The sequence below is a fragment of the Aegilops tauschii genome, chromosome 3 (genome assembly GCF_002575655.3).
Source record: "Aegilops tauschii subsp. strangulata cultivar AL8/78 chromosome 3, Aet v6.0, whole genome shotgun sequence".
In the NCBI taxonomy this organism is placed as follows: domain Eukaryota; kingdom Viridiplantae; phylum Streptophyta; class Magnoliopsida; order Poales; family Poaceae; genus Aegilops; species Aegilops tauschii.
In genome coordinates, this window is record NC_053037.3 from 197,909,009 (window position 1) to 197,981,097 (window position 72,089).

Here is a 72,089-nt window from a genome sequence, read left to right on the forward strand (position 1 = left end):
GGAGAAAAGACGAGGTAAGGCTATAGTGAGAGCCCGCCAGGCGGCGGCACTGTAGCCATGCTTACCTCGACAAAGCCCTTGTCATTAGGGGCGAGGCTACAGTAACCAGCCACCGGCAGGACACCCAGGCGGTGGGGCTGGCCTGTCGTCCAAGAGGCCGGCAGCCGGCGGGACCCAGCGGTCGGCGGAGAAGCCGGCGAATACAGACACTGACGGCTAGGATTACCATTGTACCCCTGGGGGGTAGGCCTATATAAACCCCCCAGGGCACCCATGCAAAGGGTTGATCTCTTAGAGTTTTAGACACCAGATAGAGAGAAGAGGAGAGCTAGCCTTGCCCTTCTTCCTCATCTAGCCAAACAGCCCAAGGAGCCACTTGTAGCTACTTGTGTTGATCTAGTGATCATGCGGGGACCCCGCAGAGCAGGATTAGGGGTGTTATCTCCACGAAGAGCCCCGAATCTGGGTAAGATTCGCCGGCGTGCATGTCTTCGCCTTATCCCGTTTCCAGGCACCGGCGATGTTTTACCGGCTCCCACAATGATAAGCCACCCGTTGGCATATGTCGCACCTACCACCCGATATGCCTGCATCGTGCGGGGTAGGTAACGGAGGCGCGTGGTGCGGGAGAGCATCAAGGCAAGGGCCCGACCTTCTTGAATTTGCGGAGGAGGGCAGTGGTCGCTTGATGAGGGAGCGGCTCCCCCCCTCGGCCTGCCTATAAAAGGAGGGGCGTGGTGAGAGAAAAGTCAGCCATCCTTGCATCCCTTCTTCTCAGTTTTCTGCTTCTTGTTGGTTATGCTGAAGAGAAGAGCCTGGGGCCCGTCCCCGGGCTCCAGTTTTGGGATTAGCACGGACCCAAGGGGGGCACTCGGGCGGAGTGGTGGTAACATCGGAGGTGGCGACTTCGGTGCACTCGTCGCCGGGCCGCCTGTAGCCTTGATGCTAGTTAGAGGGGACGTGAGCGACACCATGCCAAGGCCTAGAGTAGGCACGGGGCATGGTAGTCGGTCGCTCCCAATTCTTCCTTCTTTCGCAACACTAGGGAAGAGTCACGAAGAGGGTTCGCCGTCAACAAAGGCGAACCTGACTATCCCTGGGTGTCATCCTCTCGTTACGTAGGAGGGTTTCTTGCTCTCATACACGTCTTCGGAACTTGCGGTGGTTTCTGATGTCAGGGCCGTCGGGGTTGACCATGCTGTCTATAGGATAAACCGAAGAGCATGGTGTCCGGCGCGGCTGTCGTGTTGAGGTCTTCGGGTGGCAGTGATGCGGACGGCGGCGGCAACCCACGACGCGTCAAGAATGGGGACGACTGTTCTGACGAGTTGTGTTTGTCGGTGACTCCATGTCCCCCTGGCCTCCTCGACCTCTTCCTGAAGGAGATGGAAAAGGGAAAGGCATCACGGGGCACTTATCTTTTTCAATCTTAAATCTGTAGGAACTTGCCAAATTTTAGTTCAAGTAATGTAATCTCTCGAGTCCATGTTTGTGTTCTGTAAGGTTTGTACTTGTACAATCAGCATATTAATGAAAAAGATGAACCTTGCCGGGAACCCGTGCATGTATATGTCCATGCAGAGGTGGAATACCTCTTTACTTTAAATAAATGAGTTTTCCCCGGCAGGCTATCCTGATGGTACCCTTTTTATTTTGTTGCCGGAGAACTGAGCCTACCGGGCAAAAAATAAAGGGACCAGCCCCCCCGCCAATCTCTTTTCACTAAAGGCCACTGTGACCATCCTGGCTGAAGCAATGTTCAAGTCCAGAGATGGGAGCACCTAAGTTTCAAAGAGCGGCGAGGTTTTCTTATGCACAAGTTTTAGCTTACATAACACTTATGGGCAAGAGGTAGAACTTATCTATTTGGCTTGTCGGAAGTCGCAGTACTGGTTCATCTTCCCAACTCCCAGTAGAGGTCAAGCTCACGGCGGGAACCTGCAACTTTATGTAGATGGGAATGATGCAAGATGCGACCTTATCTATATGCATATGTAATGCTCATGGAATGCTAATGCAGTGCTCTGGAAATGCTTATGCATGCATGCAACTCTGCAGGGGGCCCCCAGCGCTTCTTTTTTCTTTGTTGCTTAGGGTCTGCGCCTGCTTTGTACAAGGGGTTACATGCAACTGAGGCAAGGCCTATACAAAAAGGTGGCTACCGGGCAGAGCCCGACATCCGCGCCTTATGGGTAGAACTTGTGGAGATGCTAAATATTCCATGAGTTTTGCAATTGAATGCCATCTCCGGTCCCCAAACGGACTGCGCCAGGTCTGGTGATTCAAACTACCCGGTAAGGGCCTTCCCACTTCGGCATCAACTTGTTTGTACCCTTGGCGGACTGAATGCGCCTAGGGACAAGGTCGCCTTCCTCAAAACACCGGGCATGAACCCTGCGGCTATGATAGCGATGCAGGGCTTGCTAATAGCGTGCAGCCCGCGGACGGTTCTCCTCGAGTAGCACAGCGTCATCACGCTGGTGCTGATCTTGCTCTACTTCATCGTAGGCAAGCACTCGAGGCGACCCATAAATGAGTTCCGTGGGGATAACTGCTTCTGCCCCATAGACTAGGGAGAAGGGAGTCTGCCCGGTAGCTCGATTTGGTGTCGTTCTGAGGGATCAGAGAACTATCGGCAGCTCATCGATCCACCGCCTGCCGTGCTTCTGCAGCGTATCAAAGGTTATTGTCCTGAGTCCTCGCAGCACTTCAGTATTCGCCCTCTCAGCTTGCCCATTGTTTCTGGGATGTGCCACAGAGGCAAATGAGACCTTGCTTCCGAGGGCATGAACATATTGCATGAAGGCGCGGCTCGTGAACTGAGTGCCGTTGTCGGTAATGATTCTTGCAGGGACTCCAAACCGGCACACCAATTCTTTCAAGAACTTGATAGCTGACAAGGCAGTCACCTTTCTCACCGCATCTACTTCCGGACACTTTGTAAACTTGTCGATAGCAATGAACAAGAATTCAAAGCCCCTGGCAGCTCGAGGGAAAGGGCCGAGGATATTGAGCCCCCAGACCGAAAACAGCCATGACAAAGGGATTGTGTGAAGAGCTTGTGCAGGCACGTGGATGTTTTTGGAATGGAACTAGCAGGCTTCACATTTGGTGACTAGCTCAACCGCATCTTGGAGGGCTATGGGCCAATAGAATCCTTGCTGGAATGCTTTCCCAACTAATGCCCTTGATCCAATGTGGGAGCTGCACATGCCTTTGTGTATCTCAGCCAGAAGTTCCTTTCCTTCTTCCCGGCAGATGCACTTCAATTTCACATCGTTGGGCCTCCTTGTGTATAGAGTGTCATCGATAAACTGATACATACTGGCCCTCCGAGCTACTCTTTCAGCTTCATCTTCGTCATCGGGAAGTTCTCCGGTTTGGAGGAAATGGACTATGTGCCTTGCCAAAGTTGGAGCCCGAGGCTCAGTAACAAGGACTAGCGGCACCTCCTCAATTGCGGGGGCACGTTCCTCGTTCGCGGAGACCATAGGCCCGGTCGGAGGGTGCGGTCCGGCGAGTGATGAGGACTTGTTTCCGGGAGGGTCCCTACCAGGAGCGGAAGGCTCTGCCAGGAGAGGCTTACCGGAGTCCATTTTTCTCCTTTTCCGGGCCATTGTTGCTGGGGATACGGAGGGCTGAGTAAGATGGAGAACAAAAGTTCCCGGTTCCACAGGAAGCTTCTGTGCAGCACAGTTTGATAGATGATCAGCTATGCTCTTTTCCGCATGGGGTACGTGCTCTGTTTCCAATCCGTCAAAGCGCTCCTCCAATCTTCTCACTTCCTCGACGTATGCCTCCATCAATGGACTTTGGTAATCCTTATTGACTTGTCTCACCACAAGCTCTGAATCTCCTCGAATGATCAGCTTCTTGATTCCCAATTTTGTGGCAATCCTGAGCCCGGCAAGGAGTCCTTCATACCCTGTTGTATTGTTGGTTGCCTCTTCCCGAGAAAAATGCATCTGGACGATGTACTTCGAGTGCTCCCCGGAGGGGGCAACGAGTAGCACGCCAGCCCCTGCACCTTGTAGGGAAAAGGCACCATCGAAATACATGATCCATTCTTGGGGCATCTCCTTGCCGGGGATGACTGTTTCTGATACTTCCTCATCAGGAGTTGGCATCCATTCTGCAGTAAACTCTGCCAGTGCCCTGCTCTAGATTGTTGATGTGCTCTCAAACTTCAAGCTGAAACTGGATAACTCCAAAGCCCACTACACTATTCTACCGGTAGCCTTAGGGTTTTAGAGTATCCTTTGCAACGGGAAGCGAGTGAAAACCGTGATCACATGTGCTTGGAAGTAGTGGCGCGGTTTCCTTGAGGCCATGATGAGACCAAAGATCAATTTTTGCACACCGGAGTACCTCGATCTGGCTCCTTGTAGTACGGAACTGACGAAGTACACGGGGCACTGCACCACTTTCTTCTTTGCCGTGTCCTTGGGGTTGCTCTGGCTGCCGTGCTCATTTCTGCCCTGATCCTTGTCTGATTCTGCTGGACCTTGCTCACTTTCTGCTTCTTCCACTTCCAGCTGCGCCACTAAGGCTGCATAGACCACTTGATTGGTTGCCGCCAAGTATAGCAGCAGCAGCTCTTGTGGTTTGGGGGCAACCAATGTGGGCACAGAGGACAAGTAGGGCTTCAACTCTTGCAAAGACGCATCTGCTTCTGGGGTCCACTTCATGGGTCTTGCGTTCTTTAGAATTTTGAAGAACGGCAGGGCGCACTCGACAGACATGGAAATGAATCTGCTTAGCGCGGCAACACACCCTGTCAGATGCCTCACATCCTTAACTGTCCTTAGCGCCTGGATCTTCTAGATAGCCTTGATCTTGTCGGGGTTGGCTTTGATCCCGCGATGGGATACAAAGAACCCAAGTAGCTTGCCGGGGGAATGCCAAACACACACTTCTCCGAGTTGAGCTTCAAACTGATCTTGCGCAAATTAGCAAATGTCTCCTGCAAGTCCTAGATGAGGGTTGCTCTGTCCTTGGTCTTGACCACAATATCATCCATATAAGCTTCAATGTTTATGTGTAGCTGTGGCTCAAAACCAATCTGGACTGCCCTTGCAAAAGTAGACCCAACACTCTTTAATCCGAATGGTATGCGGATAAAATAGTACGTACCACATGGGGTGATGAATGAGGTCTTCTCTTCGTCTTCCTTGGACATGAAGATTTGATGATATCCATAGTATGCATCTAGAAAGGAGAGCAAATCGCAACCTCAGGTCGAATTCACAATCTGATCGATGCGCGGCAAAGGAAACGGGTCCTTCGGGCAAGCTTTGTTGAGATCTGTGAAATCTATGCAAAGCCTCCATTTCCAGTTAGCCTTGCGAACAACCATTGGGTTTGCCAACCATGTTGGATGTAGCACTCCTTTGACCAAACCAGCTGCCTCAAGCTTCTTAATCTCCTCTGCAATAAACTGCTGCCTCTCGAAGGCCTGCTTCCGGACTTTCTGCACAGGTCGGGCACGTGGGCAGACAGCAAGGTGGTTCTCGATTACCTCCCTAGGAACACCGGGGATATCAGATGGTTGTCAGGCAAACACATCGATATTCGCCCGTAGGAAGGCAACGAGCACGCTTTCCTATTTTTCATCAAGGGTGGCGCTGATAGTGAAGGTACCATCAATGCCAGTCAGCCCTATCGGGACCTTCTTCACTGTGGTGCAGCAACCTTGGATTTCTTGCTGTTGGAACTTTCCGGTAAATCATCGACAAGCGCAGTGCACTCCAGAGAGGCGCGCTTCCCGGATTCCTTGCTAGCGTCCCTGCTATCCTTCTTCTTTCCCCTTTTCTCCTTGGCGGGAACTTCCGCTAGCGCTGCCTCTGCCGTGACCACATCCCGGTACATCTTATCCACACAAATAATTGCGTCCTTCTCATCAGATGGGATGGAAATGACTCCTACCGGCCCAGGTATCTTCAAGGTGTTGTTGGCATAGTGGGATGCCGCCATGAATTTAGCCAGGGTTGGGCATTCAAGGATCACATTGTACCGCAAGGGGAGGTCGACCACATCAAACACAATCTTCTTAGTCCTATAGTTCAGCTCTCCTCCAAATGTCACTGGCAACAGGATCTTTCCCTTAGGATGACTCCTGCCGGGATTAACCTCTTGAAACGTGCATGTGACCTTTAGCTCTTTCTCTGCTATCTAAAGTTTGCTGATAACCTTTGGGGAAATTAGATTCAACCCGGCCCCGCCATCAACCAACATCTTTGTGACCTCGAGGTTGCGAATTGTTGGAGAGACCATCAATGGGAAACATCCTACCGTAGTAGTACGGTCGGGATGGTCCTCTTCGTCAAAGATGATCGGCATGTGTGACCATTTGAGCGGCTTCCGAGCCTCTGCCGCTGGTTCCACGACATTGTCCTCACGTGCCCACCGTTTGAGTTGGCGGTGAGAGGAGTGCAGGGATGCACCCCCGTCAATGCACATGGCGTCGGTGGCCTTCCGGAACTCCTGCTCACTGGTTTCCTCTTCATCCCCTCCATCACTCTCATCATTGCAAGCTTCCTTCTCTCGACGCCTGGTGGGTTTTCCTTGGTTCCGGAAGGGTTTGCCAAGGCGATTTGCTTCACCGCCTTGGCCCTTTCCGCCAGCGGTATTCTGACCTTTTTCCTTATCACGCTTCTCATATTCTTCTCTCCCCCTCTTAACAAGCTGCTCAACCTGATGACACTCTTGAAGATTGTGGCCCTTGGTCCGATGAATCTTGCAGTACGGCCAATCGCCTTTCCCGGCCTTCTCGACAGCCGCAGCTTCCCGGCAATCAGCGCGCACGACAGCTTCCTTGCCGGGGGCTTCGGCTTTAGCCTTCTTGCCGGTACTAGGCGTACCATATCCTTCAACAGTCATCACTACCTTATCCTTGCACCTCTTGCTACGCTTCTTGCTCTTCTTCTAACTGGTGGATTCGTCGTCATCCTCTGAGTCGACATTGATGCAATCCTCCTCTCCGGGTAGTTTCCTTCCCTCCTCCATCCGAGCACAATTGTCCACCAAGGTCTAAAGCTCCTTCACAGTCTTGGGCAACCGCATGTTCATCTTGGAACTGATCATGCGGTTGCGCACATTGGATTGGAAGGCAGCTATCGCAGCTGCTGGATGGATATTCGGGATGTTCCTGTGGGCTCTGCTGAATCTCTGCAAGTACTTCCGAAGAGTCTATCCTTCTTTTTGCTGGAGAAGCTGCAGATGGCATTGCCGCCCTGGTTCTTGATGGCCGCCAGTGAAGGCACCAATGAACTCATGGCATAGGTCTGCCCATGACGAAATGGAGTTCTCCTGCAGGTGCATCAGCCAAGACCACACATTGGACTTGAGTGCTAAAGGTAAGTAGTTGGCAGATACCTTCTCATCTCTTCCCCTGGCAGCCTGAATAGTGATGATGTAGATGCTTAGAAACTCTGCCGAGTTTAGCATCCCATCATACTTCTTGGGTATCTCTAGCTTGAACGTGGGAACGGACGTCCAACGGACATGCCGTAGCTCATGAGTAAAGCCGGGGAACCCAACCTCGAAAGGTAGGCACCCGCCAACTTCGAGCGCAGGCTCGTCAACGTCAGGGCCGTCACACCCATTGGTCCGATGGTGGTCGTCGTGGCGTCCCTCAATGACGACGCATGTGTCGCCCCTCCACCGGTCCTCAGGGGCTCGCCGTTGGCCTAGAAGTGCTCGAGGGTCGGAAGAGGCCATCGAGACATCGCCAGGTTCTTGATTCTGTCATGCTCGTGTTGGTTGCCGCAGTGGGGACTGAACCATGGGGGTGCCCCCTTCTGTACGACCAGCAGCGCGAGCCGTCGTCATCTCTTGGGGAGGCCGTGGCGGGCCAGCTCGTTGTGAGCCCCCAGGCTCGGCGAAACTAGCAGACTCTGGACGGTGGCACGCCACTCGTCCATCTGTTCGGCTGCTGGCGGAAACCTGAGCAGCAGTTGGGCCTGCGCCATGGCCTCCACGGCAGTACTTGGCATGGGTGATGACGATGTGAACCGCACCGTCGCTCAGCTTCTGACGGTGCCAGCAACGACAACACCACACCCTCGTTGTTGCAAGGCGGCCATCTGGATGGCATGGTGACATGGCGAAGGCGCTCGAGGGTCAGCGGCTCCGTTGGGTGCAGCAACCTGGTCGACTCGCCCCGGGGGAGGTGCACGCGCTGCGGTCGCTCCCGTGGTGGGAGCGGCCGGAGGGCGGCGGTTCGCCCCGGACTGAGCGCCATCGCTGTGCATGTGCCCATCGGCGAGAGGAAGGGGTGCAGACGGAATAACCCTCTCACCTGTACCTCGTGGAGCGTGGCCGTTGGGATGTTGTTGATGTTGCTCTCCTCCGGTGTTTCCTGCTCCTACTTCGGCTGCGGGGGAGGTGGTGACGGTGCCGCCTGCTCCGACCACATCCCCAGCAGCGTTCACATCCTCGTGCGCCTCCGCATCCCCCGCGGCGTTGGTGGCTGCGGGCGGTGGAGCCTTCGTGGTGGACAGGTGAGCTGAAGCACCAGATTTCTCCTTGGGCGCCATGGTCGACGGCGCCGTCGAAGATGAAGATGACGCACTTCTCACGCTTTCAGGTTCGCGCAAGTGATCCCCCTACCTGGTGCCCCAAAGATGTCGCTGGAAACCACGGTCACCTATGTCACCAAAGGTCCCTTGCTGGTTTGGCGGGGGGATGGCACATTGCACAAAGAGTAGAAGAGCGTGCGGCAGCACGGCAGAGATTGCATGGGCAGTTTTCCCCAGGTTCGGGCCGCCGTGAGGCCTAAAACCCTACTCCTGGTTTCGTGGATTGATGGTGGAAGAATGGTGGTGGAGTGCAGTACACTTGCCCGGCAGGTTTGCCTCGGGGCAACGGTGGCTACGCGCGTATGAATGTGTCGGTGTCCAACCTTCTAACCCTTTCTATGTTTGCCATGGGCCTCCTTTTATAGATTAAGGGGTCGCCATAATGGCAAATTGGTCATTATGCACTGATAAGATAGCAAAATGTGCTGTCATACCTAACTCTGCAGGCTGACAGAGCGCATTAAATGCGCCGCTCAACATCACATCGTCGCTTGCGCGGCAAGCCTTGCCGGGCTGTTTCGCCAGCTTCGCGCCTGCTCGCTCGACACGTCGCAGGACGTGTGTCGTCTGTAGGTATTTCCAGTAGAAAGAAGCTGCCATGTGGCAAATGGCTGCCACTATGTCACTTTGCGGCTTGACACCGCATCAATTGATGACGTGCATCGTAGTGGAGCGGTTGGGTGAGGTGGCTCTGCCTCCGCGAGTCCCGGCAAGCCCTGTCGGGATGTCTCGGAGGCTTTCTTCCGGGGGCGTCCCCGTCCTTGCCAGGCTCGCCTGCCCGCCAAGGGAGGCTCTTCTCGTGGTGGTTTCTTACTTCTCTGGCTCGGTCTTGGTCCTCTTGCTCCACCTGTTGGTCCTTCAGATCTTGATCTCTTGCATCTTTGGCCTGACCTTGGTGCTGTAATCTGGCTCCCGTGCCTGTGCGCAGTCTGGGCAATGGACCCAGGATTTGTTGCACCGACATCAAGCAACATTGTCAGTGTGACATTTTGATTGAACTGCACAAAACACTCTTAAAACAAAAGTGTTTTGTGCAGTGCAACAAAAGGTCGCAATAGCAACGAGGTGAAGTAGATAACCCTATTTACACAGAGGTGCAAAGGAAACAACTACTGGTCAATAACGGTGGATGACACAGAAGCCCACAAAAAGAAGCATCTAACTTATCTAAATGGGAAACAAAGCAAGACAGTAGTATTTCTCAAACAGTGGCATTGATTCATATTAACAGAGAGATTATATTAACAATAAAATTCCTTAAACATGTAATTTTCTTTTAACCGTGGCATTGCTTCAATTTTCCAGCGGCATTATTAGATTAACAACAGCTAAAGAGTTGTATGGGACAATGGACGCACAAGCACCATGTGCATCTATCGATGTATAAAGGGGTGATGCACTGTCTGTTGCAACAAACAACCAAGGAGAATATTTGTGTTGGTCCCATTTTTGTTATCTTTAGACACCTTTCCCTACGTGAGGGCAGCAAATCTAGTCCTGCTCAAACTATACATCCTTGTCCCCCACCCACAGGAACATCAGTTCCTTACTGATGTGTGTATTGCGTTTGTCATTGTTTTCCCTTTTCGACCAACATAGGTGTTCGATAACCAGTCCATACTACTTTCCTCCCTTCCTTTCCTCTTTGAACCACGTCCTTGATTCATGCTATACAACTTTCCTGACTACTTTCCTGTTTGATCCAACACCTAGATTCGAGTGCAGAAGCGAAAAATTCCACATGCAGCTAGAGCAATGCCTGTGGATTAAGAAAATTATACCTTAAGGTTCTCGAGGTGTGGCTCGGTGGGCGGCCGGAGGCCGATCTACCCACACTATGTACGGCGGCAAGGAAGAAGGGATCAGAGGCCCTCCCGCGCTGCCGCGGGGTGAAAGAGAACAACATCGCCGGTAGTGGATTCCCTCCCTCACCGACGGCAGCAGCATTAAGCCTCCTTGCCTTCCCCGATGGACGGGGTCCTCCCTGATCTTTGACCAGCAGTGAGGGGGGAGAGAGAGAGGAGAGGCCAACACAGTCTTATTTTAGTTGTTTAGATCTGGATAGGGTGAGAGAGTGTGTAGAGAGCAACTACAAGCACCGAGGCTCCAGTGTGTATATATATAGTGGAGAGAGAGAGTGTGTGTGTGTGTGTGAAGAGAGCAAACCCTAGAAAACAAGCGCTGAGGCTGCAACGTATTCCCTCCGTTTTTATTTACTCTGCATATTAAAGATGACTAAAGTCAAACTTTGTAACGTTTGACCAAATTTATAGAAATGAATATAAATATTTAGCATAACAAATCTATATGATGTCGAAGTACATTCAACAACAAATCAAATGATATTGATTTGTTATTGTATATGTTAATATTTTTGTCTGTAAACTTTTTCAAAGTTTGTAAAGCTTGACTTTGACCAAAACTAATATGCGGAGTAAATAAAAACGGAGGGAGTATATAGTTGGAGTGGTTTTCTTTTTCTCTCCATAAGAATCGTTTTAAATTGTGCACGAAACGGAACTCTTTATTTAACGTACTACCAGTGAACAAAAATACTAGTAGGGCAAAGCTAACACGTGAAGAAAATTTAACGCTCGAAGGAGTCAACTCGAAATTAACGCTCCACGCCTCCCGGTCGCACTTACTATCATTCACGTGTGGTACACGACCCTCCGAAGCAACAAATGAACCACACACGGTCAAAATATCGGAAAGGTGGGCTGCACCATCCTCCAATATTAAATATTTTGGGCACTTGTATTCAGCCTAAGTCAGTGTGCCACCATATGTACTAACGATTACAGCGCGTGCTAAGAAACTAGGGCGTATTGAGAGTAATTGCCATGTCGTTTATTTGTAGGGTCACTTGCAAACTGCGAAACTCTATTCTCCGCTTATTTAGTGGATGAGGCAAATCTTTTGCCTCCGTTTAAAAAAAGAGAAATTCAATTTTAATTCTTTAGTATGTACACTTTGCTCTCTTCCAATAATTTTGGGCACTTGTATTCAACTTAAGTCAGTGTGCCATTGTATCTCGTACTACTCCCTCCATCTAGGGAGTAAAGTCTGATATAAACCTTGAGATTGTAGTGTTGGTCGAAAGCAAACCCTCACCTCTAAATCCTTGAAGTCCATACCCTGTCCTCTTTAATCCCGGTCATTTTTAACCTTGATACTCATTTAGGAGTGGATTTGATGATGTGGCAAGGAAGACCGGGTTTGTTGACTTTTTTCATCTAAAAAGATAAGTAAGTGTATGCATGCATGCCATGGTGCATGGTAGCATTCATAGCGTACCATGCGGTCGGTCATTTTCTTGCGCGGGCGCGGGGTCAATTGTAGGCAGCGTACAGAATGCTAGCTAGCTCTACAGAGGTACGCGTCACACGCGTACGTGCCACGCAAAGGAAAAATATATGCGTGTACGCGTACGTGCGCACGCACTATAGCCGGCCTGGCTACAGCTTATGACTGCTCCTCGTTGGCGAGGCTGCGGCGCTCGCCGACTTCCGCATCGCCGGGGTTCGCTCCAACGTGTTCATGAGCTGGAACCAGTATGTTAATCCGCGCTGCCCACAATGGCACGGTGGCACCATCTACTTTCTCTTCCACATCATGCACGCGGCATTCGTCGCTGGCTGGGTCTCCATATTGCAGCACACCCATGCGGCCCTGGCACATGCGTGAGCACACGAAGCGGCCACAGTGTTGCACCTAGCGGCGCCGCACCAGCCACCATCTTCCTCCCTTGTTGACCCTCTGGCATAGCTGCTTCGCCCCTCGTCTTCTTCGTACGATGCCTTCTAGCCGCAGTAGATAGGATATGGTGACCGCGTGCTTGGACCAAACCAATGTAACCGCGTGGACATGGACGCCACCCGTTTACATCTGCAGACAGTGTCGTGCCATGACGGAAATAGAAAGATCGACGAGATGCCCCGGGTCGCTGCCGCTGCTAGTGTAGCTTCCATTCCAGCTGACAAGTGAACCCCACACATGGCCTAATCCACCGATCTCGGTCTTTCTCGATGCCACGTAGGCAATCCCTGTTTGGATATGACGGCGGAGTTAAAAATGACTGGGATTAGATAGAACAGGGTATAGACTTCAGGGATTTGAAGATGAGGGTTCATTTTCAACTAGCTCTACAATGTTAAGGTTTAAATCAAACTTTACTCCCGTCTAGGTGTATCAGTCACGTTAGAAGGTGCATTGGGACCAAGGTGCAAGCAGACTGGAGGAGGAGAAACTTGACTGGTCCTTCCTCCAATCAAAGCCCTGATTTCTCTCTCTAAACGCAACACTTAATCACAACAATTAAGAGATGTCGTTTTAGCTACCATGCAGGGCCACGTATTAACTCGCATGCAAGTCGACTTTGATTCCTTGACTAATCAACGCGTAGTTGCGCTCCATGCATTGGGTTTCCGGGGGGAGATAACAAGGCAGAGTAAGTAACGCTCGCTAGCAACGAGGCTAGGAGGGGATTGAGATGCAAAGTTAATGGACGACGCCTAAACATTTTGGAAATATCTGATTTTCGTAATATGACTTAACACCTAGACGGAGGGAGTACTACCTCAGTCCAAGTTTGATGGAATATTCGTCACCTCTTCTCTTCTTGTACATACTCCATTTATCTCACTTCTTGTGGCTTCCCACTCCCACGATATTCCTATTCTATGAACCTGTGTGTGTGTGTGCGCGCGCGCACGTGTGTGTGTGTGTATGTGTGTGTGTTTTAACAGCGTGTGTGTGTTAGAGAGCGTGACACATCGACCTACTCCTACAGATATATGGTGTGTAGTGTACGATTTAGCTACGAGAGTTGGTGCATCCTCTCGTTTCCGGGCATCCGGTCGGGACAGCTGCCACGCCCGCTCCTGACCAGCCTGGCCCACCCAAAGCCCCTCCATCGCCCGCGCGCGCTTCTCGCCCAAAATGGTCAGCGCCGCTCCAGAGAGTCGGTGCCGCATTCATTCCCGGGCGGAGCGGATGCGACCTCTCACTGGCGCATGCGTTGAAGGGAGAAGCGGATTCAAGAGTGATGGTTTCTTCATCCGTTTAACTTACTGTCAGGTCTATGTGATTTGACGGCTCATTTTTCATTATTAATGAGGTGGTACGACCGTGCTGAGTCTCAGTTGCACTGTACACTTTACTTTGGTGCATGACACGTGCACCGGATGCTGGATGTCCCACGTTTCGGCGAAAGGAGGTAGATTACAATTTTATCCATTCTTATAGCGTCGAAGTGCGAAAGCAGTGAAAACACTAAAGCTCGGTGATTACATGGCCCACCTCACACTATCACCATATTTTCTGGACACCGTGCGACACCTAACTCTTTAGTACATAGTAGTACATACTGTAATTTCTCAGCAAGATAAATTTGTACAATGCTATGAAGCTTCAGCTTCTGTTTCATGTAACTTACTTCCAAGGTTGCCCCATTGCAACATTCCATTAAATACAAAGGAGACTAACATGCACGCTATTGCATCTCAATGATTGACAGATCATAGCCAATATGTACTCCCTCCGTTCCAAAATAAGTGTCTTTATTTTGGAACAGAGACAAGAAAAAAATGATTCACGCAGTCCCAGGGCCTTGAACCCTAAACCCTAACCAGGCTTTAATTTGCTGGCGACATTGAACCTTCCGAAGAAATGAGGTTTGCAACCCTTTGACCGGTGGATCAATTTGTGCAGTTTCACTAAAATCGAGCTGAGCATCTCTGTGGCAAAGAAATTGAAGAAGTGTGATTAGAATAAAACTAGTGGGACTAGTTGATGAGATATAAACTCAAATACAGTAGAAGCCAGTAGAGGTACGTGCGGGGCAAAGAAACAGAGAAGTATCCACATGGAGCGATGTGGCCAGCTGGGGCAGTGGTGCAAGACGGTTGTAAAGGAAGTTGTACCTGAGGGATGTCGGGATGTAGCTAGCTTAGAGGAGGGCGGTGGGAGGCGGCAACTCCCCACGTCAACGGTAGTGAGCATGGGACGAAGGCAACCGCATCGGCTTTGTGAGAGAGAATGGCGGGGACACCTGACCGGGACGCGCCGAAAGTGGGTTTTCGCCGTCGGCGACGGCAACCACATCTACACAAAGCATCCACCCCTTCCCCCGGTGGACGTGATCCGCCCGGATGTTAGAGATGTGTCCACGGTCGTTTTGTGCGAGCAAGTGTGAAGAGAGCAACCTCATCAAGCAACCTTGTAGGCTCGTCCTGGCTATGCATTTAGTGGAGCGGTTTCTTTTTCTCTCCATATGAACCAATTTATATTACGTACGTGCCACTAAAGAAAAAAACTTTATTTCTAAATAACACGGTACCGTTCATGCGTGGTTCCCGACCCTCCATTAAGTGAGTAACTACTACTACTAGACGCGTCAAATTATCACGTGGGCTCCATCATCGTACAGAAATGAGATCCATCGTGTCATGTGTGTGGTTGGGGAAGACGCGAAGAGTGCTACTAGTACGTGCGTGGGTGCATGCACCTCTTCTCTTCGAGCATGGTTATTAAAAGTATAGCCAACTACTCTACCATGCGGTTATTATATGGGCAAAGAGTATAAGCAGTAATAATGACTAATGAGCCATCAAATCATGAGGCCCGCCTTTCTCTACTGTTCAACGGAGGAAGCAGCCATCATTTCACTCCCCGTTGAATATCCATCCGCTAGCTGCTACCTCTGCAAATAAATAAAAATCCGCTGCTACCTCCGCGGCATGGTTAATAAGATAGCCATGTCAATTACGACGTAGAAATATCATTCACTGATACAATAGGGCTGGCTCTAAGGCTGGTGATTTTTTACTTTGTCTCATTTACACATTTTACATGAGCACATGTAGATGATGGCTATTCCTTTCTATGGGACTTCTTCATGGGGTTTAAGACTAAGCAGCTCCGAATATTATTCCCGCTGCCCACCACTCTGAATCGTGCCATCTATGATACTCCCATTGCAACAATGAGGTCCACCAGGTCTAGCATGTTCTGTAAGAAGAGACTATCATGCAAAACAAACATTCTTGTTGCTTCTTCCTCATACTCTACGTACTACTAGTGCTACTACTCGTTCTCCTATAAACCTTGCACTTGGCATCTAAAAAATATTATAACCTTGCGCTTGGCTCTTCGCCTCTTCGGAAAGTCGAGCAATGATGGTACTACAGTATATGGTTCTTGCTATCTAAGACCGAATGGATTGCTGCACGTCCACCACGTGGGCGAGAGTTGAGGGGCGATGGGCGAGGGGGCGAGGGAGAGTTCGTACTACTATATCCGTTTCAATATGGACTACATCAGAGCAAAATGAGTGAATCTACACTCTAAAATGCATCTATATACATCAGTGTTTGGAGTATGTACTAGTAGTTCATATTGAAATCTGCTAAAAGACATAAATTTCAAACAATATGATAATCTCTCTAACCAAGGTAGGGACGAGAAGTATATATACGTCTAACGGAGGGAGTAGTAAAATTGTCTCCTCGTCCTGCGAGCCACCACGCGCGTGGGCGAGGGAGTGGGCGTAGGCATAGTAAGAAAGCTTCTCCTCGTCCTGTGACTCTGCGAGCCACCGTGCCCGTGGGCGGGGGAGAGGGCGTACTAAGCAAGCTTCTCCTCGTTCTGTGAGTTGATGGGAGACATCAAAAGTAGTACAGAGCATCTCTAGTGTATAGAGCCTTGCCTCTAAGGTAGGCCCCACATGGTTTGCCTCTTTTTTTAAATAACGCATCAAGCCGCAATTTGTTCGTTCACCCGTGGTACACGATCCTCCATCAAGTGGACAACCAGTACAGGTGTCAAATTACCACGTGGGTTGCCTTTTCGTACAGAAATGAGCTCCACCGTGTACCCGTGCGGTTGTGGCCGGGAATGAGACGGGAGTACGTGCGCCGTGCATGCACCTCTTCTCTTCGTGCACGCCCACCTCCATGGGTGTGTGTGAGAGATACAAACCTAGAGAGATGGTGTGTGCATGGTGTGGTTCTGGACAAGTTATACTATAATGTGATAATGTGTGGCATTTGCAGCGCACAACTAAAAATCAAACAATCTAAACCATACTATATATCGAACAATCTCACATTTTATTTGAATTTGTGATAATGTGTGGCGTTTGCAGCTCACAATTAGATATTGAACAATCTAAACCATACTATATATCGAACAATCTCACATTTTATTTGAGTTTGTGATAATGTGTGGCGTTTGCAGCTCACAACTAGATATCGAACAATCTAATTAAACCATACTATATATCGAATAATCTCACATTTTTATTTGAATTTGTGATAATGTGTGGCGTTTGCAACTCACAACTGGATATCGAACAATCTAAACCATACTATATATCGAAAAATCTCACATTTTATTTGAATTTGTGATAATGTGTGGCGTTTGCAACTCACAGCTAAATACTTGTAGGCGTAGGGGGCGGGGCACCATACATCATGTGATAAACACATTATACATATGAGGCATGGTTTAGATTATGAAGATCTAGCTTGAACTTGAAATGTAATGTGATTTGAAATCAACATAAAGTGGATTCAAAAAATCGAGTTAGAGTTCATATAGTACACATAGTTCATATCTACCTCAACAATATTCATGTGGTGTGATTTTTAGATAATATAGAAATGATGGTTTAACTTGGAGACCTTTTATGGTACATCAAGTTTATTGGAGCCGTTCTTTTTGTGATTCGAGGGTCCAGATTAGCCTATACTGCAAGAGATTTTCAGTAGTATATTGATCAATTAGGGGCATTTTAGGTAGTTCAATCTGTTCATCAGTCCTCAACGAGTAGCAGTCCTATGGCCAGCAGTCATCGAGCTTGACGTGCGACGTCACGGCGTCGTCGGCCAAGGCGAGCTCGCCTAATGGCCTCGTAATTTATATTGGGTGGTTTGGTGCGAGAGCGAGGTTCCTCGGGAGGAACTGAACGTCGGCACTCGGCATTAGCACCGCTGGTGTGGACTGAGGTGAGCCAAAGTCGGACTCGATGTCACGCATGTTGATGGCCGGACATGTTGGACTCCTTCTGAAGGCAGCACAATGTGTCGATCTTAAGCTTGACCCGCTGGGCCGTCTATGTTCAACGGCTGGATGAGGCCCAATGTCTCCATACAAAATGGATCATCCTCGTTGCCGTCGTCGATGCCCGACCGACCAAGAAATGTCTGCATGCATGTCAGCGGCGAACTCCATGGCCTCGGTGTCCGTTTGGCTGAAGCTTACGATGTTGCCAGGAAAGAACTGAACGTTGGCGCAGGGGCGACTCATTGAGGCAAATTCTTTCTGCCAAAGAACGCATGTACAAAGTGAGGACAAGCAGGTTGATTGATACACATATATGTACGTACCGATTCCGCCGGCCGGAGATGCAAGCAAATCGCAAGGCGGCGACGAGAACATACGCTGATCCGATCTCGTCAAGAACATACGTAGGCGGCGTCAGATGCAATGGAATTAATTTCGTCAATTAGATTAATCATTATGATAAAAATTAAGAAAAAACAATTCTACCCTGACAGGGAATTACCAATATACCCTCTGTACTAACCGTTGGATCAACTAAATACAACCCACTACTTTGGGTAGTATGATGTATTGTAAAAAATCTCTTAACTTGACAATAATGATGATTGTAGATCTTATTAAAATAGAGAAACAAATTCAAATTGTTTAACTTGACAACAATCATATTGTAGATCTTATTCAAATAGAGAAACGAATTCAAATTTTGTTCATATTGAAGCGGTATTACATACGTTTGGAATGCACTAAAATGTGCATTTGAGTAGCAGGTTGCATGCATTACACGTAGCAAAATATTTTGATTGAACATAACATGGATTCAAAGTTTTGAATGGCATTTTAGTAACTCATATAGTAAAACGGGACTAGACTCTTTTGTGTGGTGTGAATTGATTTCTTTTTGTTTTTTTCATCGAGGGAAGTGCGAATTGATTTGGTACTGTACACGTTAGGCTTGTGCGGAAATTTCAACCCGCGCCTTGTTATCCCGAAATTTTAAGATATCTCTTTGTCTCGTTGCGCTCCTAAAATTCCCTCCATCTCAACTCGAGCCTTGCTATCCCAAAATTACAACGCGCGCGAAAACCCCCACCTCCTGCGAAATCCCGACACGCGAAATTCCCGTTATACACCTGAACTGAAAGAACCACCTAGTTCAAATCGGTGGGGCTACTTTCGTAACTTACCCCACATTTCGTTCAAGCGCGTCCCTAAGCCATGGTTCCCCCCTCTTATCCCCTCAGCCCCCATTCGTACATCGAGGCCACAAAAACCCGCGAAGGCCCACACCCTCCTCCGTCCGCCACCCAGCCGGAGCCTCTTCCCCGACGACATTGTCCACCGCAATAGCTCAACGTCCCTCATCCACAACACCAGCTGAGGATCCATCGTCGATCTCGTCATCCCACCGGTAGCCACCCCGTCCTCCACCTCCAAGGAGCTGCCTCGACGTTCGCCACGTCTTTCGCGCCACCTCCATTCCCACAACACCGTCTTCACCTGCACCACCGGAAGAGCAGCACCATCACCGATTCCACGGATGAAGCCGAGTCCTAATCGACACCACCAAAGAGGTCACTAATCGTTGCATTTTCTTCTTGATTCAATCTCACGGTGCTGCCAGCGCTTGGTCCCGAGGCGCCATGGCGCAGATCCATCTACGGCGGTGGCGCCGGCCACTTCCTCCATGGCGTCACTCCCTCGGCGGTGACGTCCACATCGCTCGAAGCTGCTGCTACTGCTCTAGCTCTCGCTGGCCCTGCTGCTGCTAATTTGGCTCTCAGTTGCGCTGCTGCTCTGCTCTTGCTCTCAGTCCCCTGCCTGGTCTGCTCTAGCTCTTGCTCGCGTTGTTGCTCTTGCTCTCGGCCCCATGCCTGGTTTGCTCTGGCTCTTGCTCACCCGGCTGCTCTTGCTCTTGCTCTTGCTCTTGCTTGAGTTGCTGGTCTACTCTTGCTCGCCCTGCTACTGCATGAGCAGCAGCTCCGGCTCTCGCTAGAGCTCCTGTTGCTGCTACCTGAGATGCTACTACACGACCAGCTGCCCCGGCTCTCGCACGCGCTGCTGCTCTAGGCGCTGCTGCTGCTCCGCCCCGACTGCTCTCTGGTAGTACGGTCCCTACTGGAGTGGCTACCGATTTAGATCACTGCTACTCTGCCACTAGTGCTCGAGCAGCCAAAACTATTAGTGCAATGCTTTTCTGCTACTAGTGCGTCAAGTTTCGACAGTAAAAATTCAGTTTCGGCAGCAAAATTCAGTTTCGACAGTTAAATTCAGTTTCGACAGTTAAATTCAGTTTCGACAGTTAAGATCAGAGATGAGTGGCTAATGTATTTTACATCTAGCACTTTTTGGTTATGTATCTTACATCATCTGTCAGTGATTCTATTAGAATACCACTTGAGGTTAACGTTGTCTCTCTTGTCCTTCTTCAGCCTCGCCATCATAGACCTCGCCGGAGCTGCTCCAACGACGAAACCCTCCATCACAGGGGACCAGCACCCTTGGCTTCATCTCCAGGCGCCTACGATCTTCTTCCCCTCCTCCGACTGTCACATCAGCCACAGCATCCTCAGCGACCAACCCAATGATGTTGAGATCAACATGGCTTCGCCAAAGAGTTGTACACTTGGTGCATCACTTTTTTACTCTACATCTTATATATATATATGTATATATATATATTGTCCACTGAGCACACGTAATAACGTGAAACACGATTAGTTTCTCCTATACAACAAGCAGTGATGTACCAGGCAACTTAGCTATCCGTGATGGACTCTCTCGAAAGTCATCATTATTTATTTCTGCGGGTTTCAGCTATGCGTGTGTAGATGGGCCTGGGTGTTGAGTTAGTAGGGCAGTGGCCTAGGTCCAAAGTAGTATAAGTAGCACAAGAACATTTTTGGAGTGCAGGCTTTTGGCTGTTCAAGCCTGCCTACTATAATTGCCGGTGGTTGAAAGGAAAAGTGAAGGAAAAACATAGGAACTGAAAGTTTCCTATGGTACTACTGTTAATGCATTTGGTTCAAAGGAATGGAGCAAAGGAAAACTATAGGATTTGCTACTTTAGTGTCTCTATCAAAGAAAAACCGTAGGAATTTTAATATCCACTTGTCCCTCCTTTTGAAATTCCTATTCATGAAGAACAAGACTAAGTGGTAGTAGCATAATAGCATTATAATTGTACATTTTCTTGTGGTTTGACTTAATTTGACCATGCTTCCTTGCATTCGTGTGACCTTCCAATTCCTATGAACCAAACACCCAGATTGATAGAAATCCTGTGTTTTTAAATTCTCTATTTTGCACATGCATTCCTATCCTATTCATGTGTATTTCCAATCCCTGCGTTGTTAGAATCCTTCAATTCAAACGAGCCCTTACAGAATTACTTCTCTTACATATAGTTGTCAAAGAAAACCTTGTGTGGTTTGTCCCGCTCCAGCCGCGCCATCGTCCACCCCAGCTCAGCTGCTCCAACGATAGAAGGGTCCACCACAACAGGAATCCGCCCTCCAGACTGTCTTTCGCTGCCTCAGATCTTATTCCCCACTGCCGGCAACCACGACAACTGCATTACCATCATAAACTGAGCAGGTGACCTTGAGGACTACATGGGTCCATAAGAGAGATCGCACTCTTTCGTGTCTGCTTACATTATGCAACACTTAATATTACATGCTACCTTATCGTCCTGTTCACCGATTAGACTCTGAGTCAGCTCCAAACTAATGCTCAAGCTTGAGTTTTTAAATGGTTGTGGGGTATATATTGGGGCCGCAATCAATAGGATCTATCTACTATCTGATTAATGTCTGGTGTCTACTATGAGTTTCATGTTTAGTCGGAAACAAACACTAAAGAAGCCATTTTCTGTATTTTTTAACTGAAGCCATTATCTGCCTGCTATCATTGGTTTTGGGTCTATCCACAGGTTGCCACCATCACTCTGGATTTCTGCATGCACTCCTTACATAATCTCACTATGTTTTATTCCTATGCATGTTAGTTATTGTACACAATGGAACTGAACATGTAGAGCAAAAGAGACGAGCCTTGCGTGGTAATAAAATTTCATGCAGACGTCACTCCATGGTTGGCGCAAAGGCAGCCCCCCTCCACCCATTTCAGATTGTAATCAAGAGGAAGATAACTATTCTGAGGGGCATTCAAAAGGAGCAGACCACTCCTATTTACCACATGAGGTCTTCTCTCTAACTTGGCATGCTGATGTTGGTCATATCATGCATATGGTGCCTTGTCATCTGCTTAGTTTACATGCTTTGTGTGAATGTCATTTGTTTAGTTTCTATATCATATATGTGAATTATGCAACGCCGTCTTGTTTAGCCAGGCACCATATATGTGAATTTTGCAATGCCATCCTGCTTAGCCAGTCATCTTACATGTGAATTATATCACACCATCCTTTTTTTCATTACGTATTACATTTGTCAACAATGTTAGTACATTCAACTATTCTTCGTGTGCATCAGCCATTTGACACGGTGATGGAAAATCTGGAGTGAAAACAAGGTCTTCAGAGCAAACAATTCTTTCTGTCGAAGCGCATATCTCGCTGGTTACGGATAGCTCCTCAGAGGAGAATTTCGAGATAGATGACCAGTCCTATTTCCCCGCTGAAGTGTATGCTATAACTTGGCAGGGTTATGTTGCTCATATCGTGCGTATGGTTTCTTGCTTTCCTATGTCATTTGCTTAGTTTAGACATGCTTTGTGTGAATGCCACCTGTTCAGTGTCTAATTACCATATATGTGAATTATGCAATGCCATCTTATTGCAAGACATTATATATGTGAATTATGCAATGCTATCTTGTTGCAAAGCATTATATATGTGAATTATGCAATGCCATGTTGTTTAGCCAATCATCATATCTGTGAATTATATCACACTATCCCTTTTTTGTATTATGTATTCCATTTGTCGTCAATGTTTGCATATTCAACTACTCTTCCTATGCATCAGCCATTTGAAGCGGTGATGGAAGTATCTAGAGTGAAAACAAGGTCTTGAGAGCAGACAATGCTACCTACTGAAGCAGACATCTTGTTGGTTATAGATTGCTCCTCAGAGGAGGATTTAGAGATAGATGACCAGTCCAATTTCCCCCCTAAGGTCTATGTTCAAACTTGGCAGGGTTCTATTACTCATCATGCATATGTTGTCTTGCATTGCTTAGTTTTTACATCATATATGCGATTGCCATCTGCTTACTTGCTTAGTATATAAATCATATATTTGAATTATATCATGTCATCATGTTTACATAGACAACATCTATCTGAATTATGGCATGCCAACCCATTTAATAAAGACATCATATAGTTATATCATCTCATCCTGTTTAGTGTTTACAGTCATCATATTTTGAATTATGTCATTCTATCCGTGAATTATATCATCCTATCATGTTTCCATAGGTGGCATATATGTGAATTATGGCATGCCAACCTATTCAATAAACACATCATATAGTTATATCATGTCATCCTGTTTACATAGTCATTGTATTTTGAATTATGTCTTTCGATCCTGTTCAGTTAGCCATCATATATGTGAAATTGTGCCATGCTATCCTGTTTAGTTAGCCATCATATATGTGAAATTGTGTCATGCTATCCTGCTTGGTTAGGCAACATAAATGTGAATTATTTCATGCCCTCTTTTATTCCCCACTATCCATTGCACCTGTGTATCATACAATGTCTATACATTCAATTACTTTTCTTGTTTATTAGCCATTTGAATTGGAGGGGGTGATGGCAGTATCTAAGGGAGTAACAACACGGTCTTCAGAAAAGATACAGTCGATGCAGATAGAACCACAGTTGTACTTGCCCAAGAAACAGCCCAACCATGCATAACCCAGACTCTCGCAGATTGTACCCCCACTACTGCAGGATTCTGCTAACGCGACACTATGATCAGAGACCCTTTGACGGAACTGTTTGCGATGCATTAATCGCAAACGGGGATGTAAAAAAACGTCAAAAAAAGATGCAAAACGTTTGCGATGGCGGAGACATCAAACACGGTTCAGAATTTAGTTACGTGTGTGATGCGGGGCATACGGTTGATCCAGAAGAACTATTTGTGATGAGGCAGAACAACAGAAACGGGCAGCTATATCAATGTGTGTGCGATATACGGCATACAGTTTGCTCCGATGAACTATGTGCTATTAGGGAATGCAACTGAAATGGTCAGCCAGATCAAGGTGTGTGTGATATACGGCATACGGTTCACTCGGACAAACTGTTTTTGATTAGGGAAGAAAACAGAAATGGTTCAACTTAACAAGATGTGTGTGATATGTGGCATATAGTTCACATAGATGAACTATTTGCGATGAGCCAAAAGAGCACAAACGATTTGTGTAAACAAGATGTGTGTGATATGCAGCAAATAGCCCACTCGGATGAACTATTTGCAGTGAGAAATCATAACACAGACGGTTACTATAGTTAGTTCGTGTGCGATTCTGTTCGTACAAAAGACTTTGAAAAATGCAAACTAGTTGCTTGCGGTGGTTAGGAGTATTGCACACGATGCGTCTGCGAGTATTGTGTGCGATGATTAGTAAGTTACACATACGTTTCCTTTTGTTAACACGTGTGTGATAAATAACATGTGGCACCGCATACGGTATTTGGGTTGTATGTGTGCTCCACTTAGTCTTCCCGCACTCCAGCGAATGCTTCCTGCGCTCCACATGGGTGAATTGTAAAATCCATGCCTCTTCCCTCATTGGTTTCCCGCCACCAGCTAATGGCTTGCTACATATAACCTAGGCGGCAACGCACCATCGTGACACTCTGCGCTGATCTAGTCCTCAACCATCTACCTTTAGTTATTCCAAGCATGCAAGGCAACGACCAAAGCTTCGACGTCGACCCCTACCTGCGTTACATCTTCGGAGACGAAAACGAGCCGGAGCAGGTCGGGGAGCAGGAGCTTCATCGGCCAGTGTAGGCACCATGGCGCATCGGCAACGATATCGGCATGACAGTCCTTGGGTGCACAATCGACATATTGCAGAGGAGGTGTGGTGAGCAGTTTGCCATCCACCGTGCAAAAGATACAGAGTTGCTCGGCGACATGATCGACGGCCCACCAGAAGAGCCGCCGACACTAGTGCTCATCGAGAGCCTGATGCCCGCAAGTAATGGGCAGAGGACCTCTGCGATTCAGTCAAGACACAGGAAGCCTGCGGCTTCATCATTACCCGCGGCGGCCGTGTCAACCTCAATCCCAATGATGTGGTGGCCAGGCTTGAGCGCATCCTTGTCGCGGTTGACGTCCCCGACGAAGTAGAACATCGCCAACGTGATATCTGGAGGATGCAGGTGATGGAAAAAATTTGCTACCAGGCCAGAGACATGGAAATTGAGCGGTTCCACGGAGATATCATGCGCGCGATTGCATGCTGTCAAGCTCTTCTGGAAGAGGCCGAGCAGCCCCAAGAGCCTCCCAGCGCCAGCAGCTCCGTAGGCGGAGGCGGGTTGGGACACTTGGAATGAACGGCAGCAAGGGTGCTATGCTGGTCATGGAGTCCGAGAAGACAGTCGCCGGAAGGCCGCGAGCAGGAGGTGGAGGAATCCGTGGCTGCTTTCAAGCAAAGTCGTGAGGAATCGAAGAAGGAGTTGGAGGATGTCATCGCCTGGAGATCCATGGATGAGTAGAGACAGTAGCGACCCAGATCGTTGTCTGTGTTTTCCCTCTTCTCTTTCCCCAATATCTTCCGGGCTTTGCCGCATGTGGCATTTCAAATTATACGGAATATGTAAGACAATTATTATCCATGCCATTGTAAATTTGTCGTCGTATTATCCATTGCAATTTCATTTGTCGTTGTATTATCCGTTGCCCTATGTGGCAATTTAAATTAGGCCGGAATACGAGTTGAAAACACGAACAAATCAAATATTGCCATGGGATCACAAGCAAACACCCTCCGTCCAGGTGCTTTAATTAACCCATTAATGAAGAAGTTATGAGCGAGGCCGGCGGCTGGTGGATGGAGGTCAAAGAGTTGGCTTCCCGGTGAGCATGGACGGCCTTGCTGCTCGCACATGTCCCGCGAGCCTGCGAGGTGGACAGGATGCACACGTCCCGTCGAGCCTGCGCGGTGGACTGCTTGCACGCATCCTGTCGAGCCTGCACGGTGGACTTCTCGCACTCGTCCCGTCTAATCAAACAGCTGCACGAACGCCACCGAGTATGGTTAAATTTTGGCAGAGGTACTAGCCGCACTTAAATGGGTACGGGAACACACCGTTCAAATAATACAACCGTTGGCGATATTAATGTGTCAGTTGTTTGTTTCAAAAGGACTTCGTTGGCTATTAATGTGTGCGCCTTGTCTCAAACTGGATGATTTTTTACCACGGCATATATGTGCCATGTCATGAAACCATGCCAAGTTTCATGTTCATTGGGTGAGTTTTTGATTTACTGGGATTTAAAACCCGAGATTCTCAATGTTTCAGGATGACGAGAAGTTTGTAATTCATTCCCATTCCTTAAATGAGACCTAAACATGCACCCAATGACACACGTATGGTTTCCCACCCATTTTGCTTCACTGGAGCATGTGCCTGTGTCGGTGGGAAATGACACCTATGGGATCACAAGAATCTCTACTACGGTTGCCGGGGCGCGGGGTTGTAAGAAGAGCGGGATTAGCAGTCGACACAAGGATCGTTTACCCAGGTTCGGGCCACGAGGATGCGTAATACCCTAGTCGTGATTTGGTGTGTATGTGAGAGAGTTCTTGATCTCTCGAACTAGCTATGGTGGCTGCGTAGTTCCAAAGAGCCGAATCCCTCTCCAGTATGCCAAGGGCCACCTTTTATAGTCGAAAGGGGCTGCCACAGTGGCACACAGGAGGTGGAAAGGCCTACAGTGCTGCGAGCTTATCGCTCGTGTTACAGGACAAGACGCATTTAATGCATAGCTTAGGTGTCCCTTAGCTTTATTGGGGACGGGAACGAGGCCAGTCCCGTCTATTGCCGCCTCGCCTTGCTTCGACACGCGCCCAGGCCAGTGGTGCATGCGGCGCCATGTAGGCAGGCAGGCAGCTGAGGTGGCACGATGGTAGGGTCTTCACGAAGATCCGCATGCCACCACGCAGGTGCTTGCTGAGTTGGCGTAGAGGCTACCCGTTGCCATGCAGGTGCCTGCCCAGCTGGTTCAGCTAGTAGCTGCTTGGGGACGGTGGTGGAGTCTTGGTCGACGCGGGCCTGGCTGTGGCCGCACTGACGCCCTCGGCAAGGGTCTTGCCATGGCGTTGCAGTCGTCCCTGGCAATGCGCTTGCCGGGGGCCTTGTGGATCTCCTTGGCAAGGATTCCGCCGAGGGTCGCCGTCTTCTGGTGCTCATCTGATCTCTTATCTCTATGGTCTTGACAAAGATCTGCATGCTACCAGGAGGTGCCTCTCGAGCCCTAGTTCCAATGTGGTTGGTTGAGTTGGAACCCGTGGGCTCAAGGGTGGCTCGCTCTGTTAGCATCGGGCAAGTTGCCCCGACAAGGCTCTTGCCGGGGCTGCGGAGGATGCCCCGGCATGGGCCTTGCCGGGGGAGTCCACCTCGCCCCTCGCTCTTTGGTATCTTTGGTCTTGGCGTTGCCTTGGCCATCTTGTGCTTCGGCTTCTCTCTGGCTCCCCTCCTCTGCCCTGTTTAGTGTGGCCGTGGCGCGTGGCTCCGACTGCCCGTGCACAAGTGAAGGGGTACAAAAGGTGTGCCCCTACTTTTGTACACAGACATGAGCCCCCGGGCCTGGGCCACGAATAAGCGCGACACGTTGTTGGGCCAGGCCCAGAATGGTGCGCGGGCAGGCGGGGCGGATTTTCACCGTAGTAACTCTTCGTCTGCTGCGCTTCCCCATGACCCGCGTTGAACGCGCGTCGTGGAGGATCGTGCGTGACGTGGAGGGCATGCGTGGGGCGGTCCTCGCACGCATGCGTCACATCACAGTTAATGGGAAAGGAGGCAGCCCGTGCCTTCCCCGTAAAAAGGAATAACTGCGGACGCGCTGCTCACTTTACCCCCTTCCCTGCGCCTTCTCCAATCTCAGAGCCGCCGCCCCTTTTTCCTCCTTCTCGAGTTCTTGCCTTCGCTCGTCGCCGCTGCGTCTCTGCCGTCTTCTTACTCTTGCTCCCCCCAGCCGCCATGGCGCCCAAATCCACCAAGGGAAAGGGAGTGGCCAAGGACGCCGGAGCGACGGAGCTGTCAGAGAGTGCGTTGGCGGTGCAGTGGACGCAGCTCGCCTACTTCCCCTCGACGGTCGACGTGTTAGAGCTCCGGGAGGCCTTCAAACCCCTATGGGGGTGCAAGATGGGGGCGGGGGGGAGAGAAGACGGGGCATCCGGCCACGCGAGTCATCCCCGCCAATTGCGCTGAGGCCGCCCCAAATCGGTACCCTTTCTTTGTCGACTACTTCTCCTGCGGGCTCTGTCCTCCCTTCTCCGATTTCTTCAATGACGTCATGCACACCTACGGCTTCCACCTTTTGGATTTTACTCCGAATGTCGTGGTGTGCATGGCTCTTTTCGCACACCTCTGCGAGGGCTTCGCCGCGGTGAATCCCAACACGGCGCTCTTCCGCCATTACTTCTTCCCTCGGATCAAACCAGGGGGCGCCATTTCTGGTTGTGTCGCCTGGATCCCACGGCCCAAGGGGGCGTACCCGTATGGCGCCATGAAGGAGAGGTGGGAAGAATGGCGGGGTCGGTGGTGCTGGATTGAAGAGAAGGACCCGCCGAACTTTTGCAGGGTCCACGACATGCCGCCGGTTCGCCGGGGCGACTAGAGCGACGTCGATGCTAACGACGAGAAGCTCACGGTCGCCACCACCAGGATCCTTCGCCTTATCGAGGCCGGGCTCACCCTTGAGATGATCGGGGCGGATTTCATCAGCCGCCGAATCGCTCCGCTGCATAACAAGGGGAGGCCGTCCTGGCTCTTTACGAACACCGCCGACATCATGAGGCTTCGCCCCGGCCTTGACCACAACTTCACGGTGATGGGGCACGCCCACTTATGCCAGCGACTCTTCCAGCTAGACGTGAACTGCGACGGCGAGGTCGAGCGGACCGGCAAGGCCGCGAGGGCCGCCGCGAAAGCCGGCAAGGTCGCGAAGGGGCCCTAGTTCAAGTTGCTGGGAGGAGTGGTTCCGCTGAGCAACAACTCACGCCGGACCGACATCATCGCCATGATGCCGTACTTCAACGTGCATGGGCTTGACCCGAGCTGGGTCGAGCCGGAGGAAATTCAAGTGCAGGAGTTCTTCGACACCTTGCACGAGGGGTACGTCACCACCGAACCGCGGCTCGTCCAGGACACCACCCAGGCAGAGCTGGACTACATCGCAGCAAGGGTGATGGACGCGAAGCTTGCCGAGGAGGCCGGCAGCGCCGGTGGCGTGGAGGACAAGGCCGCGGCGGAGGCGGAGGAGAAGGAGCTCGCCCAGTGGGCGGAGGCCGCTGGGGAGGTCAGCAGCGCCGGCACCGGGGCTCTTCTCGTTGAGGGGGTGGTCGACGAGTCGTCGGAGGAAGAGGCTGAGGCTGTCGATCCTCCGGTCAGGGGGACAGGGCGAGTCCTGCGGCGGGCCACTTCCGGCGAGCCGGTACGGCCCGTCAAGGTCGCGCGGCGGCCAAAGCCTCCGAAGGAGTCCGCGCGTCAGACGAGGGCCGCGGCGGCGAAGAAGGTCATCAAGGCCGCGGTGGCGAAGAAGAAAGCACCTGCCTCCTCTTCATCCAAGCGCGCGCAGACTCTACCCTCCTCCCCTCCTCCGGCAGACGCCGACGCGGGGGCCACCTTTGACTTCGGGTCCCTCAGCCCAAGGAGGAAGAGGAAAGCAACAGAGGAGGAGGTGGACGACGAGTATCTTGCTCTTTTTTGTCATCTCCGTCTCCTCAATCTGTACCGCTTGTCTTGACTTGTTTTCATCTTTGCAGGGATGCGGAGACGTTGGCCCAGAGGGTGAAGAGGGCCAAAGCCTCGGCGGGCGATCAGCCCCCGGCGGGTACTTCAAGGGCACCACTGGTGGTGCTGAGCAGCCCGGACAGTAGCCCCCGGCACAGCCCCCAGCGTAAGTTCATCATTCACCCCTCGTCAACATGTGTTGGGGGCACGATCTCCTGGTGCTGACCTTGCCGTAGTTGTAGGAGGAGCCATAGAGTGCTACCCCTAACACGCCGTACCCATCGACCACGCCGCCCCGAGGGGCATCCCCGACAAGGGCGCCAAGTACCGAGCCCATGCACACGGAGGAGGGGGAGGAGAACTCGGGCGCCGGTGGCTTTGCCTCGGCGCCAAATGTTGGCGGGGGGGGGGGGGGACCTCTGCCTCCCAGCCCGGCACTGGTAAGCCGCTCGCCTTTCGCCCCTGTCTCTTTTTTTTCTTGCTGATTCTTGGTCTTGGCTTCGTCTCATCCCCTTCTTGGCATCCAGATCGTCCATCGGCGGACTAGGAGGACATAGACGCCATCATCGAGGACGTCGCCAAGGATGCCACGGCAGAGGCCGAGAAGGTTGCTGCCGAGGAGTCCGCCAAGGGTGTTGCCGAAGACGCCGCCAAGGGGCCTGCCGGGGAGCCCGGCAAGGGGCCTACCGGGGAGCCTGGCAAGGGGCCTGCCGGAGAGGCAGGCAAGGCCGCCACCGAGGAGGAGGTGGTCGATGACCAGCCTTCCTCCTCTGCTACCTCCAGCTCTGGCAGGTATCTGAGGGTGACCGACGACCTCTTCGTCCACCTCCCAGGGGCATCCAGCTCCAGGGCGCCCGTCGAGGGAGAGATGTTCAACGAAGAGGTGCTTGCCGCCGCCGGGATCGAGGTCGTCGACGAGCCGAGCGCCGGTGCCAAGGGCTCTCAGGAGGAGCGGCTTCTCCAGGCCATGGTCGCGAATTTCAGGAAGCTCCAGGCGCTCCACCGTGCCCGCCTGGACAAGGCCAAGTCCAGTTGGCAACGGTGGACAAGGCGGAGGCGGACCTCAAGGTGCGCGTCGCCGGGGCGCAGACTTGGTTCCGCCAAGCTAATGAAGAGGTGAAGGCCGCCCAGGGCGAGCTAGCCAAGCACGACATGGAGCTCACCATGAAGCTGGCCGACATCGAGAAGGCCCAAGAGACGGCGGAGGGCTTGGCCGCTGTAGCCGAGGCCGCTCGGACCCAGCACCAGGCCGCGCTGATCTCCCAGGAGGAGGACCTCGCCAAGCGCGAGGCGGACCTCGACACCAAACTCCACGCCAACGACGAGGAGGTGGGGAAGCTTGTCACGCAGCGGACCCAAGAGCTGGAGCAGAGGCACAGGGAGACGCCCGTTGCCCAGGCTCTGGTTCACGCCGGCAAGGTGAAGGAGCTGGAGGTGGAGCGGGACGGGCTGAAGGAGCAGGCCCTGAAGCTGTCCCAGGAGAAGGACACGCTCAACGGCGCCCTGACAGAGGCACAGGGCGCGGCCGTCAGCAGGGCCGGGGAGCTCTCCGAGGCCAACAACTCCATCAAAGACCTCAAGATGAAGCTGGAGGACCCTGAGGAGATGCTCTTAGAGGCCAAGGCTCGGGAAGAGACCCTGGCCAAGGATCTGGAGGCCGAGAAGCTGCATCGGAGGAACGAAGCCGCCAGCCACAAGGATTTCATGGAGGGCGAGAATCGCTGGATCAGTCGCCTCGAGGACATCGCCGGCAGGATCACCATGCAGCTGGCTACCATGGGGATGCCAAATGTGAGGTACACCCCAGAGCGCAGCGGGACTACCAACGCCAAGCTGACCCTATTATTCGAGGGTGTTCTCGAGGCCCTGCAGCAGTTCCACTCCAACAGGGCGGCTTTGCTGGCCGACGAGAACCGAAGGCTTTGCCGGGGTGCCATGACCAAGGTCCTCACCAAGGTGGCATACTGGAACCCCCCCCTTGACTTCGACGCCGCGCTGGAGAGCTTGCCGGAGGGTACTCACTTCGCGCCGCTCAAGGAGCGTATCGAGCCCATCATCAGCCTCATCGACGGAATTCAAAGGGTGGAGGGCAAGCGCCGGGATTAGGCACCCCATTTCTTATCGCCGCTGCAGGTTCATGACCAAGACAGTTTCTATCTTTAGTTAGAACCGCGGCAACAATTTGATTTAATATAACTCTGCAGTACTCTTGATACAATGCATGTTATTTTCCTGTTCGATTTCCCTTTGTATGTCCACCCTACGTTAACCTGGTTGGTTTGCCGACGCGTAAACCCAGGGCGGCGTCTTGAGGACAGATCCCCATTGGCCTGCCGGGTGTGCTTGCTGCCAGGCAAACCACCTTACCGCCCTTAGCGCGGCCGCTCGACCTGTCGAGCTTGACTCGAGTCAGAATCGAGAGCATTGCCTAGTGCGGAAGGCTACCCTGCCACTCTCGACGCGGCCGCTTGAGCTGTTGAGCGGACTCGAAACAGAACAAGGGCATTGCCAATTGCGGGAGGGCCCCTTTTCGTGCGGGTTTTCCATACATAGGCAGGATCTCCAAGGACAATAAACTCATGTATAAAAGGAAATTGCTCAAAGCTCTGGATGACTTAGCTTTTCTGTTGCCGCGCTGGCGTCCTTCGCACATACAGGCGGCGCAGTTTTCTCCTGGTCGTCTTCTACTTTAGAGGCCATGCCGACGAAGAACTGCTAGGCTAACTACTAGACCACATTCTCACAATTGCGCCACCCCTACCTGGCGCGCTAAAGATGTCGGTGGGAAATGACACCTATGGGATCACAAGAATCCCTACTACGGTTGCCGGGGCGCGGGGTTGTAAGAAGAGCAGGATTAGCAGTCAACACAAGGATCGTTTACCCAGGTTCAGGCTGCGAGGATGCGTAATACCATAGTCCTGCTTTGGTGTGTATTTGAGAGAGTTCTTGAGCTCTCGAACTAGCTATGATGGATGCGTAGTTCCAAAGAGCCGAATCCCTCTCCAGTATGCCAAGGGCCTCAATTTATAGTCAAAAGGGGCTGCCACAGTGGCACACAGGAGGTGGAAAGGCCTATAGTGCCGCGAGCTTATCGCTCGTGTTACAGGACAAGCCGCATTTAATGTGTAGCTTAGGTGTCCCTTAGCTTTATTGGGGACGGGAACGAGGCCCGTCCCGTCCGTTGCCACCTCGCCTTGCTTCGACACGCGCCCAGGCCAGTGGTGCATGCGGCGCCATGTAGGTTAGCAGGCAGCTGAGGTGGCGCGGTGGTAGGGTCTTCATGAAGATCCGCATGCCACCACGCATGTGCTTGCTGAGTTGGCGTTGAGGCCACCCGTCGCCACGCAGGTGCCTGCCCAGCAGGTTGAGCTAGCAGCTGCTTGGGGACGGCGGTGGAGTCTTGGTCGACGCGTGCCTGGCTGTGGCCCCGCTGACGCCCTTAGCAAGGGCCTTGCTGGGCTCCTGGCAAGGGTCTTGCCGTGGTGTTGCAGTCGTCCCCGGCAAGGCGCTTGCCGGGGCCTTGTGGATCTCCTCGGCAAGGATTCCGCAGAGGGTCGCTGTCTTCTGGTTCTCATCTGATCTCATATCTCTATGGTCTGCATGCTACCACTGAGGTGCCTTCCGAGCCCTAGTTCCAATGTGGTTGGTTGAGTTGGAACCCGTGGGCTCAAGGGTGGCTCGCTCTGTTAGCATCGGGCAAGTTGCCCCGGCAAGGCTCTTGCCGGGGCCGCGGAGGCTGCCCCGGCAAGGGCCTTGACGGGGGAGTCCACCTCGCCCTCTCGCGCTTTGGTATCTTTGGTCTTGGCGTTGCCTTGGCCATCTTGTGCTTCGGCTTCTCTCCGGCTCCCCTCGTCTGGCCTGCTTAGTGTGACCGTGGCGCGCGGCTCCGACTGCCCGTGCACAAGTAAAGGGGTACAAAAGGTGTGCCCCTACTTTTGTACACCGACAGCCTGTAGTTCAAATTGAATTATGGACTACATTAAATGCCTAGAAAACTTAAGTAATATATACAATGGCCAAACGAACCCTGAACAATTTCAAATTTCAGCACGACACTCCTATTATTCTATGTTGCCTGTAGAAAACAAAGTTCAAGGCGCGAAGAGGTAGCGATTATCGTTTCGCCCACAAGAGGGGCACATTTCGCTATCGGAACCACGAGGGTTGCGAGAAGCTTCGATTTGTAAGAGGCTTGTAATATAGCTTGGCCCAAATTGGACAATTATTTTACCACGACATATATGTGCCATGTAGTGACACCATGCCAAGTTTCATGATTTCCTGTGAGTTTTGGATTTATAGAGATAGAAAAACCAAGATCCGCAATGTTTGTGGCCAAGCCAGGATGCCGAGACGGTTGAATTCATTCCCATTCGTTCCATGGGACCTAAACATGCACCCCAAGGACACATGTACATTTTTTCTAGCCATTTCGGTGCACTAGAGCATGTATTTGTAGTTCCGATTTGAATTATGGACATTAAATGCCTAGAAAACTCAATTAATGAATGAAAAAGGTCAAACTAACCCTGAATAATTTCAAAGTTCAGCGCGAATCTCCTGTTGTTCCATGTTGCGTGCAGAAGAAAATACAAGGCTAGAAGAGGGAGCGATTATGAATTCGCCCACAAGTGGACACGTTTCCCTATCGAAACCATGAGGGTTCTTGCGACAGGCTCCGATTTGTAAGAGGTTTGTAATAAAGATTGGTCCAAATTGGACAATGTTTTTACAACAACATATATGTGCCATGACGTGACACCATGCCACCTTTGATGACTTTCTGGTGAGTTTTGGATTTACGGGGATTCAAAAATCGAGATTCCAAAATTCTGAGGACGAGCCAGGACACCGGTATGGTTGTAATTCATTCATATTCCTGGCATGGGACCTAAACATGCACCCAAGGACACATGTATAATTTTTCTAGCCATTTTGGTGAACTGGAGCATGTATTTGTAGTTCATATTTGAATTATGGACATTAAATGCCTAGGAAACTCAATTAGTGTATAAAAAGGCCAATGAACACTGAATAAGTTTAAATTTTAGCATGGATATCCTGTCGTTCCATGTTTGCCGTAGAAGAAAATACAAGGCGAAAAGAGGCAGTTATTACGTTTCGCCCACAAGGGGAATACCTTTCCCTATCGGAACCACGAGGCTTCTTTGAGAGAAGCTCCGGTTTGTAAGAGGTTTGTAATAAAGCATGTCCCAAATTGGACAATGTTTTTACCACGACATATATGTGACATGACGTGACACCATGCCAACTGTCATGACTTTCTAGTGCATTTTGGATTTATGGGGATTTAAAAACCGAGATTACAAATATTTGAGGACAAGCCAGGACGCTGGTACGGTTGTATTTCATTTCCATTCCTGGAATGGGACCTAAACATCCACCCAAGGACACATGTATAATTTTTCTATCCATTTTGGTGAACTGAAGCATGTATTTCTAGTTCAGATTTGAATTATGGATATTAAATGCCTAGGAAACTATATTAGTGTATAAAAAGGCCAAACGAACCCCGAATAAATTTAAATTTCAGCACGGATATCTTGTTATTCCATGTTGCCCGTAGAAGAAAATACAAGGCAAAAAGAGGCAGTGATTATTGTTTCACCCACAAAGGGGACATGTTTCCCTAGCGAAACCATGAGGCTTCTTTGAGAGAAGCTCCGGTTTGTAAGAGGCTTCTAATAAAACATGCGCCAAAATGGACAAAAAAAGTTCCTCGACATATATGTGCCATGTCATGGCACCATGCCAAGTTTCACAATTTTCGGGTGAGTTTTGGATTTACGGGGATTCATAAACCGAGATTCTTCTCACGGAATGTTTTCAAATAGCACACGCTTCACTCACGAATGTCATGTGCCTACCAAACCGTGGCTGATGCCCCCTCCCCCCTACTGCGCGCACGATCTGAGTCGTGCGTTCTGATTGCCCAGAACCCAAACCCCACGGATTGTACATCTACACCGTTGGATGCTCCCAGATCGAACGGCAATCCTGAGCCCTTTCGATAGCACATGTAGTATATGGGTACGCACTGTGCGCATGCGTTGTGCTAGCTCACACTTCCTTCTCTACTATGTTTTCTATATTAATGTTGTTATATATCCAAACAGGCTATCATTTCCCGCCACTCCTCTCATCGGTTTCCCACCTCTTCTCCCATCGCTTTCCCGCTACCAGTGTTAGTGCTCATTGAAGGCTAGGCGGCGACACACCGGCCATGTAAATATTGCACACAGTTTCTAAAAGCACAAATGTGTGTGATAGGAAGGAGTAGGTCCCATAGGGTGACTGGGTTAAAGGCAAGGAGGCAATCCCAATCAGCAAGGTACGACTTCCCATCAGCTAGCCTAGTCAAATAGAACGCAGAAGTTAAGCGTGCTCGGGCTAGAGTAGTCCAAGGATGGGTGACACAGTGGGAAGTTGCATATCTCAAGCTTCATTTAAATGCTATGACACGGTCATTATAGAGATAAAGAGATAAATATCTCTATAGTGACCTATCATGGCGATTATATAAACCTTGGGATCCTTGTTTTGCTAATTTGTAGACTATGTTTTTATTGGTTATTTTTTGCTCTAAAAATTAAAGAATGACTGACTACATGGTGATTATATAAACCTTTTTCAGGTCGCATGCACGGTATAGGTGGTAGGGTGTTCGAGCATGTCTCCCTTGTGCGGTTTATAGATGCTGCACATATCTGTGGGCTCCCCGAGGTATATATATTATCCTTTACCGATAATGAAGGGGGACCCACACAATCTATCCCTTTGACCCAACAACGAGAAGAGTTTGAACATGATGGTTTCCTATTGCTATGTGTGCCATGTTAGACCAAATAAAGTTTGAGCGCATGCGTTGGACGACCCCCCCCCCCCCCCCCCGCCGCCGCCTCAAAGTTGGGAAATTGACATCGTACGTATTGAACCAGGCTTGGGGTTAGGCATGGTGTTCGGTTTGTAATGTAGTTGGTGGCCCATCGAAGTTGTGCATTCGGGATTTAAACACATCACACACCACCGTACCGATACATATTTTCGGGCCGCGTGCAGTGTATGCGGGGTCTTCTGATCGACCATGTCTCGCTATTGCGGTTTTTTGTGACGACACACATATTTGTGGGCTCCCTGAGTGTATATATATCATCCCTTTGACCGATAACTAGGGGTATGTGTTGGTCATGAATGGATTCCTCCTAGTTCGTGTTAGGGCCGGTCACCATCACATGTCGTTCAACCAAAGCTCGAGCTCATGCGTTGTCAGGATTCCCTCCCACATGCTCGGATTGCTAGGTTCGACCTACACCGTACCCTGCGTATCTTGTCCTTAACTAGCTGGCCTTCATGGTTGTTGTCTGTATCGAGAGGTAGGCACCACATCTAAATTGTACATTATTCTATATTGAAAACACACGTCACCATTCCAACGTACATCATTTTGGGCCGCATGCAAGAGGTGCTGGTTTTGTGGTCCCTCTCGTGCGATTTTTATGGTGGTTCAATCTATTGGCCCAAGCAGTTTATCGACAACAACAGTTGTCGTTTGGCCAAACGATAGATTTACTGGTCCGTCTTATGGTAGGTCATGGTGATATGCATGTATGATCAAAGAATCATTACGTGCATCCACCCCGCTGACACGAAGTGGGAGGTGGTGGGTCAAGCACCCTAGCTAGCTACGCCATTATGTCATTATAGATATATCCAAGGGTGCTTTCGGGTTTGCGAGGCAGGTGCCACCAAAGTTGTGCATTGTGTATTTAATAAACATCACACTCAATATTCGTACATATATTTGGCCACTTCCAGGTGGTTCTTGACTTCTGGCCCCTCTCATCAATCTTCGACGACGCGCGCAAGCGTGGGCCTGCACGTTCAAAGTTGTGCATTGGAATTTTGAACATCACAGACCACCCTTTTCACTCATATATTTGGGCCACATGCTGGTGTGGCTGTCTTCTGACCCTCTCTAACATTTTTTTGCTGCAAAGACTCTGATGACGCTCAATAGACACAGGTATAATGTCTTAATCGTGTGCGATGCAAGTGCGCTGTGAATCACCACGACTGCGCAAGCGTGAGGAAAGGTGGAGGTACTAGCTCAACCGTGTGCGATGCAAGTGCGCTGTAAAATCACCACGGCTGCGCAAGCGCGAGCAAAGGGTGGAGGTACTGGCTTAACCGTGTGCGATTCAAGTGCGCTGTAAAATCACCACCTGCGCAAGCTAACGGCGGGTTGTTTATTTATAAGTTAGGACGAACCGTGTCCGATAGACCAGCTAGCTAGAGATATAAAAACAAACTACCGGCCTTGAGCATTGCAAAAATCGGCGGTTCCGCCACTTTTCCTTATTATCATACACGCATATTCTTATTGCACCGTGCGCGATCTTGAGTACTCCCGCCCCGCATCAATTCCATTAGCCAAATTTTAGTAGCCGACGTACTTCAACCGTCGCCCACACTCCTCCAGCACCGACCTTATAGTAAAATTGCAGTAGCCGAGCTATTTGAGCCGTCGCCCTCCCTCGTCCACCACAATCTCCATCCACCATTAATAAAATTTTCAGTAGCCGCGACGTATCCTCAAACACCACCCCCTCCACAGTCCCCCCACCCGCCCCCCTCCCCCCTCGAACCCTAGATCGCCGTCGCCGCCACCGTCGGCAACCCCTACCGGTCTGTCCGTTCCTCCTAGCTTAGATAATAAACTTCAGGTTACCCAGTGATTCCCATACCGTCACCCCACTCCCCTGAGTTTTTAGATGAGGCCCGCGGTGTCCCTCCCCGCCAGATCCACATCCCCTGCTCTAGAATGTCATAGCCTAAGCTCGACCAAGTATCCCGGGGAGCCCGATGAGCGTTTGGACAAGAAGAGGTTTATCATGGCCTCTCCGGCGGACGTTGGCGACGTGGCCGCCATTCGCCCCGACATGTCAATCCCGGAGCAACACGTCACCGCGAAAGCTGGCCAAGATGTTGACTACATTGCCATGCCGAAGGCTTCATGTCAGCAGGCTAGCATATTACTGTATCTCAGGAAAGATGGCTACGACATCAAGCTTGTCGACAGCGATGGCTTCACGCGGGCCATGTCACAGGTTAAGTGGTCAATCCCCAACCCCTCTCGTTCAACCGCCGTCGATCTCTTCGACGGACCTGCCACTAATCTCCTTGCGAAGCGGTCAAGGATTTGAGATCCTTGTATGCCATCGAGCCCATTTTGTCATTTCTGAAGGACACGTTCTACGACGGCGGCTTGGTATCCTCAATTGCGAAGTCAGATCTCATTGACCACGACCACGGGGAGGTCATCCACAAAGGCTCTTTCAAGCTGAAACAACCCATCTGTGCTCTTCCAACTGGAAGGATCCCGTCCATGACATGTGAGGCAGCATCCTATCAGCAAATCTTACCTTTACTAGCTTGCCAACCCGTACCCTTTGTTGTAGTAGCATTTGCCGCGCGGTGCTTTAACTTTGCCGTGTTTAATTATTTCATGCAAAAATGTATTGTTCAATAGGGCTATGTGATGTTTAAGTATGAATTGTCCACTTCAGTTTCACGAATGGCTATATTTGGTTGTTTATAGTGAGTAGATACCTTGTTTATATGTATATGGTTGTTAGGTTGGTTCGAGTGAGCATTTTTCCAGTTATCGAGCAGATGCCTTGTTTATATGTATTTTGTTCTTAGGTTGGTTGTAGTGAGCATGTGTCTAGTTATCAAGCAGATGCTTTGTTTATCTGTATTTGGTTGTTAGGTTGGTTGTAATGAGCATTTGTACAGTTTTCAAGCAAATGCCTTGTTTATCTATATTTTCTTGTTAGGTTGGTTGCAGTGAGCATTTGTCCAGTTTCCAAGCATATGCCTTGTTTATCTGTATTTGCTTGTTAGGTTGGTTGAAGTGAGACTCTGTCCAGTTTTTAATGCGTATATTTGGTTGTTATACTGATAATTTATGCCTTGTTTATTTTAGCCATTCACAATGTGATGTTCATTATGTGCAAGTCGGAACTGTGCCGCTCGACTGCATCAATACCAGTTTGAACGGCTATATTTGGTTCCAGTTATGCCTAGTGTCGTTAACACATGCCCTTTATTTTAGTTTTACACATTTATCTAGTGTGATTTTTAAGCATTACCTACATTCTATTCATTTTCAACAATACCAGTTTGAATTGCAATATTTGATGGCTGTTAAGCCTGGTGTCGGTAACATTTCCTTCCATTTTATATTTGCTTTAACAGCATGCTGAAACCAACACATTCAAGCTATCATTTGGAGATGATGTTGTTTGCCTTTGCTATATTTGTTTGATGTTAAGGTTGTTGTACTTATCATGCCTTTCCACTACTTATGCAGGACAACAACGGGAGTGGCCACCATTTTCCGCCGAGGTTAGTTTCATCCCTTCGCTTGTACTCCCCCCGTTGTTCCATAATGAAGTGCATATAGATCCAGGCCTGGACACTTATTAGCTTCTAATATTGACTTTTTGCTTGTAGGTACATATGCCCTTGGCAAGGATCCACACATCGACCCTTTTTGCGTATGGGGTAGTGAGATATTCATGAACAACCATCAAGAGAGGAAACTGATAAGGATTATTAGAAAAAAGATACGAATGTGGCAAGCAAATTATTTGTTTATGCTCTATCCAACACAACAGTCAGCTGTAGGATGGTAACTACAAATTCTGCAGTCTTCTCTTTTTACTGCCCATAATGAGTTGTTAGACAACAATGTCTGAATCGTTTTCCTTCGCAGTGGTTCCCAAAGCAGTTCACTCAAGATTACCTCGCAAAGTACATGATTGGTGGACACGCAATGAAGGTTAAAGTATTTCATCCAGACCAAAATGAGCATCGAGAAGTCCTAATGAAGACAGGGAAGGATGGACGGGCAGTCATCACAAGGGGTTGGCCTAGAGTCGTGTGTGCATTACGCATGGAGGAGGGCACAATATGGGAATTCTGCTTCACCTTCTCCAGCAACCGGAATGTCTTTCGCCTCTCTCTTTACAGTCTTTAGTACAATTGTGGTTCATCATTCTTTACTTGGTGCTTCTATAGTTCTTCAGTATATGTAGTTGTGCATCGAATTATGCATTTGTGGTTGAACCTATATTTGTAATAAACATGGTTGGATATGAAATATGTGATTGCCTACTTTCAAATTAAAAACATGTGATTTTTAAATTAGGGATTACACTGCACATGGTTTGCGAAAGCGAAGCGTCTGCGATAGACGTCACGTTTCTATGATCCACTATGTGTGCGATCAATCTCTACTACACACATGATCAGCCAAGAAAAAACGTGTGTGATTAACAACATCACACACAGTTCTTTCTTATTAAATGTTTGCGATATTCACCTTATCACACATGCTTCGCAATTATGGACTGTTTGTGATGTTGTGCGCATCGAAAACATTTGGTCATAGAATAACGCATGAGATAGGTCGATCATCCGATGCGGGTACGACGGATGAATCGTGTGGGATGTATTCAAGCTTCGCATACAGTTTTATAGCCACAACTGTGCGCGCTCTTACATCGAATCGCACACAGTCAAGGAAAAGTAAATGTGTGTGATTGTCTACTTCTATAACCGTGAACTATTTGTGATGGGTCGCGCATCGTAAATGTAGCTCCACAGAATACCGACTATGATGGCAATGTGAGCACAAACGAGTAGGGAGTGCTGACTATGTATCGAGGCTCCCTATCCCCGACGGTTTCTGGGTCGTGTGGGAAGGACGCCCCTATCACAATCACTCGGCGGTGGTTCCGAACACCGTCGCGGAAAGGGGTTAAAGACCGTTTGTATAGCACCTTGCTGTACCAGTACCCTACCTAGTTGGACACAGAACCAGCTACATCCCTTCTAACCCCAACCCCAGCAGATAGTAACCCAGTTCTAGTTGACACAGCAGTGCCTCGACCACAGAGCACCCAAACACGAGCAGTTAGTAAGGCAACGATAGTGCCCAAAGCACGAGGACCACCACTCCGAACCCCATCTCAACGCTTAAAGTAGTAGAAGAATTGTTCTCAGGTCAGGTTCTATAGCTACGGTTCATACTCATTTGCTCTTGCATCACTTTAGTTACTCATACTAACTATTTTCAAATTTGAAGGATGGAATTGAAACTCCAATGGTGCAACAGGTGTGTTTTAGACATGTTTGTTTAACTGGTTTGCTGTTGTAACTTGCTCTATGTTGATTTCAGTTTCAATTGAATAAACATTTATGTTCTCTTGTCATGCACATTACAAGTGTTGTTATTGCTGTGTAGTTTGCCACACTTATATTTTGTCTATGCTGCTTTGTCTTAAACACATATTATTTGAAATGTGTCACTATCTTGATTTGGCAACAAAAACTACAATCATATAGACCATATTGACCATGGTACATAGATATATGTTTGTTTCATGCTGTTATCCTGTCCACTTTACTACTGAACTGATTTACCAAAATGAGTTTCATATACAACATGGTAAACCTGTGATGTGTCTGCTGGTTTCTGTTTTATAGAATGCAGACGAAATATTGGAGAAGAGTACCCCGTTATGCAATGGTAAAGGAAGTAATGCAATTAAGGTTCAAGATAGTGAGACATCCTTGTTGGTCTCCAAGAAAGATGATAAAAACTATCTTGACGATAGTGAGACAACCCCAAAGTCCTGTCTTGATGTAGTGTTCGAGTTACTAGCCACTACTGCTGGAACAAGCTCTTCGAACTCGCTGCCTGAATCAGTTCGTATTCTTGAGTCTCAACTTCAAGTTGAAAGACATCGATCAGATGTGCTGCGACAGGAATCCGAAGGACCAAGGAAGTCCCTGCAGAATTCAGATGCATACTTTCTGGTGCAACAGCTAGCGCTGGAGGATTTAAGCGCCAAACAACAGAAAGTTAATAAGCTTGCTAAGCATCTTGCTAGCATGCTGGGTACCCAGAATATTGTTTCTTGAGATCTTCTGAAGTGATTTCAGTTCTGGACTTGTTTTGTTGTGGCGTTTATTTGCACTGGTTGCCAACTTTGACAACCAGTGTATTTAATATGCTGCTTTGTTCCCCATATTTGCACTGGTGGCGAACTTTGATGCCCAGTGGATGTAATATGTCTAATAGCCGTGATAGCCCAGCTTAAGAATCTTGCTTATTTATTTCCTTGGTGTCTTGTTTATTTGTTTGCTTGTAGTCAGTGTAGTTCTTTTTCCACGGTTTGCTAGTGGCTGCAATAACCTATTTTTTAAAACAAGGCCACAATAACCATGGGCTACATATCTACTGTGGTGACCATGGGCCTCCTACGGGCCGTAGAAACAATGGGCCTTCTACAGGCCGTAGAATCAATGGGCCTTCTATGGGCCGTATGATCGATTGGCCAAACATGGTCCAATAACGGACCGTATTATGGGCCGTAAAATGGGCTAGAGTTCGAATCGTCCATTTATGGGCTGACCATAACGGGTCGTCGTTAATCTGCCATATTGGATGACACTATGAAAACGGCCCAACGGATTAACGGGCTGCTACCTCTTGAGCATGCGTTGGTTTTCCCTTGAAGAGGAAAGGGTGATGCAGCAAAGTAGCATAAGTATTTCCCTCAGTTTTTGAGAACCAAGGTATCAATCCAGCAGGAGGATACACGCAAGTCGCCTCGTACCTACACAAACAAATAAGAACTTTGCAACCAACGCGATAAAGGGGTTGTCAATCCCTTCACGGCCACTTGCAAAAGTGAGATCTGATAGAGATAATAAGATAAATATTTTTGGTATTTTTATGATATAGATTGGAAAGTGAAGATTGCAAAATAAAATAGATCGGAACTTAGATGATGGAAAATAGACCCGGGGGCCATAGGTTTCACTAGTGGCTTAATCTATGGTGGGTGAACAAATTACTATCGAGCAATTGATAGAAAAGTGCATAGTTATGAGAATATCTAGGCATGATCATGTATATAGGCATCACGTCCGCGACAAGTAGACCGAAACGATTTTGCATCTACTACTATTACTCCACACATCGACCGCTATCCAGCATGCATCTAGAGTATTAAGTTCATAAGAACAGAGTAACGCATTAGGAAAGATGACATGATGTAGAGGGATAAACTCAAGCAATATGATATAAACCCCATCTTTTTATCCTCGATGGCAACAATACAATACGTGCCTTGTTGCCCCTGCTGTCACTAGGAAAGGACACCGCAAGATTGAACCCAAAGCTAAGCACTTCTCCCATTGCAAGAAAGATCAATCTAGTAGGTCAAACCAAACTAATAATTCGAAGAGACTTGCAAAGGTATCAAATCATACATATAAGAATTCAGAGAAGAACCAAATATTGTTCGTAGATAATCTTGATCATAAACCCACAATTCATCGGATCTCGACAAACACACCGCAAAAAGAATTACATCGAATAGATCTCCAAGAGAATCGAGGAGAACTTTGTATTGAGATCCAAAGAGAGAGAAGAAGCCATCTAGCTAATAACTATGGAACCGAAGGTCTGTGGTAAACTACTCACACATCATCGGAGAGGCTATGGTGTTAATGTAGAAGCCCTCCGTGATCGATTCCCCCTCTGGCGGAGCGCCGGAAAAGGCCCCAAGATGGGATCTCACGGGTACAGAAGGTTGTGGCGGTGGAAATAGGGTTTTGTGGTGCTCTCGGATGTTTTTAGGGTATATGAGTATATATAGGCAAAAGAAGTAGGTCGGTGGAGCCATGAGGGGCCCACGAGGGTGGGTGCGCGCCTACCCACCTGGGCGCGCCTCCCTGCCTCGTGGCCGCCTTGTTGCTTCCTTGACGTCCACTCCAAGTCTCCTGGATCACGTTTGTTCCAAAAATAACTCTCCCGAAGGTTTCATTCCGTTTGGATTCTGTTTGATATTCCTTTTCTGCGAAACACTGAAATAGGCACAAAAACAGCAATTTGAATTGGGCCTTTGGTTAGTAGGTTAGTCCCAAAAATAATATAAAAGTGTATAATAAAGCCCATTAAACATCCAAAACAGATAATATAATAGCATGGAACAATCAAAAATTATAGATACGTTGGAGACGTATCACGGGCCACAAACGGGCCGACCTTAACCACGGACTGAATTTGGCCCACAACCGGAACAGGCCAGTAACGAACCATAAGTAATCAAATGCTGCAAATCATCCCACGAATAAATGGGCCGTGAGAAGGCCGAAAGATAACACAGGCTGGAAATGGCTGAGGGAGTCCTGGATTAGGGGGTCCTCGGGCGTCCGACCTATGTGACGTGGGCTGGACTGATGGATTATGAAGATACAAGACCGAAGACTCTCACCCGTGTCCGGATGGGACTCTCCTTGGCATGGATGGCAAGCTTGGCGTTCGGATATGAAGATTCCTTTCTCTGTAACCGACTTTGTACAACCCTAGTCCCCTCAAGTGTCTATATAAACTGGAGGGTTTAGTCCGTAGAGGCAATCATAATCATAGAGGCTGGACTTCTAGGGTTTTAGCCATTACGATCTCGTGGTAGATCAACTCTTGTAATACTCATATTCATCAAGATCAATCAAGCAGGAAGTAGGGTATTACCTCCATAGAGAGGGCCCAAACCTGGGTAAACATCGTGTCCCCTGTCTCCTGTTACCATCAACCTTAGACACATAGTTCGGGACCCCCTACCCGAGATCCGCCAGTTCTGACACCAACATTGGTGCTTTCATTGAGAGTTCCGTTGTGACATCGAAGACAGGATTGATGGCTCGCCTTGTTATCAAGGAAGGTATCACCTCCGGAGGAGCCCTGGCCTCAGGCCAAACCCTCTGGCTGGGCGGCTTTACCATGACCGCCTGTCCGGACGTTAACCCGACGATGACTTCACGGGTCATCAAAAATCTCCTCCGCGTCGACTATGAATACTCCAAACAGATGGATCCGACGGAGTTGTCGTCTTTAAACGAACTCCTGGATCGCATCACCGCCTTGGGGGTCGCTACAAACTATGATCGGATTGGGCTTAAACCCGACCAGAGAGAAATTAAATCTCCCCCGATCACCCATCAGATAGCAGTAGTAGAGCAGCAAAACAATAACTCTTCCTCTATATTGAGGACGAACTATGTTCGGATTTCCGAGCTCGAAAAGCCAGACACCTGTCTGCGGAACGACCCACCCTGTCCTCCGAACCTAGAATCGGATAATGGACCTAAAAATCAGTTGATATTCCGGAGCCTAAACTATTAAGCTCGGAAGTACTCAAACTCCGGATCCCAAATTGGGCTGGGGTTCGGATTTGAGGCCACCCACGCACCCAGATATACGCGATCTCATGTACATACGACAACAGTCTCAGGAAACAGTCCATAACTTTTGGGCCAGATTCCTCCTTGTCAAAGATAAGGTTAAAGATTGCCGCGACGAAGACGCGATCTCAGTATTCTACAATAATTGAACGGACAAAGGAATCCTCAATGCCATCAACCGCCTTTGCGTATTCAACTTCACTAAATTTGCAACCATAGTACAGAAGTACTGTGCAATGGAAAGCGCCTGGAAAACTCAGGCAGCTCGCTGGGAACCACCGGTTTCCACTCAACCCCTCGTCCAGGCAAAAAGGATGCACCCTCGTGGGTCGCCCGACCTAGTAGTAAAGAAATCTAAGCCCATTACGGGGCGCGGAACCATTCTGGAGGGATGGCTCGATAGGCCATGCAAAATACACACAACACCGGATACCATACCAACCCACGGCCTTAGAGCATGTTGGATACTCCGGCAAGTGGCCAAGTGCGGTGAGGATATCCTCACCAAAAATACCTCAGAGCAACCCCCCCGGAAGACGACAACCTCAGGGTATTGACGGTCTTCGAGACTTTCACTTCAAACAATCGGCACAAAAGGGCCCTCCGCGACCTCGCCGAAGTCTGCCAGTCGCAGCAATAAACCCTTGGAATGACATGGCCATAACTTTCAATGCCGGTGATGAACCAAAATTCCGGAAAATCCGGGCACCAGCCGCCTTGGTCCTCAATCCAATTGTGGACGGTTTTTAGCTCACCAAAGTGCTCATGGACGGCGGCAGCGGACTAAACCTTGTCTATGAGGACACACTCAATAAAATGGAAATAGGTAGGAGCCGCATCAAGCAAATTAGCACGACCTTTCGAGGAATCATTCCCAGTCGAGAGGCGCAATGCGCGGGAAAAATCACACTCAACGTGGTATTCGGCACGCCGGAGAATTATCGGTCCGAAGAGATAACCTTCCAAGTGGCCCCTTTCAACAGTGGATATCACGCCCTATTGGGGCGAGATGCGTTTACACGCTTCCAAGCTATACCTCATTACGGGTACATGAAGCTCAAGGTGCCTGGGCCCAATGGTATTATCACTCTTGCCAGTATCCGGACATAGCACTCCGCGTCGAAAATAAAACCGCATCCCTGGCCCTCGAGGCATTTTCTGAAGCCCTCGCGGCCGAAGAGTTAACCGCACTACGCTCCACGGTGTATAGGGATGGCGTAATCCTGGACAAGCGACCCAAATCCACCTCCTTTAAACCAGCAGACGAAATAGTCAAATTTCAAGTCCACCTGACGGACCCCAAGAAAACAGCATCCATCGGGGCACAACTGGACCCAACGGTTGACGCCGCGCTACGAGAGTTTCTGCGTGAGAACTGGGACATATTCGCCTGGCACCCTTTTGATATGCTAGGAATCCCACGCAGGTTGGCCGAACACAGCCTCAATATATTGAAGGGATATAAACTGGTCAAGCAAACACTGCGGCGCTTTTCCGAACCCAAACGCCAAGCTATGGGGGACGAGCTAGCCAAGTTAATCGAGGCCGGATTCAACAGATAAATAAAACACCCGGACTGGCTAGCAAACATGGTGATGTTGCCAAAGATGGATAAATCCTGGCGCATGTGCGTCGATTTCAAAGACCTTAATAAGGCCTGCCCTAAGGATCCCTTCCCCCTCCCCCGCATCGACCAGATTATTGATGCTACCGCAGGACACGACTCATTGTGTTTCCTCGATGCATACTCCGGATACCATCAAATCAAAATGAAGCAGTCCGACCAAGCTGCAACGGCATTCATCACCCCATATGCGCCATTCTGCTTCAACACTATGCCATTCGGGCTCAAAAACACCGGTGCCACCTACCAACGCATGATTCAAACATGCCTGGAGAAACAGATTGGCAAGACAGTTGAAGCATATGTGGATGATGTCGTCATCAAAACTAGGCACGTCGAGTCATTGATAGACGATCTGTGTCTCACATTCGACAACCTCCTTACATATGACATCAAGCTCAATCCGAAAAAGTGTGTTTTCGGCATTCCCGCTAGAAAACTGCTGGGCTTCATCGTTTCCAGTAGAGGAATTGAGGCAAACCCAGCCAAAATCTGAGCTTGTCTACCAAATCATTGTCTTCACCAAGCTTACTGGTTCTATTTCCTCAACTCTTTCATTTCCTCATTACTGTGTTGTGTGCTTGTCATATCTGTGTTGGAAGACTTTGACTGAAGACTTTCTCAATTTCCTCAGTTCAATTTCTTCAGTCTGTTTGTCTTCATCCTCTGTTATCCTGTGTTTACGCTTTCTGTACTCTGTGCTTGTCTTCATTTCATCATGATGACTATGCTTGTGTTCTGCTATGCATACTTTTGAGTACTTATTCCGCTCCAAGTAGTTCTTCACTAAGGAATTTCCTCACTGGCAAATTCCTCAGTGAAGAATTCATAAAAATCACCTATTCACCCCCTCTAGTCGATATAACGCACTTTCAATTGGTATCAGAGCTTGGTACTCCCTTGTTCTATCTGATTTTGGTTTAACTGCCTGGAGTTTTAGTTATGTCGACCGCAGGTATGAAGAAAGTGACATGCCCCACCTTTGACGGTCACGAGTATCCCAAGTGGAAGGCCATGATGAAGAAGCGCCTCATGGCGATGAACAGCAAACTGTGGACCGTCACTGAGATTGGTCTTACCGATCTTTGCAAGACAGCGGAAGTTGATGACATTCGCAAGTACACTCTTCTCAACCTCACGGCGAAGGACGTCATCTGCGCCTGTGTGTCTCAAAATCAGTTCAGGAACATCATGCATTACAATCATGCGAAGCTTATCTGGGACCGTCTCTCTGAGGTCTATGAAGGTCATCGAACCCGTCATGATCCTTGGTTTGAGGACTTCAAGGAATCTCTCAAAGCGATGACGTTCGAACCAGAATCATCATCCTCTTCATCATGCCTTATGGCAAAAAGTGCTGAGGTAACTGAATGCTACCTATCCAAGTCAAGTGATGATGAATCTGGTGATGAATTTGGACCCAGCTATGTCAAACTTGCTTCCCTTTCCACTAAACAACAAAGAGCTTTGGAAAAAGTTCAATACATGCTAAATAAGAGCGATGATATGTTGGGTGAAGAAATGGATCAGTCAAAAGCTTTGGCTGAAAGTCTTCAGAGACTTCATACTAAGTATGACACCCTTCAAGATAACCATAACACTCTCTTATCTGATCATGAGAAGCTTTCTAATGAATCTCTTCAAAGAAAGCAAGATCTTGAGAAGCTAAGAGTGAGTTATGAAGATCTTCAGAAGGAGCGCGATTCATTACTTGCTCAACAAATCAGCGCTGCTCAGGAAGAATTTGTTCCTCCATGTTTGAAATGCATTGAACGTGAATCTGCTAATTCTTCACCTGGATGTTCAAATGCTTCTAATGCTACAAATTCTTCAACTGTCTCTACTATCACTAATTCCTCATCTGAGGACATTGCTAGTATCACTGACGATGCAGGGCTGAAGGAATTGTACATGACATGCATGTACAAAAGCCTCAAAGGGCATCAGGTTCTTTGTGATGTGCTTAAAAAGCAGATCCTCAACAGGAACCCTAGGAAAGAGGGTATTGCCTTTGAGAGGAAACTCAATGCTGATGGTACATATTGGAAGCCTGAGCAGTACCCCAAAACCTCATGGGTTGCTGCAAAGGGACCTCCAGTTGATCCATCTAATTTATCTGGCTTTACATGTGAATCTTCTCATTCTTCTGATGAGTCATTTGACTCCAACTATAAACTGTTTACAGATCAGAATGGTGAAGTATTTGCTAGATATGTTGGCACTAACTGCAGGAACGGTTCTCCTATGAAGAAAATCTGGGTTCCCAAAAGGTGCCTTGAAAGTCTTCAGCTGAATGTCCTCATGACACCACCTGTGAAGACTAGGAACCCCAGATCAAATTCTTCATATGGACCAAATTCTTCATATCGATCCAAGTCCTCATACGGATCGAATTCCTCACATGGATCAAATTCCACAAAAGGATCAAAGTCCTCATATGATCATCATCGTGCTAACCCCTCTGTTTCGCAGGGTAGAGTGAAGGGCTACGAATATGAGCATTATTCTTCTAACCATTATGGTCATAAGTCCTCGAAGAATTTCTCTGCTTATTCATATGCTTACCCTAACTCCTCTTATGTGAAATGAAATGGATTGGCTTCTATGCCACCTTTTTGTATGGAGCTCGCAGAGTGATGAACTCTTTGCCACCCCTTCAGATGTGGGTGGTGAAGAAAAAGAACTAATCTGTTATGCAGGGTCAGGTCTCCAGACGTGCTCAAACGTCTGAAGAATTTGCTGGAGACCTGAAAGTGCCTGAAAGGACGCAGGCTAATCACGAAGAAATGAACTTTCATTTCTCACATCCTCATACTGTTTTAACTGTTGCATTGCTTGATGAAATTGGTCTGATGAATTGTGATGTCATATTCTTCACTGATGAAGTATATGAAGTTCGTAAGCTGCACTAATTCATCTGCAGGATGATCAACCCAAAGCCACTAAGTGGGTCCTCGATAGTGGATGTACAAATCACATGACCGGTGACAAGAATCTATTGATGGATGCTCCCTTATCACCATCGCATCTGAAGCATATCATCTTCGCTGACAAAGGCAAAAGTCAGGTATTGGGTCTAGGTAAGGTTGCGATCACAAAGGACCAACACATGGACAAAGTCATGCTTGTCGAGTCCTTAGGATACAACCTCATGTCTGTCTCAATGCTTTGTGATCTTGATATGGTTGTTGTCTTTGGCAAGTATCGTTGTGTTGTGGTTATGGAAGCTAACAATTCAAAAGTCTTCGAAGGCTTTAGGAGAGGAGACTTGTATATTGTTGATTTCTCTACAGGACCGCAACCAGCCGTGTGCCTACTTGCAAAAGCTTCAGAAGGCTGGCTATGGCATCGACGACTTGGTCATGCAGGCATGAGGAATTTGCACACGCTTGCGAAGAAGAAGCATGTCATTGGCATTGAGAATGTCAAATTCCTGAAGGATCACTTATGTGGACCTTGTGAAGCTGGAAACATGACCAAGCCCAAGCATCCAACGAAGACTATCATGATGCATCTCTCTATGGCTTTGTTATTGTTGATGATTACTCTCGATACACATGGGTACACATTGTTACTTACAAACATGAAGTGCAGGAAGTCTTCAAACGATTTTCCTCGAGGGCTTCAACCAACTTTGGTGTGAAGATCAAGCACATCAGAAGTGACAATGGAACTGAGTTCAAGAATTCTGGTCTCGATGACTATCCTGATGAACTTGGTATTACTCATGAGTTATCTGCTCCTTACACTCCTCAGCAGAATGGCGTCGTGGAGCGCAAGAACAAAACTCTTGTTGAGATGGCTCGCACTATGCTTGATGAGTACAAGACGCCTCGTCACTTCTGGATTGAGGCAATTTATACTGCGTGCCACATCATCAACAGGGTATATCTTCACAAATTCTACAAGAAGACTGCCTATGAACTCCTCACAGACAAGAAACCCAATGTGAGTTATTTCAAAGTCTTCAGTGCTAAATGTTGGATTAGAGATCCTCATCACAATGCTAAATTTGCACCGAAAGCACATGAAGGTTTTATGCTTGGTTACGGAAAGGACTCGCACACCTACAGAGTCTTCAACAACGTTCTTCACAAGGTTGTTGAAACTGTAGATGTGCGGTTCGATGAAACTAATGGCTCGCAAAGAGAGCACCTACCCTCTGTGATAGATGAACCAGCACCTGAGGAAACTATCAAGTTCAAGGCTACTGAGGATGTCATTCCTACCGAAGAATCTGCTGAAGAATTCATTCCAGAACGTGAAGAACGTCAAGCTAATGCACCTGAAGAGAATGCTGAAGAAAATGGTGCTGAAGAAAATGCTGATCAAATTCCTTGACGACAACCAACTCATCCTCGCGTTCCAAAACAAGTGCAAGTTGAAAAGATCATCGATGACATTGAAGCACCAGGTCCTCTCACACGCTCAAAAGCTTCACATTTATCTAACTTTTGTGGGCACTATGCTTTTGTCTCTATCACAGAGCCCACTAAGGTAGATGAAGCATTTCTGGAGCCTGAGTGGATTCAGGCCATGCAAGAAGAATTACATCAATTCGAACTCAACAACATCTGGGAACTGGTTAAACGTCCAGATCCTCGCAAGCACAATATCATTGGCACAAAGTGGATCTACCGCAACAAGCAAGATGAAAATGGCCTTGTGGTGAGGAATAAGGCACGGCTTGTAGCTCAAGGCTACACACAGGTTGAAGGAATTGATTTCGATGAAACTTTTGCACCTGTTGCTAGACTTGAAGCTATTCGCATATTACTTGCTTATGCTAACCATCATGATAGCATCCTAATGGTAAGCTTGAGGAAGAAGTATATGTTACTCAACCCCCAGGTTTTGAAGATCCAAAGCATCCTAACAAAGTCTTCAGACTCAATAAGGCCCTCTATGGCCTCAAGCAGGCCCCTCGGGCATGGTATGATACTTTGAAGGAATTCCTCATGAAGAAAGGCTTCAAAACCGGTTCACTCGACCCTACTCTTTTCACTAAATCTTATGATGGTGAATTATTTGTGTGCCAAATATATGTTGATGATATTATCTTTGGCTGTACTGACCAACGTTATAGTGATGAATTTGCCTATATGATGAGTGAGGAATATCAAATGTCTATGATGGGAGAGTTGAAATTCTTCTTAGGTCTTGAAATTCGTCAACAGCGCAATGGCATATTCATATCTCAGGAGAAATACCTCAAGGATGTACTGAGGAAATTCGGCATGCAAGATTGCAAAGGCATAAAAAATCCGATGCCCACAAATGGCCATCTGTGCATTGATGAAAATGGTATTGACTTCGATCAAAAGGTATACCGCTCCATGATTGGTTATTTAGTCTATTTATGTGCATCTAGGCCAGATATTATGCTTAGTGTTTGCATGTGTGCCCGATTTCAAGCTACACCGAAGGAATCACACCATAAGGCTGTGAAACATATTCTTTGATATCTAGCTCACACACCAACACTTGGATTATGGTACCCCAAGGGCTCGGCTTTTGATCTCATTGGATATTCTGACTCTGACTATGCTGGTGATCGTGTGGATCGCAAGTCAACCTCTGGTACATGTCATTTCCTCGGACGATCTTTGGTTGGTCCTCGAAGAAACAGAACTGCGTATCAATGTCTACTGCTGAAGCTGAGTACATTCCTGCTGGTTCTTGCTGTGCTCAATTTTTGTGGATGAAGCAAACTCTCAAGGACTACGGCGTCAACGTGAAGAATGTGCCTCTCTTCTGTGACAATGAGAGTGCCATCAAGATTGCTCACAACCCAGTTCAGCACTCGAAGACAAAGCACATTCAGATTCATCATCATTTTCTTCGCGATCATGTGTTGAAGGGCGACATTTCTATTGAGCATGTGAAGACTGAACAACAGCTAGCCAATATCTTCACAAAGCCCTTGGATGAGAAGAGATTTAGCAAGTTGCGGTGTGAGCTAAACATCCTACAATCTTCGAATGTTCTTTGAAAAGGACACTCATCCTAACACTTATGCAAAATTGATGACTTAGATGTGCAACACATGAAGAAACGTTTTTCTTCAATCAATGAAGAATAACACTCTAAGTGTGAATAAATTAATGAAGAATTTGATTCTTAGAGCCCCACGACAATTGTACGCGGTGTTTGAAATCATCATTCTTATACGCTGGGTCACGTCACCACAAAAGTTGAAAATCTTCAATTTGAGTTTTTCCTCAGTTTTTGAAATTCCTCAGTTGTTCATGTTCTTCAACTTTGCATTGTCTTCACCTTCTCCGTTGTTTTTCTTCATTGGCTATATATATATATATATATATATGAGTTTATGTCCTCTACAGCATTCACTTATGGCTAATTCTTCAAGTTGGTTTTTCTTCTAACTGAATGTGATCGGACCCTTCCCCCTCTATGCTATACTCAACCCAATCTATTCACAGATTCTTCATGTGCGTTCTATTTGAAAATCATTCAAAATCTTCATTGTGTCCTTGTCAGTTGAAGAATTCGTAAACGGAACTTTTAACTTATCTTATCCAAATTTTCGGCTTTGCCGCTCAAACCGTTCTGCATCTCACGAAATACTTATCTATTCACCCACGATCTAACACGATCTCCACTTCTCAGTACATGGGTGACACATGTCAAGCGAATGAGAAGGGTCAGGGGCCCGTTCGTCCAATTTCTTCGGGCGATCAGTTTTTCACCGTGGCGATAAATACCCCCTCTCCCCTTCCTCACTTCCTTTACTCCGCTCGACCTCTCTCCAGCTCGAGCTTATCAAACCCTAGCGCCGCCGCTACTTCATCGTCGCCGGTGAGGAAGAGCTTCACTGCGTCGACCTCGTCGCCGCCGTACTCGCGCCGGCCGCGGAAATCTTCACTCCGCCGCCGCCGTAGCCGTGTTCCTCCGCCGAGCTAGGGCGTGGAAGATCTGCACAGATGAACTTCTCATCTCTACCTCACAGTTCGTCGTGTTCTTCGTTCAGGGTAATTAAAAGTTACTTTTACTGCCCTCCTTAATTCAAATGATTTCTACAAAATCTTCAAAGGTGTTTATTCTTCAAATTCTTCACACACTGAACACCTCACATGTCATCTGTTCTTGATTCGTTTCTCTAAGCAATAATTTTTCTTCAAGATTCCTCAATTGTGTGGATCTTCGATCTATACAACTCTGGAACCTAAGACAAAGAACGCTTAGTGAAATTCTTCAAGACTCATCTGGTCAAATTCCTCAAAGTTGTTCTTTTCGAAAAATCTTCTGAGAACGCATATGACCTCTTCAAATTCCCCGCAACTATACTCTGTTCACAGGTACTCATGTCCGCTGCTAAATCACTAGGTTCTCATCAACTTAACTCATTTGCAGCGTTCCTTGAAGAAAAGTTGCATACTTCTTCAGAGAATTCAATTCTTCAAATTCCTAATCTGAAGAAAATGGCTGATGGAAAGAAGCCACAGAAAGGAGGAAAGAGGCCTGAGATCAACACTGCATTTGAAATCCCTGAGGACATCTATGCTGGGTACTGCACACCCCCTGAGGAAGATAAAAATCAGCGCAAGGTGCGCATTCAGAAGATAGAGAGGAGATGGGCAAGAGAGTGGAGGGAGTACAGGTATGTGACTCCCAAGTACATGAAGAAATTCGCACTCAATCCTCCATGCTCAAGACCTCCGTTGGAAGTGGCCAAGAAGCTGATCTCACCAGCCTCAAGCGTGGTGAAGATTATCCTGATGAATGGGCCAAGCGCCAGGCCAAGCTGGCTAAACAAGCTAGAGAAGCAGTGAGGAAATTAAATGAAGACTCTGCTCCTGTTGTTGCCGCTGAGGTCTCTTTCAAGCCGAAGAAATCCATGGCAAAGAAGCCTGCGCGTAAGCCAAGTGCTTCACCTTCAATGTCCTCACGGCCAATTCCTCACGCTGCTACTACTCCTCCAAAGTCCTCAGCTGCTCTGACCAAATCCTCAGCACCTGTGCATCTTGCCACGTGCCAAAGGACTACAGGCATCTCTATTGCCTCAGGAGCTTCAACTAGTTCCTCAGTTGCACCAAATTCTTCAACAGGACCCTCTCTGCTGAAGACAAAGACCACTGCTGGACGACGCTCTCGCCCAAGTCCTCACAAGAAGCAGGTCGCCTTTGAAGTGCCGTCTGAAGAAGACGAAGCTGATGATGAAGAACTTGTTGAAATCATCAGAGATAGGCAAGTCAGGGCCGCTAGAGCCAAGGGCACAAATGTGCCTCTGCTTTTGGATCCAAAGTTGATCCTCGATTACATTGATCTCTAGCACAAGGACCCAAACACTCCTATGCCTGACTTCAAGCTGACTCCTGGCCAAAGTCATATGCTGACTGCCTTCATCCAAGAAGAGAAATGGAAATTTGCGAAGGCCAGGCAGCTCAAGAAAGCGTAGTACAGGAAGAGAAATTCCTGAAGAACAACGTTGTCTCTATGACAACTGATGAACTTGTGAAGATCCAGTCTGAAATCAAAGTCCTCAACGATGATTTCAATGCTTACTATGCTAATTGGAAAGGAGCCAAGGTCAGGTTTGTTAAACTGACTGAGAAGTTCACCTCCAATGTTGCAGCCCCATCGCAACAAGAAATTCCTCAGACTGAAGCATCTGCTCAGCCAACTGAAGAACATGCCAGCACCGCTGATGACATTCAGGCTGCTGAAGAAATGTGAGTTCCAGGGCTGATGACTGCATTCCAGCCGCTGATGAAATTGCCAGGGCATCCACTTGTGGTGTGCCTGAAGAAAATGAAAACGTCAGGGCAACTGCATCAGTTGTGCCTGAAGAAAATCAACCACATTCCTCTGCTCCTCCTGCGCCTACCCCAACTCCAATTCTTCCATCTGCATCAGATGTGAAGAAGACCAAGGCTGCAGAGCGTGTAGAAGTGAAGAAAAGGAAAACATCAGCTCCTTCAGATTCTTCAGCACCGAAGAAGATGAAGAAATTGACAAGCTCATTTACTAATCCAATTGATGATGTTCATGTTTCCTCCATGCCATCAAAGGAAATCGTCCCTTTTGATGAAGAATATGTGATCCCTAGCGGATCTGATGAAGAAAATCCTTCTGCTGCTTCGTCAGAGCAGATGGATGAAGAAATTGAAGTGGATAAAATCCCTTCAACCTCCATAGTTTCCTCGCCTATGCCTCAGTTTACTACTGAAGAGGCTGGCGTTGAAGAAATGGAAGATGAAGATGTGGACATTGGTTGTACCACACTAGTGATGAATGATGACTTTTGGGAAAGTCAGCACCCCAACTCTCCACTCTTCACACAATTGCAACAAATTTCTCAGTCCCCAGCAACTACAGTTCAAATGGGATGTGATGAAGCTCATGAAGAAATTCCAGCCACTAGTGCTGAAGAAAATGAAAATGAAGAATTGAAGACCCAGGCTGCCACTGAAGAGGAACCAGAAATTCCTCAGCCTGAAGAACCTGAGATTGCGATTCCTGAGGTTGTAATGCAACTGACTGACACTCCTCTGCCCAAGCCAAAGGATCCCTTCTCAAGGAAGCAAAAAGTTCAAGGCTAATGATTTCTTCGGCGAGCACGTATTCTTCACTGATTACAACCCCTATGACTCTGCTCGCATTAGGAAGAGGCATTTCTGGACTGCCAGCCACGCAAATTTTTATTCCTCAGTGCTGTTCAACAAAGACAAAGTCTTCGATCATGAGCACATTCCTCACGTGGATATGGAATCTCCGCCGTGCTTCGTGCCAGTCCTTAATGTTCTTTACAACGCTGGACTGTTAAATTTCTGCACTGATATATGTGATTGGAATGAAGAGCTCATTCTTCAATTTTATGCAACTCTGCACATCACCGGAGACTCTGAAGCTGTGAATTCATGGGTGCTGGACTGGATGTCTGAAAATACTCACTACAAGGCACTAGCTACTGAATTGCTTCGTGCTTTACCTCTCAATCCTCCCCTTGAAGCTGCTCATTGCGTCTACATTGAACCTGAGCTTACAGATCACTATATGCAAGTGTTGATGAAGCCATTGAAGCCAGGTCAAGCCCCAAGAACTAAATTCCTTGTGAAGGAATTGTTATATGTGCCTCGGACTGTCTATCGCATTCTGACGAAGACATTGAGTCCTATCAAGGGCCACGACTCGAATGAAGAAGAAGTCGTTGGCATCATGAAGAATCTGCTTTTCAATATCATTCATGGCGTTCCTGTCAACTTCCATGATTTCTTCATGAGGACTCTGGCCAATGTCGCAATGTCACCGTTTGAGTTGAAGCCTTATGCTCCGTGGATTATGAGATTCATCAGAACAAGGTCTTCACTCAACTACAAAGCTGATACACTGAACCATTGTAGCTACTTGCCCCTGATTGAAGTCCTCAAACGGACATTTTCCTCAGCTGATGAAAAGGGAAAGGCTACTGCTATTATTGATGAAGGCATTCGTCCATTGGATGGTCAATTACGCAAGGCTGCATCCTACTCCACCAATGATGACTCTGCCACCCATGACTCTGCCGCCAACGCAACCAAGCCAAATCCTCAAGGCACAGCTCCCAGGGTGATGACTGACCATGAGCTTCTCCTCGGTCTTCACCAGAAGGTTGATCGCAATCACAAATGGGTCAAGCGTCAGTTTGGTTCAATTCTTCATAACATGACTGCTACCCACAATGAAGTGAAGAAAAACCATTACTACCTTCATGAAACCCTCAACCGCACCTGGGCTTTTCTGTCGCACACTTATAGCGCAGAAGATCTGAAGAAAATGGGTCTCAAGGAGGACTTTGACTGGTCTGCACCTCCACTGAAGAAATACAAGAAAGTCAAGGTTCCGTCCTTGGTGGCCAGCTCCTATTCTTCATCACGTGACACCGACGAGCATGAAGACTTGGACGACACTGCGGCAGGCCCTACATCAACAAACGACCCCAACAACGCTGGCGCTCCTTCATCAACTTGATATTCTTCAGGGGTGTTAGTCCTCTTTTTTGAACCTTTTGGTCATTCGATGACAAAGGGGGAGAAATTTGAATTAGTCTTCAAGCGGGTCTATCTATATGGGCGTTTTTTTCTAAGTTACAACTCTCGTTCTTCTGATGACTTTGTTGGATCGAGTTGTAAACTTAAAACTCTATGGTGGCCTGATACTTTTGTTGTTTCTTCTGCATGCTTATTCCTCGTTAATGTTATTGCACGCATGCTAAATTACATCAGTCACCATATTTCATCATGCATTTCAAATTCTTCATATATTATGTCAAATGTGTGTATGAATTACAAGATATAGGGGGAGATCTCCATGATTTTACTCTTCAAGTGTGCATTGCTTCAAAAGCAAATTCCTCACTATGCACATCTTCAGGGGGAGTTCTTCTATATCTGGCAATCAAATTCCTCAATATCAGTATTTACACTTCATATGTTTATCCCCATTGAAAACTTAACCTATATTGTCATCAATCACCAAAAAGGGGGAGATTGTAAGTGCATCTAGTGCTCCTTAGTGATTTTGGTGTATTGAAGACTTATAGGTTAAGGGACTAATGTGTTTATGAGTGTACACAGGTCTATAAGTCTATGAGGAGTTTGATATTTATAGTGAAAGTCGACCCCTAAAAATGAAGTTCTTCGACTGAAGACTTTGGATTTCTGAAGTCTTTGAAAGTGAAGAAATTGGTGTGACATTGAAGACTTGGTATTCATTTGAGGAACATGAAGCGTGAAGACTTTTGTTTTCGTAGTTTCATTTTCTCTTTCTTGAGTCATAGGAAACACCGTACTATTAAAGGGCGTCGAGGAAATACTAAGGAAAAATTTCCATGTGATGCTCAACTCAAAATCCTACACCTACCAATCCCTTCGAGTGAAGCCACTGGAAATCTCATACAGTTCAGTCATATTCTTCAGTGACAGAGACGAAGTTCTTCTGGTCTCTAAGGAATTTGTTTTGACTGAGGAGTTAGGAATTCGCCAGTGCGGATTGCCTACACAGTGAGGAACATGATAGCCCTGAGGAATTTGAACCTCAAATTTCCGACCGTTGCTGTGCTACGCGCCAGCTATCCCAAAATATCTTATCCACCTAACGGTCATATCATTGAAGGGCATTTATGTCTTATCATGTCGGGCTGCTCCCTAGGCTATAAATAGCCGCCCCCTACAACCACTAGCTGGTTGGTTGCTCCGAGAGAAACTGACATTTGTCATTTGAGAGCATCCCATCCTCCGACGACTTTGAGCGAAAATCATCAAGTGAGGAAAACCCAAACCCAAACCCAAACACCTACAAACCCAAAGTGATTGAGCAACACTGAAGAGATTGATCCTGCTTGGATCCGACGCTTGTTACCTTTGAAGACTGTGCTTCTTCCAGACGGTTAGGCGTCATGGTCTAGAGCATCCAAGAGGAATTGTGGATCGTCGAGTGACCGAGTTTGTGAAGGTTCGGAAGTCACCTGAAGACTTACCACGAGTGATTGGGCGAGGTCAGTGTGACCTTAGCTCAAGGAGAATACGGTGCGGACTGTGTGTCCGAGATTGTGTGTCCTCAGGTTTAAATACCTAGCCGCTCCAACCAGATGTACAACTGAGACAGCAGCTGGAACTGGTCTACCAATCATTGTCTTCACCAAGCTTACTGGTTCTATTTCCTCAACACTATCATTTCCACATTACTGTGTTGTGTGCTTGTCATATCTGTGTTTGAAGACTTTGACTGAAGACTTTCTCAATTTCCTCAGTTCAATTTCTTCAGTCTGTTTGTCTTCATCCTCTGTTATCCTGTGTTTATGCTTTCTGTACTCTGTGCTTGTCTTCATTTCATCATGATGACCATGCTTGTGTTCTGCTATGCATACTTTTGAGTACTTACTCCGCTTCAAGTAGTTCTTCACAAAGGAATTTCCTCACTGGCAAATTCCTCAGTGAAGAATTCATAAAAATCGCCTATTCACCCCCCCTCTAGTCGATATAACGCACTTTCAGCTGAAGATTGAATGCCTCTTTCGTAAAGCTGGGGTCGCGAAGAGCGGCCCTCCGGTGCCAATGATTCATGGCGCTCTCCACTTTGGAGTTTGTGACAGATACATCATCCGAATCCTCTGCCAAAGGACAGTCCGGCATCAATCCCGTATCATCCCTTGTGTTTACGGCAGGGTCAGGAACCTGACTGTTGGGGGCATTACCGACAGGATCCCTGGACATAGTCCGGCGAACGCTTTTCCTGATAAGACACCGCGGATAATGTCATAGTTTGATGTGACTACCAGGGGGCATGATTAAAAAACCATACCTCTTTGATGAAGGCTCTGTCGTGTTGTCGTTCGCCTTCCTCTTCGAAGATTTGCTCGGTGCGGGTGCCGCTCTCTTAGGAGATGCTTCTGGTGCACGTTGAGGCGTCGAGCGCCTCCCCTTTGGATCACGAAATAGTGCGGTGGGTGAGGCGTAATGAGGAAGCTCTTTCGAAGAAGGTGTCTCTTGATCACTTACATGCGCGGCAGGGACGAGGCCGGGATAGTCGGTGATTATGGCCACTTCCGTGCCGTCATAGCTCGTCTGGTAGAACACTCCATCCTCAAGCTCCACAAATTTGTCCGGATCCTCTTCGAATCTGGGATCAAGGTCCCGGTTGTCATCCTTTGGCTGTGGGGCGGGGCTATGGATCCCCTCGGTAACCTTCCGCCATTCATGTTAGAAATTGATGGGTTAAAGTCCATTGGAAGTGACTCAAGGAGAGGATTGAGTAAAGTGGTGGGATTAGAACTCACCTAGATAGGAGGACTATACATGGAAAATTCATCTCGACGTTTAAGACGAGTGAACTCCTCTTTCTCCCCTTTGTACAGTTCGGCCAATATTTTGGCCAAAGCGGCGGGGGTGTCCGGACCCTTCTGACCGCAGCGTGAGGCGTCATCTTCCCCATTATAGGGCCACATGGGAAGACCTCTGTATTGGAGTGGCTGGACCCCCCGCACTATGGAAGTCGCCATTACCTCGATTATTGATAATCCGGACTGGGCAAGTGTCCTTATCTTGCCCATCAATTGATGGACTTTCGCGCTATCTTCCTCCTCGAGGCTCCGAGGGCGCCAGCTGTGGCGTTTCTTCAATGGAGCGCTTGAAAATTCGGGAAGACCCATTCGGACTGGGTCAGGAAGAGCGAAGTCCTCAATATAGAACCATTCGGAAGGCCACTCTTCGGACGCCTTCTTCAGCGTGCCAGACAGGTATCCGGTCCCGGCGATGCGCCATACCTCGGCGTCGCCTACTTCGAATATCGATCCCTCTTGGTTGCGAGGGACGAGGCAGGATAGTTTCCTACATAACTCCAAATGGGCCTCACAACCCAAGAATAGCTCACAGAGAGCAACGTAACCCGCAATGTGCAGGATGGAGGCAGGATGATCTCCTTAGATGGATCTCATTTCTGCCACCTTGAGGCCAATATTTTGTAATTTTAACTTGTTTCTTCTCCTTCTTCCCTTAGTTTAGTTTGATTACCTCTTGTAATCCCCCATAATACTTGTACTTGCTCTCTCTTTATCAATAAAGTTTTGATATGATGTGGGGGTTTCCCCTACAGTTCCGAGTCGAAAAAATGTGCAGGATGGAGGCAGGAGTGAGATTGTGCAGCTGGAGGCCGTAATACTCTAGAAGTCCTCGGAGGAAAGGGTGGATAGGAAATCCGACGCCTCTTAACAAGTAGGGAACAAAGCACACTCATTCCCCCCTGGATGGATTGGGAAAATTCTCCGCTTGAGCCCCGCCGTTGAAGGAGGTCAATCCTGCCCGAACGGGGACTAGACCCGCGGGGGGGGGGGGGGGGAGAAATCCCTGCGTTTGCAGCTTCACCAGCTGATCGTGGGGTACAGAACATCTTTCCCAATCGCCTTTTTCAGAGCCGTGGAGGCGGGAGGAAGAACTGGGAGCGCTAGTCATGTTGGAGTGGTTTCTCCTAGCTAGCTCTGAGGATTTTCCACGTGGTGTGGAATGGATCTGAGATCCAGTCTCTTTAAATAGATGCCTTTCTTACATGGCGGAGGTGTTCTGTGCAAAAAATACCCTGACCTCTCGTATTCGCTCGACACGTGGAAGCTGCAGCTATGGATGCACAGAAGCTGATGGGTACGACATTAAACGGAAGACCGAATACAGCTCTTTGAAGTCAGGTGCTTTGAAGTCCTCGGAGAAGGAACCCGCCTTGCAATGTCGAAGACAATCTGCGCGTCGGACACATCGTCATTGAAAGCCAGGTTCGGGGGCTACTGAGGGAGTCCTGGATTAGGGGGTCCTCGGGCGTCCGGCCTATGTGACGTGGGCCGGACTGATGGGCTATGAAGATACAAGACCGAAGACTCTCACCCGTGTCCGGATGGGACTCTCCTTGGCGTTCGGATATGAAGATTCCTTTCTTTGTAACCGACTTTGTACAACCCTAGTCCCCTCCGGTGTCTATATAAACCGGAGGGTTTAGTCTGTAGAGGAAATCATAATCATACAGGCTAGACTTCTAGGGTTTTATCCATTACAATCTCGTGGTAGATCAACTCTTGTAATACTCATATTCATCAAGATCAATCAAGCAGGAAGTAAGGTATTACCTCCATAGAGAGGGCCCGAACCTGCGTCAACATCGTGTCCCCTGTCTCCTATTACCATCGACCTTAGACGCACAGTTCGGGAGCCCCTACCCGAAATCCGCCAGTTTTGACACCGACAACGGCCCAATGGAATAATGGGCCGTTAAGGGATATAAAGCGATACACTGTTCATTACGGGGCAGTTTCACCACGGGCCGTTAATGGGCTAAGAGTTACAAAGGGCTTCATATGGGCCGAAAGACGTCATGGGCCATACATGGGCCAGAAGTTACAACAGGCTGGAATCATATTGGACGGCCTAGATGACGCTACTGGGCCTAATTCGGAGAGGCCATAATGGGCCTTGAGTTAGCGGGCTGTAAATGGGCTATATGCGAATAGGCCATTAATAGGCTTTCCGTGGGCTGGCCCGCTACCTTTTGACCAAGTCAAATGGGCTGGCCTTTTCACCGGAATGGGCCTCTGTTGGGCCGTGCCACATGTCAACGTATCATAGGCGCATCATGCCCAATGAGTTGATGACATATGTCCCAACGCTGAGCCGACACATGGATCCTTCAATGAATGAGAATTTTACTCGTGGAAAATTGTCACATCCAAGTTAGTTCATGCATTAGAGTGTTGCATCATGGCTACATTTCACATAAACCTGAAATGGGGATGCCAGAAACCCCCAGCAACCCCCCTGGAACAACTAGGGTTTACTAAATTTTTTCCAATGAACCTGAAATGCCCTCCATAAATGTTCACCACCTTTGGTCTTGGCTAAAACCTCTGCCAAAAATGGTTTCATATTTTTGGAGGCCATCTTGGATTTTTGCACAAGCCATAAGTATTTGCATTTGGGCATTTTAAATGCTATAAATATTTTTAAATGCCCAAATAATCTTGAAGGTATTTTTAGGCTGTTGGGAATAATCTCAAAGGTGCCTCAGAATATTTTCAGGATTTTCCAAATGAAATAGTATTTTTACTATTTCAAAACACAGTACAGAAATAAATAAAAAAGAGAAAAGAACAGAAGGCAGAAGACTTACCTGGCAGCCCACCTGGCGGCCCAGCACTGTGCTCGCCCGCGCCAGTCAGCTGCCTGCTCTCGCCAGAGCAGGCAGAGAGGTGACGCCGGCGAGCGTGAGCTCGCCACGGCGCCAGCAGCTTGCCGCCCCCGCCGCGGATGAGCTGGCCGACCTCTCTCGACGCGCCCCGAGCCCCCGGACATCGCCATTCTCCCCCATCGCCTCTTCCTCGCCTTCTCCCCACCATGGCCGACGCCGCCGCAACCACCTCACCGGAGTAGCCGCGCCCACCGTCGACCTCGCGCCGTACTACCGTGTCCTACAGCACCGCCGTCGCCCACTCCTTCGAGCAAGCCGAGCCCCGAGCGCTCGTTTGCCCCGAAGCTCCGTCACCGACCTCGCCTTCGGCGCTCACCGTCGGAGATCCCCTCCGCCATCGCCACTGCTACAGCTCGTCTCCGACCTCGCCGTCTGCTCCGTCGCAACCGCCGTGAGCATGGCCACCTTCCCATCCTCTCCTCTCTCTCTCTCGAGCGCTGTAGCCACCGCACGAAGCTCACCCGAACGCGCCGCCGCACGAGCTCGTCGCCGACGAGGCTCCGGCCATCTAACGGCCGCACCACCGTAGCCATTAGCTCCACCGCAACGCCAGGAACCCGTAGCGCCATCGCTTGCCCCTCGCCGTGCTCTCTAGCTACGGTTTCGACTACGCCCGTACCCGGCAGCCGCCCGGCTCGTCGCCGGCCTCGATTCCGGCGACCCCGAGCTCCTCTACCACCACCAGTCGACGCGGTTCGCCCCCAGCTACACATAGGTACTCTCCGCCGTCCTTTTTGGTCGCCGGAGGGGGATCCCGCACTCCACCGCCGCGTCTGGACGTCGCCGGCGGCTAAACGCCGGCGAGTCAACGTGGTTTGACCACAGGTCAACCCCCCCAGGGTCACTGACGAGTGGGGCCCGCCTGCTAACTAATCTGAGTTAGAATTAAAACTAATCCTAATTAACTAATTACCTAACAGTGTCACTGACACAGGGGACCCACACGTCAGGTTTGACCTGGACGACCCCGTTGACCTGCTGACGTCACACTGACGTCAGGCTGACGCAGTAAAGCTTTTACTGGAATTATTCTTATATTGGAAATTCCAGAAATTATCACAAACTTCAAAAAATCATAGAAAATAATCTATAGCTCAGAATGAAAAGATTTATATATGAAAAATGATCAGAAAAATCCATTCTATCCATCTGTACTGGTTTCATGCATGATTAAGCAAGTTAACCTACTGTTTTATACAGAACAAGATAAAGCACTAATATGGGCCATTTATGAACTTGGAATTTGAATCTTTGATTCAAATTAGTCCAAACCCATCTGGTCTTAGTTGCATTAGCCCAATACATCCATTTTTCCATGTCCCATGCATGCATCATATTGTTGCACTTGCTTGGTGTTGATTGTGCTTCGATGTGTTCATTGTGGTAGGTCCTGCCTCTGAGGATATTCACGAGTATCCAACTGAAGGGCAGAATCCCACCACCACTTCGTCAGGCAAGCAACCCATTGATCATTTCGATACAAACCCATCTTCTCGCTTCTGCTCTCGTTTACTGCATTAAGACAACGCGATTCAAACTGCTGTGTGTTGCGGTAGTTGAACCCACTTTCCTTTGCATGACCTGTCATTGCCACAGTAACTAGATGAAACCCACTAGCATGTGTAGGAGTTGATTGAGCCATGTTGTGTTCCTACAATGCTATGCTTGCTATGCTTAGAGTTGTGTTAGGTCTGGCTCATCAGGGTGATGAACTAGAGTGAAAGTGTGTGTGTCGGTAAAGAGAGTGAAGTGTTGAACATGATTTGGTAAAGGTATCGATGGGAGGCCATGTAGGAGTACATGGTGGGTTGTTTCATTGAGACCGTCCCTAAGAACTGAGATCTGTATAAGTGATTTAAGATTCAGCTACTACCACACATTGGGCCCGAAACCAATGGACCCCCTCGGCTTCTTAATCACCCTTGTCCTCTGTCCAGGAGTTGCACGTAGTTTCTGGTGTTTGTAGTAAGCTGGAGGCCGTGGACAGCGCTGACCAAGGGGTGGGCTGTGATGCGGTAGGCTCGTGGCACGGTGTACCGAGTCGCCCGTTTGGTGTCCGGGAACCCTGCACACATCGTTTGGGGCCGTATGTGGAAACCTCGGCCGGACTCCCTGCGGATGGAACCTAAATAGGCGATAAACCTGGACTAGAGACTCGAGTGTTTAGGTAGGCTGTGGCCGACACCCACGTTGGGCTTCCGCTTGAAGGTTGCCGAGTACACGTCGTGTAGCGACGATAAGTGGTGAGGGCGTGTGTGACGAAGTACACCCCTGCAGGGTATGCAACTATTCGAATAGCCGCGTCCGCGGTAAAGGACTACTTGGTCGCTTATGCAGTTCATAGACAAGTAAATGGATACTACTAAAAGCCTCAAGATAAGTGTGAGTACCGCGGATGGCCCTCTCGTTGGATGACGAGGGAGGATCCACGGTGGAGTATTGAGATGGTGATTAGTGGACTCGTGTGCGAAAACTATTTCACAAGTGGTGTATCATAGGATAGCTTAGCCAAGAGTCAAAGCTGGCTTGCTGCGATAACCCCACTACCTTCTTGAGAATGAGCATGTATAGTAGGATCTGTTGTAAGACTTGCTGAGTACCTTTGTACGCATGTTGCCTAATTACTGTTTTCAGACGACAACACCGCCCCTTCTGACGGGTTCTACGTAGAACTCGACGACGACGAGTGACGCGCCACCCAGGTGGTGATCTAGGCTTGTGAAGGGCCTATGTAGATAGACAGGCTTCGTCAAGCCTTCTTTCTTTCTAGTGTCTGTACCCAGACAGTTTGCTTCCGCATGTGCTTGTATGATTGTATGACTTGAGTGTCGGGTCATGTGACCCCTATCTGTATGAACAAGTTATGTAAGGCTCTCCGGAGCCCTTTAAATAAAGTACTTGAGTTGTAGAGTTTTGTTGTGATGCCATGTTGTATTTGCACATATCGAGCATATTGTGTGTATGTTTGAAATGCTTGGTATGTGTGGGATCCGACAATCTAGTTGTTTATCTTTAGCAGCCTCTCTTATGGGGAAATGTAGTCTAGTGCCTCCTTGAGCCATAGTAGTCCGCTACAGCCCGGTTCACCGGAGTCCTGCTAGCCCAGCACTACTGCTCTGGACACTTGACTGGCCGGCATGTGAGTCATATCGTTCCTGTGTCTGTCCCTTCGGGGAAATGTCACGCGGTGACATCCGGAGTCCTGCCTAGCCTGCTACAGCCCGGGTTCCCGGAGTCCTGTTAGCCCAGTGCTACAGCCCGGATTCACACGCTGCTGACCGACACGTTCGATGTTGATTCATGTATGCCTGTCCCCATACGTTAGTGCCGCTTTGGGTTCACGACTAGCCATGTCGGCCCGGGTTCTCTGTCATATGGATGCTAGCGACATTATCATATACGTGAGCCAAAAGGCGCAAACGGTCCCGGGCCATGGTAAGGCGACACCCGTGGGAGTACCGTGCGTGAGGCCGCAATGTTATATGAGGTGTTACAGGCTAGATCGATGTGACTTGGAATCGGGGTCCTGACAGCGTTGGCATCAGAGCCGGACTGCCTGTAGGTGCGATAAGCCAAACTGGTCGATGTCGAGTCTAGAAATGCTTTAGTTATATGTAGGGGAATTGATTGTGGGAGGGAACGTAAGGTGCTTTTACTCCTTTACCTCATGCCCTCTGATCTGAGTCATACTCTTCTCATTCTACGCGGGTTAAGGACTAGGCTCTCTCCTCTCTATCAGGTTCACGTGTTACTAATCCGTAGTAACTTATAGGATTGTTGGTTCCATGCTTCGGTTCAGTTTCTATTACCCTAGTATGTTGTCGGTTGAACCAGAACCTTGACATGATGTTGTTGAGTGGTATTGCAAACTGTTGCGAATGTCTCAAATCCTTTTTTCGAGCATTTACAACCGTTATGCTGTCCAAATTCTCCTAGAAATACTAATGCCTTGCATTATTTCGTGCTTTCAGATGGCCACCCGTTCCCAGAACCAAGTGGTTCGTCTGACCCGGTGCATCGGCGTACCTGGTCACACGGCCATGTTGGTCCGAGTGATGGTTGAGACAGGCTATCGTTGGTATCCCGAGTATACCGTCGAGGAGCAGTTCCGAGACTTTAATCAAAGTCAGTATCTTTGCACAGTCAGGATCTACCCATCCTATCCTGGAGCCACTAAACCCCTCCATTGCTCTTATGGACTTGGGGTTACTATCGAGATGTCTGTGCAGGACGCAGCTTACTCAATGATGACTATCATGCGAGCCATAACTGCCTTGCTTCAGAACACCGACTTCTGCTATATGCCAGCAGCACTCCCTGGGGCACAGGGGTACTATCAGGCCACTTACTGTGATTCTACCCATGAGGACTCACTACTCTGTACCACCACCGAGATGCTTGAGGACAAGGACCGTGAGAATCGTGCCTTGCGAATGGAGCTCTTTAATGCTCGTGGTGATCACTGGGCCACTCTGACACGGTTTGCACCTGCCGTGCAAGCTGGGTTTATGGACATGAGGGACATATACCCCGTGCGATCTGGCCTGCCAGAATGTATGGAATGGCGTGATGTAGGAGGCATCACCCCTCCTCGTGGACCTCGTCTGCCACCGTTTGTTGGACCAAGGCCACACCCGAGTCCCTATGGACCGCAAGCTCCACAGGACCGACTGTTTCCAGATGATCATGTTCAGCTTCCAGGACATGGTGGTGACTTCTATGAGGATTACTACGGGGACGTCTGAGTTGGTAGTAGTTCCACCTGTATTGTAACAGTTGTAATCCCCACAGTCCTGCGTGTCATGTGGGATACGACTTGGTGTGTATCACGTTCCGGAGCTGTAGAAAAATAATGTATAGGAGCTTGGAATGCCTCTGATGAGATGTATCGTCTTTCATCGTAGTTGTACCTTGGCCTGGGCTTGTACTAAGCTATGTATGGCGTGTATGACCGTTGGTATATGTATGTTGCTATGTTACCATGTCATACTGATGGTCATCTCTGCATTCCGTGTTATCCATTACATTCCGCATTTTCCCTATCAAGATTTAGCCATCCTCGTCTAAACCGTTGCTTTGTTTCTCCTAGGATGGTTAACACCCGCAACAACCCTGCTGTCCAGGCGCAGGGTGAAGCCAATGCAGCCAGGGCGGAGGATCTGCCCCAACCGCCTTCACTGGCCGAAGTTATGCTGGAGGCAGAAAGAAACAAGCGTGAGACTAACCGCTTGCTAGAGCGAATTGAGCAGAATACTGCACGTCACCAGAGGAACGACCTGGTGTCCATCAATGACTTTATCAAGCTGTACCCACCGAAGTTCAACCACTCCGTCGAGCCCCTTGATGCGGATGATTGGCTTCGCAGCATCACCCATAAGCTACGTTCTGCCAACGTAGCCGAAGCTGATAAGGTTACCTATGCTGCCTATCACCTCGAAGGCCCTGCTAGCCTTTGGTGGGAGAACTTTGAGGCTATGCGCCCAGCTGGCCAAATCACTACTTGGGCTGAATTCAGTGAGGCTTTCCGTGAGCATCACATTCCGGAGGGTCTCATAGATCGTAAGCAGGAAGAATTCTGCAACTTCACCCAAGGCAGACTGACCGTGGATGCTTACAGCCGTGAGTTTGGAAATCTAGCACGCTATGCTCCTGAAGAGGTATCCACCGACGCCAAGAAGCAGGCAAGGTTCCGCAAGGGACTTAGCCCCGAGCTTCGCCGTGATCTCCGTCTGCATGAGTGCACCTCTTTCCAGAAGTTGGTCAATAAGGCCATCAGTGCCGAGACAGGACAAACTGACTATGACGCTGCACGCAAGCACTCTCGTGACTTTGGTTCCTCATCTGGCTCCGGATCCCAGAAGTGCCGGGTCTGGATTCCGAATACTGCTTTGCCACCCAGGTTCACTCCGAGGCCATCCTTCGAGGCGCCTCGCCCCAACCAGCAGCATGCACCGCCTAAGGTTTATGGTGGCCCCGCTGCTAATGCTGCTCCACGCCCCAATATTGTGACATGCTTAAAGTGTGGAGAAACGGGTCACTATTTGCGCGAGTGCCCCCGAAACAACCTCAATCAACCTGGACAGTCCGTTGGCTGTGGTAAGCCAGCAGGAAAGACTTACTACGCCAAGCCAGCCACCACTGCACGTGGCCATGTCAACTACGTTTCAGCTGAAGAAACTCATGAGGATCCCAACGTCGTCCTTGGTACGCTCCTTGTTAATTGCCATCCGGCAACTGTTCTTTTCGATACTGGAGCATCTCATTCATTTATCTCTGAGAGCTATGCTCGATTACACAACACCACATTCTGTGACATGCCTACCTCCATGGTAATCCAAACCCCTGGTTCTAAGTGGCAAACCTCTAAAATAAGCCATGGAAATGAAATTCTTGTTGACAGACTGGTCTTCCTTGCATCACTAATAGCTCTCAAGTCCTCGAACATAAACATCATCTTGGGTATGGACTGGATGTCAGCCCATTATGCCAAGATTGATTGCTCTACTAGGACTGTTCAACTCACCCATCCGTCGGGCAAGACAGTTAATGTTTTGACCCGAGTGTCTAAGCGTCAGCTCTACTCACTAAATGCCAACCCTCTCCCAGACCTCGAAGATGTGCCGGTAGTCCGTGACTTTCCGGATGTCTTCCCTGAAGAACTGCCAGGTATTCCACCTGACAGGGATGTTGAGTTTGTGATAGACCTTGTTCCAGGAACCGTCCCAATCTCCAGAAGACCCTATAAGATGGCACCCCTAGAGCTAGCCGAGCTTAAGAAACAACTCGATGAGTCCTTGAAAATGGGTTTCATCCGTCCTAGTTCTTCTCCGTGGGCTTGCCCCGTCCTCTTCGTCAAGAAGAAGGATGGTACGGATCGGATGGTTGTAGATTACCGACCCGTCAACCTAGTCACAATCAAGAACAAGTATCCGCTTCCCAGGATCAACGACCTGTATGATCAGCTCGCTGGATCCTCAGTCTTCTCTAAAATGGATTTGAGGTTGGGCTACCATCAAATCAAAATCAAGAACGGGGACATTCCTAAAACGGCCTTTGTTACTCGTTATGGCCAATATGAGTATACAGTCATGTCCTTCGGGTTAACCAATGCTCCAGCCAACTTCTCTCGGTTAATGAACTCAATCTTCATGGAGTATTTGGATAAATTCGTCGTAGTATACCTCGATGATATACTCATCTACTCCAAGAACGAGGCAGAACATGCCGAGCATCTAAGGCTAGTACTAACGAAACTTCGAGAGCATCGCCTTTATGCCAAATTCTCCAAGTGTGAATTCTGGTTGCCAGAAGTGACCTATCTAGGCCACGTGATCTCTGGTAAGGGTATTGCTGTCAATCCCGAACGAGTTCAAGCCATCCTTGACTGGACTCCACCTGAAACGGTCAAGCAAGTTCGGAGTTTCCTTGGCTTAGCGAGCTACTGCCGCCGCTTCGTCCAAAATTTCTCCAAGGTTGCTAAACCTCTAACCGAACTCCTCAAGAAGGATAAAAGGTTCGAGTGGACCCCACAGTGCGAGTTCAGCTTTCAGGAACTGAAAAGACGCCTGACATCTGCTCCCGTACTCGTACCACCAGATTTTTTCGAAGGACTTTGTTATCTATTGCGACGCCTCGCGACAAGGACTAGGTTGCATACTCATGCAAGACCGTCATGTGATTGCTTACGCTTCCCGGCAGTTGCGTCCACATGAGGATAATTATCCCACACATGATCTAGAGCTTGCAGCCGTAGTCCATGCACTCAAAACATGGCGACATTACCTTCTCGGTAATCATTGCGAGAT